Below are 71,667 nucleotides of genomic sequence, written 5' to 3'. Positions count from 1 at the left end.
CTCCAAAGCCTAATGGTAATTTTATCCATTCCTTTTTAACTTTACGATTTTATCCTTGTTTATTTTTAAAGTGCCCACTCTGTAACACCGTTTGCACTAGTGGGATTAGATGGCAAAAAAAGAAGAAAAGGCACTAAGACAAAAAGACAGCAATGCCCCTGAGGGCTTAAAAAGAGTTAATTGGATCTGTGCCATTATAACTTTGTCGTTTCTAAAGAACACCATTACTATTCGCCTATTTTAAAGCATGCAATTACAATTCTTTGTTTCCCACAAATATGTCACTGAATACGTATGGACACAGTCTGGGCCCAGCTACAGGCGTATACGAAGACGTATACATCATCTCCCCTGCCACTGACACGCGGGCCCCACATATCATCTTCTTCTTCCCCCTCTCCTAATCACCTTCCTCCTGCTCCCACCTTCCGTCCATGGCTGTCGTGAGATGCTGGCATGGCGCTCCAGCGACCGTGGAGGGCTAGCGGACGACGGAGGAGGTCGAGGGTGGCCCCGCAAACACACCGAGGGTGCCCTCGCTAGTGAGAGCGGATCAGGTGAGGCCGGCGTCGGTGAGGATGGCCCAAGGTCCACCGACGTCCGTTGGAGACGAGGTTTCTAGCTCAGGTTAGCCACGAGATGTAGCGAGATGGCCTCCTCATGCGCTTGCGAAGCCGATGGAAGCAGCGGAAGGGCGCAAGATGGCTTGTGCGAGGAGATCGACGAGCTCGAGTTGACCCCGGCAATGGCCGCGGCGGTGCTTGGTGGAGGCGCTGGAGCAAGGAGGGCTTGTGCTGCTGCTCGCGGCTTGGAGATGCCCATCTCCCCGAGCGCGGCCATCACCTCCTCCCTGAGGCCGAGCTCCTCGAAGCTCTCGGCGGCCTCGACCCTCTTCCCCTTCCCCTGTTGCGAGCTTCGCTCCGCGGCCCTCGAGGCGGGCCTCAGGACGCCAGGGGACGAGGCGTCCTTGAGGTGGCGGAGGCGGAGGCGCTCGAGGAGGAGCTCATGCCGCGGAGGGGGAGCGGGTGTGGAGGTGGGGCCGAGGGTGGGGGCGGCGGTGGAGAGGGCGGCGCGGAGGAGGCGGAGCCGGAAAGGGGATGGGCGAGAGAGGAGGCAGCGACCCGCAGCGGCGGCGGCGGCCATCGCCATGGGCGACCCACGGCGGCCTGGCGCTCGGGATGGAGAGAGAGAACCGGAGAGAGATTCGGAGAAGAGGAGGAAGAAGATGACATATGGGGCCCACGTGTCAGTGACAGGGGAGATGAAGTATACGTCTTCGTATACGCCTGCAGTTGGGCCCAGACTGTGTCCATACGTATTCAGTGATATATTTGTGGGAAACGAAGAATTGTAATGGCATGCTTCAAAATAGACGAATAGTAATGACGTTTTTTTCAAAAACGACAAAGTTATAATGGCACAGAATAAAAAAAAAAGGCCCTTAGAATGTTTCCTCTATCAATCGCTCGAACCGGCGTGCGGGAAGGAAACGCGTCGGGCTCCCCATCGCGACCTAGGGTTTGGGCGGCAGCACGTGGCGGCGCGGCTCCCGACGGCGAGGTCCTTCCGGCGGCGGCGCTCCCCTCCCCCATCACCCTCTCCCTCTCCCTCCCCCGCCCCCGCCCCCCTCACCCCTCCCCCTTGGCTGGCGCCCCAGGGGCGGCGGGTGCCCCAGTCAGCCAGCTTGGGAGCAGCCACCATGGAAGACCCCCGCGTCCCCAGCGTCCTCGTCCTCGTCCTCGGCTCCTCGCCCAGTCCGCGCGCTCCCATGACGCCGTACGGGTGTTTGAGCAGATGCGCATGCGCGGCCTCGCCCCCGACGCTCACGCCTGCACCGCGCTCGCCAGGGCCCGGATGACGGCCACCGCGCGCAGGATGTTCGACGAAATGGCCATGGCGGGGCTCGCCGTCAACACGCACGTCTACAACGCTATGCTGCACGTGTGCCTCAAGGCCGGGGATGCCGCGCGCACCGAGGCGCTCGTCACCAGGATGGACGCAGCTGGCTTGCCCTTGGACCGATTCTCCTATAACACCGTCATCGCCCTATCAGTTCACTTACAAGGCTCTCATCCATGGATTATTCTGCTAGGCCAAGGAGCTCGTTGAAGCCTTCTTTCAGATGGTCGATGCAGGTGCTTTGATTGCATCTATCTTATGGTTCCAGTTAGTGCCACTAGCTAATTATAAGGACTGCATTTTTGATAGTTTAATGGCACTAAGATCATTATGTTGCTATATAGGCAACCAGTTTGCAATGACTCGCTGATTATATTGCGATCATATCATAGTTGTATCTGTCGTATACAGCCTTGTATACACCACACTTGCTAGCTGAAATGTTTTATATGGATTGCTAGTTGAAAAGTTGTCGAATTTTTCTAAAAATTATGTGTCAAATATGTCAACTTATTGATACGAAAATAGGGGTAAAAACACAAATGTCAAAATAAAACAGGGGTAAAAACGTAATGGGCAAAGTTGTCCTTTGTCTCAAAGTTAACACCGGTAGAGAGACTTCACAAAGCAGGGTAAAGTCTCCCTTCGTTTGAAATCGCAGGGGTAAAATCACAAAGTTAAAAAATAAGGGCAAAATCACCATTTCGCTTCAAAACATGGGTAAAAACGCTTAAGTCCCTTCTTTTTTGTGTGCTATGTTTTTACAGATGCTATGCTCGGTGGAAACTGGTCGTTGGAGAGCCTTGTCATGCATTATGCTTGACCTAGAGAAAATGAATTAAGGATTTAAGAACCAATGATCTGTTTTTTTATCGGAACCAATGATCTGTTTTTTTTAAAAAAAAAAGAGTTTTTATCCTGTTGAAAGCTCTAATATTCATGCTTGATCAAGAGATATGGGATGGGATGTCTAAACAATTAATTTGGCACGCTCTTGAGGGAAGGAATTGATGCATTGGCTTAATTGTTCTATTTTGTGAATAAATATCAATTAAGTTTGTCCTTAATGTGGCCCGTAGTGTTAACACTGGCGATATACTAGTTCTAATAGTATGGCAATTAATCTCCTAGAAAACAAGATTGACCATTTTTGCACACGTGGCCAAACGATGAAAGAAAAAAAAAGAAATAATAGGTCTGATCTACACTGACATCTTACCATCTTTTGTGAAATGTACCTGATATGAAGAATTTTGTTTTATACGCCTATGTATTTCTTGTTGAACCCTTTCTTTTTTGTTTTTGGTGAACTTATATTCTGGCCACTTCAACTATCTAGATGATAATATCTGATTTATATAATCTCATCATATTATATACAAATCAGCTCCAGTGTTACTCAAACCAAGTTGAGAAACTCCTGGAATTTCGAATTCTACCAAATTGGATCCTGATTTCAGCTTATGCAGTTATGTTGCGTCGATGTACAAATGACTCAAATATTCCAAATATGGTGTGCTGGTAGCCATTGTAAGATTCAAGATGGATTTTACTATCAAAAGAGAAAAAAGACTCAAGATTTTTTTAACAAAAATAGATTTATTTAATTGTTAATGAAGCTATTTTAAAAATTGCATAAAGTTAATAGGTGTGAGCTTTATATCATATCATGGATAGAGTAATGCCAAATTAGTTTGCAAATTTTGGAATTTTAGTTGGCACATTAGAATTTTCATTTCAACTTATGATGAAGAGTTAGTTGATTTGGTTTAAATACAAAATTTACTTGATTTGGTTGGAAGGTAATAACATTAGAACTGAAGTGTTATAGGTAATACACTTAAGAAATTAATAGGGTTTAGATTGGCTAATGATGATTTAGGCTTATGGTTCCTTTTCTAGTACCAATGTTGTTGGTACTAGGGTTTAGGTCGTTTAGATAATAATCATGATAGGGTCCGTTGCATTGTACCCTCTGGTTGTAGTGTAATATATAGATAGATTTTTTCTCTTTTTTTCTACCATTTTTTTCCTAGAACACGACTTCACGTGTATTTCATTAAGAAGAAGTAGCACAAAGAGTTCATTGCCATCCGAAGGCGAGATGCCTCGATGGCGCCGGTACAAACCATCACGCGGGAAAAGTTACGTACTACATGATGAAAGATTTTGCGACAACTAGAAACGGCCTCTAAGGCACCATCTCGGCCACCATGAACAACGAGAGTGCCATAAAGCCCGCGGCGATCCACTCGTCCCCTTCCTCCATCACCTTCCGCGCTGCCAGAGCTGCCGTGTAGGCCACATTGTCGAAGACACGGGAGTTGCGTTCCTTCCATAGCCACCAAGAGACGAGAAGAATTGCCGAGTCAAACCACTTTTGTGGTTCTTTAGGCACGTGACGTCTTGCATCCATCCACCAGATTGGGAGTGTCGCCCCCGGCAAAGGAGTGAGCCAATCCTAGTCAAAGCGACGCAACAGGCAGCTCCACAGTTCCCTTGCATAGACGCAAGAGATAAGCAGGTGATCAACCGTTTCGTCCTCCTGGGCGCAGAGGTCACAATCCGCCGTATCCTGGAGACCATGCCTCTCATTGATCATGGATACAGAGAAATCATCGACTTTGGTTTCCTAAAGGCAAACCACAAAAACACGTTATTGGACAATGATGTCCCTAACAGCAATGCGACGTGCTCGGCTGTTGAGCCCACAGGCGTTCCATACTAAGAACTGATAGTAATTCATGATAACTAGAATGCGCGAGAGTGACGGGCATCAGTTAGACGTCGAAGGCCAAAGCAGCCGCTCGGTGGCCTCCCATTGGGAACAGCTCGCGCATGGCCGCGCGCTTGGAGGAGGATAAGGGCTCCTTGAAGGTTTGATGAAACATGTCAGCGTAGGAGGAATTGGGACTCTATGGCGGAGATGACCTCCCCGCTGGCCTCCGCTTTCGCAGCATGACCTTCTTGGCATGAATCTCTAGCCTCGGGTCATGAAGGTGCGTCATGGATGTGATACGCGTGGTACGTCGAGGGACCACAGAGCTGACCCGACGGGAGGCGTGACGGATCGGAGTGGCATCGATGAGTGGCTCCTGCAGGGGAAGGCATAAGGAGTCAATGAACTCAGGCAGCGACATTGTCATGGCTTGCACGGACGGCGCCAATGCCTAGGCGCCCAGGGATGTAGCCGCTGGTGCCAGGTTTCCCAGCGACGCAGGCTCCTCCAACCCCAACTCATCATCGATGACCGGATCAGGGACATCAGAGACAAACCCATCAAGCCTTATATTTTCATCAGCTACTGGATCAGAGGTAGGCCCATCTGACATTGTAAGCTCTTGCTCATAGCCCAGCTAGCGTTCTTGCCCAGGGCCGGCCCAGCCTAGAGCGGACTCACATACCGGATCCTAGGAAGGTAGCGGGCCGTCTCCGCTCATGTTGGGCTACATCAGAAAACTTGGTCCATCATGGTCCAAGGTTCGTCCACACAGGGAGCCCACAAACAACGACTGGTCCTCGTAGAGAAACTTTCCCTAGAAGCCTGGGGCACCGCCGCACGTGTTGCCAACGGGGAGAAGGTCATCCCTGCTTGCACTGTCGCGCTGGACCCCTGACCCTGGCAGCAAGAGTGGCAGGCCTGCTCGACCAACATTGGGTCCGTATCGGTGCCCATGCCATCCTCGAATGCATCGCCGAGGCGAGCGATAAGACCAGGTGAGGGGTCAAAGCTATCCGCGCCTAGCTTTTCACCTGCCCCGATGAGCACAGGACGTGAATTGCCATAGAACCTGGCACGTGTGGCACGCCCACCCAGAATTGGGCAGACTACGGAGCCAATGACCAGTGACCTCCCCGCCTCGTCCGTGGGCCCACAGGCATGCACATAGGATGGCGTGACTTTCTCCCCTCCAACCATGGTGACCGGGCTAGACGGTGGCGAGCGACCACCGCGGCAATGGTCAATCCCCGGGTGAAAGCGGTTGTAGTTGCTATCAATAGAGCCATCGTCGTCGCTGTCACGACCGCTGAAGTAGTCGTCGACAAGGGTCGGCCCCCGCGATGGGCCACCGCATCCATCATCGATCCCAAGGTGGAAGCGGTTGAAGTTGCTGTCGCCTGATCCATCATCTTCATCCACATCACCACCATCGTGTCCATCGTCCGCAGGGGACGCTGGCAGCATATTCCAATCCTAGAACGCGACCAGACGTAGCCGCACAAGGTAGCATAGACCCGGAAGCTCCACTAGAGTGGCCTCGACGGGATTGTGGATGCGCGGCTCAGGAATGAACATGATCTGCTCGTCGGGGATGAACTGCGGATGCATACACCACGCCGTGACGAAGAATTCGCGGTCATCATCCGCCGGGATGTCGCTCGGACGGACGACATCAACGTCTGCACAAGCAGGGCCAAGGATGGTCTAAGCTGCCAATGCATTCCATGCATGGAGGGGGACGCACCTCATCCCCACCAGCACCCTGAACCTGAACGACCCTCCGTTGGCCATTGAAGTCCTCCGCCATGGCCGCCAGATCAAAGGTAGCATGGTCCCCCCTGGCGGAGTAGCGAGGACGCGGTCCCTGTCCTCGCGGCGCCTGAACCACATGACAAAATCCTCTGGATCATGGCGACGGACCTCAGCATCTTCCGCCACTATGCTGAAGCGCTCGAAGAGGAATCGGGCAACCATGGCAAGCGACACCGGGGGCCTGGTACCGCCAACAACCACGACAAGCGCAAGGCCGAGCGCGTCTTCAGCAGCCTGCAACTCAGCCGAGTGAGGGACGACGGCGAACTCTATATGACGCTGGCGCGCTGCGTGGCCGTCCTTAGGATCCGCAGCCGCCGCGCCAGCCACCACAGGGCCGGGAGACCCCAACAGAGGCGGCGGGGGTGGCGGGGGAGGTTTGGGAGGCGGAGTCAGCGGGGCGCAACAGCGTGCAGAACCGATGGCGACCGTCCCGTGGAGGCAGACCGCGCCGAGGGCGTGTCATCAGCGACGTCCTGAGCCCACCGACGCCTAGCAGCCGGCTGCCGCTGGGCGACCCGACGACCCCCAGCACCGCGACGGCGAGCGCCCACGCTTGGCACCCACAGGCCTCACAGGAAGCGGGCATGCGAAGGCGCGGTGCCCCTCGCACCTACAGTTGAAGCACCTTGTCAGGAAGATGCAATCTGCCTTGACATGGTTGCTCGCTAAGCAGTTGAAGCAGAGCCTCACCAGCGCCAGTCTATTCTATCCCAATGCAAAGGTAATTTTTTTTTTTTTGCAAAGGTAATTGGGAGAGAGGAGATCTTTGAAACCTCTCGCTCTTGTGATCCTGCATGGGAAGAGAGGGAGAATAAGATTTTCGAGAAGTGCTCCACAAGACTACTCATGCACTATTTTGACTGAAATATTATGAGAGAAAAATACTGTTAAGGCTGAAAAAAAAAATCGAAAAACCGGATATAAGATAAGCCGAACGGCCGCGTTGTATACCTACCGCCATTTTCGTCACTGATTGGTTCGACCAGGCCTCCCAAAAGTCATCGTCAACAACATGGCTCCTCCACCAGCCACACCGACGACATCTGCAATGATCAACTCGGTTATCATAGTACGAATTGTCGTACATCAAAGTTGCTGGATTGCGTCAAGCTTCCACACTGCATCAAATATATATTTGACTACATCAACGAGACTCGGATAGACCTGAGTAATAGCACCATGGTGCCCCCGGCACTGGTCCCCCTCAATTCTCTGTTGTGGTTTATTTTATCCCATCCAGTAATATTTTTATGTGTATGCTAATTTATAAGAGTAGCACAATTTATTTATTTAGTACTCGAAAAGTGCATTTTTTTACCTCAGTCATGATTTATATTTGGAATATATTCCTACAAATGCTTAATAATTCCAATAGGATATCCCGGTGTCAAGTCGTATGTTCCAACCTACCGGGTGGGACATCTGCACACAGGATCTCTATTGGGGCTATGATGAGCAACTCAGATATTTTGGCTTAATGTTAGAAAAGTTAGATATGTGCCAATTTTTACTATAGAAAAATCAAGATCATAACGAGAAATTTTAAGTTTTAAGGTTTCTTGATGTTACCCTAACTATTCACAAGCAATCAAGCAATGTGATATGCATATTTTTTTTTCAGACGGGCGAATATAACACACCATTCATTTTGAGAGGAAAAGCATACACCAACAAAGGGTCAAGCCACAAAAGGGAATACAAATCCCAATACATAGTATTGTGCATGGAAACGTATAAACACTTAGCTACTCAACACCATTCCTAACTTCTTAGGCATTCCATGAGTAGAAATGAAAGAACAAAAGAAGGCCCAAGGGCCAAGGATAATCCCAATACATATTATTGTGCTCTCTTGTTCAATCTCTCTGTAGTTTGGAAAACAACAATATAACAGGGCTTTGGAACAAAGGAACCTTCTAGAGGCCTTGATGCACTTGGGCTGTAGGTAATCTCAGGGCCTTTATAGACTACTAATACATGCTGAGCTCCCTACTTGGGACGACACAGCATAACGTTTAACGTCTCCTCCTGTCCGACTGTCCCTGAGTCATCAGTGGGTTTATCTGCAGTTGGAAGGTTGTTCTCTTTTATTGGAGATAAAAGTGGTTCCTCCAGAGGCAGCAAAATTTCATCTGTGCCAATGCTGATTCCAGAGTCATCACCTGGATCATTCACAATCTCCGTCTTCCAGTTGAGCCCAGCGGGAACTATGTCACTGTATGGGACATAATCCTACATTCACATCATATGATGCAGCTAGGAGTTGTTAGTTCTGAACAAATTAAAGGCTATATATACATATTATCGCAAGCCTTGCTTTTGAATGTGTTTTAGCCTATTAGGTACCTCAAGTTTCTCAATGAGCTCTTGTGCGTTGGGCGCATGGACAATGATTTGGCGGGCGATGTGGCTGATGAAGCCTTCCTCCATGGCCTGGTCGATGAATGCCAGCAGGGTGTTGTAATAGCCATCAACGTTCAACAGGCCAATCTTGATGAAGAGTTCTCAGTGAATTAGAGACACTGCGGCATGCTTCAGTGCACATATATATAGAAGCTTGTTGATTATTTACCGGCTTATGATGGATGCCTAACTGTGCCCATGTGATCACTTCAAATAGCTCTTCCAGTGTTCCATATCCTCCTGAATCATAACAATTTAGCTGATACAGTCACATTTACAGTGAGAACAATATTGGAAAGAGCTATGACCGGTGATGATTCAATTGCCCGGCCTAGCCTGCTGTCATGTGGCAAAGTGCATGGAAACACATGAGTCAACATTGAAAGAGAGACCCGACGCATAGCACAAGTAGCAGTGCCACTACTCACCAGGCAACGCTATGAAGGCATCGGATTGCCTCGCCATCTCCGCTTTCCGTTGGTGGATACCCTCTACCAACATCACCTTTCCCACTGTCTCTCCAATTATCTGACAACAATGACGTTAAAATTTTCATAAGGGGGTTCTAGCGTTTATACTCATGTCCTTGTCAAGGTGACAGAATGGTTTATTATCTCACTATATAAAATTAGTATTGGATCTCACATTTAACTATCAAGTACTTCACCTCTCCATAAAAGAATACAACTATGGTATCCATGCTGGTCAATATCTAGCTCAAGTTTGACCAAGTTTATAGTAAATACTATTAGCATTTATGTCTCTAAATAAATTTATTATAAAAATATATTCTATAATTAATCTAATAATATTTATTTTGTATCATGAATGTTTGTACTTTTTTATATAATTTCAGCCAAAATTTGAATTATTTTACTTCTCGAAATACGAGAATTGCATTCTTTTGTGGAGAGAGAGAGAGAAGTTCCTACTCTCTATGTCCCAAAATATAAGGAGCACACATATTTTAAGATTCAAACTGCTTGCGATTTCAGTCTTACAAAAAAAAACTCGACTAGAGGAAGAGATTTAAACCTTACCATTTTTGTAATAGGTGGAAGCAGGTTGGCTAGGTGACAAGTGACATGCACGCCCACTAGCCAATTAATTCATCTCAGGATAATTATAAATTCTCTTATAAAAAGAAGATCATTTGATTAATTTTGTTATAAAAAGAATGTTGGAGTTGTTCCAAATTCACTCCAGGATATAGACCGGGCTTCTGACGGAGCGAAGCGGAGGCCCGTCGCCGAAGGCTTGGGGCGGAGCGTAGCGGAGTCTGAAGCCGGCCCATCAGGTCTCGCCCCTGTGCTCGGGGGTGCGGGGGGCGGAGCCCCCCGCGGTACGGTACGGTATATACACCCTTGCTAGGGTTTCGTGGTGACTTGATTCTCTTGTAAGCCGCCATAGGCGTGTAACCAAAAAACTCTTGAGATAGTGAGATTGTTGCTGGCTGGTGCCCGTGGTTTTTTCCCTTCACATCGGAGGGGTTTTCCACGTTAAATCGTGTGTCTCCTCTGTGGCTTGATTCTTTACTTCATATTCCTATATGTCGTTCATAACAAGTGGTACCGGAGCTTTGGTTGCTGTTAGGGTTCATGACGATGTCGATGAAGTTCGATCTTCCGCTGCTGAACTACGACACGCGGTTCTCGCTATGGCAAGTCAAGATGCGAGGGATTCTGGCGCAGACTCATGACTATGATGCGGCGCCGGATAGTTTCGGAAAGAGGAAGGCCGAGTGGACTCCAGAAGAGATCCGCAAGGATCAGAAGGCGCTCGCCCTAATTCAGTTGCATCTTCATAATGATATTTTGCAGGAGTGTCTGAAAGAGAAAACTGCTGCAGAACTATGGCTGAAACTGGAATCGATCTGTATGTCCAAGGATCTAACCAGTAAGATGCAGATGAAGATGAAGCTGTTCACCCTGAAGATGAAGGAGGAGGATTTAGTGATGAGCCACATCGCTGAATTCAAGAAGATCGTCGCCGACCTAGTGTCGATGGAGGTGAAGTATGATGATGAGGACTTAGGTCTTTTACTGCTATGTTCTTTGCCAAATTCGTATGCAAATTTTCGTGACACCATACTTTTGAGCCATGATGAACTAACCCTAAAGGAAGTTTATGAGGCTCTCCAGTCTAGGGAGAAGATGAGAGGCATGGTGCAGAATGACGGGACGTCGTCCTCCAAGGGCGATGCTTTGCATGTGAGAGGCAGAACTGAAAACAGATCCTCCAATGATGGCAATGATGGTAGAAAGAACTACGAAAGGAGAGGCCGTTCAAAGTCCAACCCGCATGGTAATAAAAAGTTCTGTGTTTATTGCAAGCTGACAAATCATAATGTTGAGGATTGCAGAAAAGTACAGAATAAGGAGAAGAGGAAACAAAAGTCGGCGGGTAAGGTCTCTGTTGCTGCTGCTGCGTCTGATGATGATTCTGGAGATTGTCTGGTAGTATTTGCTGGTTGTGTTGCTGGTCATGATGAATGGATTCTCGATTCCGCATGTTCATTTCATATTTGCACTAACAGAAATTGGTTTAGCTCGTATAAGCCTGTGTAGAAAGGGGATGTTGTGCGGATGGGAGATGATAACCCGTGTGACATTGTGGGGATTGGATCAGTTCAGATCAAGACTGATGATGGCATGACACGCACGCTGAAAAACATCAGGTATATACCAGGGATGTCCAGAAATCTTATCTCATTGAGCACGCTTGATGCAGAAGGTTACAAATATTCCGGTTCAGATGGCGTTCTAAAGGTATCAAAAGGTTCTCTTGTTTGCTTGAAAGGTGATCTTAATTCTGCAAAGTTATATGTCCTTAGAGGGTGTACTTTACCTGGTTCTGATTTCGCTGTTGCTGCTGTTACTAATGATGAACCTAGTAAAACTAACCTTTGGCATATGCATTTGGGACATATGAGCCACCATGGTATGGCAGAATTGATGAAGAGAAACCTGCTGGATGGCTGCACTTCGAGTAAAATAAAGTTTTATGAGCATTGTATTTTCGGGAAGCATAAAAGGGTACATTTCAACACTTCTGTTCACACCACTAAAGGTACTCTTGATTATGTTCATGTTGATTTATGGGGTCCTTCCCGTAAGTCCTCACTTGGTGGTGCTCGTTACATGCTTACAATTATTGATGATTACTCTAGAAGGGTTCGGCCTTATTTTCTGAAACAGAAAGATGATACTTTTGCTGCTTTTAAGGACTGGAAAGTAATGATAGAAAGGCAAACTGAAAGGAAGGTAAAATTGCTTCGTACTGATAATGGTGGAGAATTTTATTCACGTGAATTTAATGATTATTGTAGATCAGAAGGCATTGTTAGGCATCACACCATACCCCATCCTCCACAACAGAATGGTGTGGCCGAACGCATGAACAGAACCATCATGTCCAAGGCCCGTTGCATGCTGTCTAATGCCAGGATGAGCAAGCATTTTTGGGCTGAAGCTGCTAATACTGCCTGTTACTTGATAAACAGGTCGCCTTCTATTCCACTAAATAAAAGAACTCCCATTGAGATATGGTCTGGTACACCTGCTGATTATTCACAACAACAACAACAACAACAACAACAACAACAACAAAGCCTTTAAGTCCCAAGCAAGTTGGGGTAGGCTAGAGTTGAAACCCAACAGAAGCAATCAAGGTTCAGACACATGAATAGCTGTCTTCCAAGCACTCCTATCTAAGGCTAAGTCTTTGGGTATATTCCATCCTTTCAAGTCTCCTTTTATTGCCTCTACCCAAGTCAACTTCGGTCTTCCTCTGCCTCTCTTCACGTTACTATCCTGACTTAGGATTCCACTACGCACCGGTGCATCTGGAGGTCTCCGTTGCACATGTCCAAACCATCTCAATCGGTGTTGGACAAGCTTTTCTTCAATTGGCGCTACCCCTAATCTCTCACGTATATCATCGTTCCGAACTCGATCCCTTCTTGTATGACTGCAAATCCAACGCAACATACGCATTTCCACGACACTTAGCTGTTGAATATGTCGTCTTTTTGTAGGCCAACATTCTGCACCATACAACATAGCAGGTCTAATCGCCGTCCTATAAAACTTGCCTTTTAGCTTCTGTGGTACCCTTTTGTCACATAGGACACCAGACGCTTGCCGCCACTTCATCCACCCTGCTTTGATTCTATGGCTAACATCTTCATCAATATCCCCGTCCCTCTGTAGCATTGATCCTAAATATCGAAAGGTATCCTTCCTAGGCACTACTTGACCTTCCAAACTAACATCTTCCTCCTCCCGAGTAGTAGTGCCAAAGTCACATCTCATATAAGTGTCTTTTCCTTGGTGATTGTTCACAGTTGAAAGTTTTTGGATGCACTGCTTATGCTCATGTTGATAATGGAAAATTAGAGCCTAGAGCTGTTAAGTGTCTTTTTCTTGGTTATAGTTCGGGAGTCAAAGGCTATAAATTGTGGAATCCTGAAACAGGAAAGACTTTTATGAGCAGGAGTGTTGTTTTCAATGAATCTGTGATGTTTACTGACAGTTTGCCCTCAGATCATGTTCCAGAAAAAGAGCTGCAGCGTATGCGCATGCAGGTGGAGCATGTTGATGATGATATAGGTGTGCAGGTGGAGCCTGTTGATGAGCATGGTGACCATGATAATGATGTTGCTGAGGATGATGCTCATGATGATGTTCAGCAAACTCCTCCTATTTTGCAGTTAGAGGAGGATTTACCTATTGCTCAACGCAAGTCAAAAAGGACAATTGCACCTCCTAAGCGTCTTATTGAAGAGTGTAATTTGTCTTACTATGCTTTGAGTTGTGCTGAACAGGTGGAGAATGTTCATGAGCCAGCAACCTATAAAGAAGCTATTCGTTGTGGTGATACTGAGAATTGGATTTCTGCTATGCATGAGGAGATGCAGTCTCTTAAGAAGAACAGTACATGGGAGATTATACCTTTGCCTAAGAATAAGAAGACCATCAGCTGCAAATGGATCTTCAAGAGAAAGGAGGGTTTATCTCCAAGCGAGCCTCCAAAGTATAAGGCAAGGTTAGTTGCTAAAGGCTACAGTCAAATTCCAGGTGTTGACTACAATGATGTGTTCTCTCCAGTGGTAAAACACAGTTCAATTCGTACTTTCCTTAGTATTGTTGCTTCACATGATCTTGAGCTTGAGCAGTTAGATGTGAAGACTGCGTTTTTGCATGGAGAGCTTGAGGAGGACATATACATGGACCAACCAGAAGGGTTCATAGTGCCTGGCAAGGAAAAATATGTGTGCAAGTTGAAGAGATCCTTGTATGGTTTGAAACAGTCCCCTCGTCAGTGGAACAAGAGGTTTGATTCATTTATGTTAGCACACAGTTTTAAAAGATCTAAGTATGATAGCTGTGTTTACATCAAGCATGTTAATGGATCACCTATATATTTGCTGTTATATGTTGATGATATGCTGATTGCTGCCAAGAGTAAGATTGAAATCACTAAGTTAAAGAAGCTATTGAGTAGTGGTTTTGATATGAAAGATCTTGGTAGTGCTAAGAAAATTCTTGGTATGGAAATTAGTAGAGACAGAAAATCTGGTTTGCTATTTCTTAGTCAACAAAATTATATCAAGAAAGTTCTTCAGCGTTTCAACATGCAAAATGCTAAGGCTGTTAGTACCCCTATTGCACCTCACTTTAAGTTGTCAGCTGCTCAATGTCCTAGTACAGATGCAGAGATTGAATACATGTCAAGGGTTCCTTATTCTAGTGCTGTTGGGTCTTTGATGTATGCCATGGTTTGCTCTCGTCCAGATTTGTCATATGCTATGAGTCTTGTTAGTAGATATATGTCTAATCCTGGCAAAGAACATTGGAGGGCAGTTCAGTAGATTTTCAGGTACCTCAGAGGCACAGCAGATTCCTGTTTAAAGTTTGGAAGAACTGATAAGGGTCTTATTGGCTATGTGGATTCTGATTATGCTGCTGATCTGGACAGGCAAAGATCACTTACAGGTTATGTGTTTACTGTTGGCAGTTGTGCTGTGAGTTGGAGGGCTACTTTACAGTGAGTTGTTGCTTTGTCTACTACTGAAGCAGAATATATGGCTATTTGTGAAGCGTGCAAAGAATTAATTTGGCTGAAAGGTTTGTACGCTGAGCTTTGTGGAGTTGAATCTGGCATAAGTTTGCACTGTGACAGTCAAAGTGCAATTTACCTCACTAAAGATCAGATGTTCCATGAGAGAACTAAGCACATAGATATCAAGTATCATTTTGTGCGTGATGTGATTGAAGAAGGTAAGCTGAAGGTATGCAAGATTAGTACTCATGATAATCCTACTGATATGATGACAAAGCCTGTTCCTGTTGCTAAGTTTGAGCTGTGCTCAAGCTTAGTTGGTTTAATTGGATAGTCCAAGAGACTATTGTGGGCACCAGTGGTTTTCTATCTTTGTTATGTTCAGGATGAAGGGTTGATTTATGATACAAGATGAATTTGTCTCAAGGTGGAGTTTGTTGGAGTTGTTCCAAATTCACTCTAGGATATAGGCTGGGCTTCTGACGGAGTGAAGCGGAGGCCCGTCGCCGGAGGCTTGGGGCAGAGCGTAGCGGAGTCTGAAGCCGGCCCATCAAGTCTCGCCCCTGTGCTCGGGGGGTGCGGGGGGCGGAGCCCCCTGCGATACGGTACGGTATATACACCCTTGCTAGGGTTTCGTGGTGACTTGATTCTCTTGTAAGCCGCCATAGGCGTGTAACCCAAAAAACTCTTGAGATAGTGAGATTGTTGCTGGCTGGTGCCCGTGGTTTTTCCCCTTCACATCGGAGGGGTTTTTCACGTTAAACCGTGTGTCTCCTCTGTGGCTTGATTCTTTACTTTATATTCCTATACGTCGTTCATAACAAAGAATACCATTTGATTGACACTACTACCAAAAGCATTTTGAGAGGCGGACAGATGGTCTCTATTAATAGATCGTTTACACCTAGCTATCTCTGTAAATGATCTTCAAAAAATAAAACATACCATCACGTATAGTCTTGTGCAACCTCTCGTTATTACTGTACTACACACTCACTTCTAACTGAATTAAATGATGTCCTTTTGTATTAACACTTATTAAAATTGTATTGGGTAGTTTGGCCTAGCTAATATTGTATTGGGTAGTTTGATTGCTAAATGACTTCAAATGAAAAAAGTTTCAACTACAAAGTTTTAGGTTGTATCCAGCATTACAATTTTAGTATATGACTTGTCCCATACGAGATTCTTTGAAAATTTGAATGTCAAAATCTAACCTAAGAACTTCAAATAAATATTTGAGGCTTCAAGCGACTTCAAATCACAAACTTGTCAACTACAAAGTTGTTGATCACATCGACAACTACAACTTTGGTATTGAACATGTCAAAATCCTAGGTCAACTGAGAATTCTAAATTTAAATTTTAAAATCTTAAACTTAAATACATAAAAAATTTAAATAAACAAACTTGTAAACTACAAAGCTATAGATCGCATTCAGGCTATAACTTTGGTCTAGATCCTGTCAACATCCAAGGTCGTTAGAAAATTCTAATTTTGAATCTCAAAAAATTTGAGAACTTGAAACTAAATTTGACACTGTAAATAAATTCAAATAAAAAACTTGTCTACTATAAAGATGTTGATCTCATTGATCTTTAACTTTTTGATATAAAGTTCATCTTCATCCAATTTTATATGTGATAGTTATGATTTTTTTACAACTATTTATAGAGGGGAGCATCTTCAGAAGCTCACTTCTGTTAATTAATTTACAGAGACGATACACTCAAGATGCATATCTTTGTTAATGGTTGTTTTAGAGGCGACCTTAGCTTAGTAGAAGGCCCTCCTCTGAAAATTCATTTATAAAGATAATTATTTTCGGATTGTCTACTCCCTCCGTCCAAAAAATTGCACATCACGTCGAGGAGTCAAACTTTTATAAGTTTGATCAAATATGTATACAAAGATATACTAATATTTATGATGCTATCATCATATTAATAGTGGAATATATTTTCATAATAAACATATTATAGGATATACAAATGTTGGTAATATTTTCGTATAAATCTAGTTAAACTTGATCGAAAATGAAAATTGTTGGGATCACGCATTTTAGTAGAGTGACATTCAGAAGCACCATCTTGTGGTTATGATTGTATCGCTACAACATTATAATATGAATATATATGTGACTGATGAGTACATATACAACCTCGGGAGTGAGAGCTGTCGGAACGACCCTGCAGCACAACACAAGGAGATGTGAATATAAATTAATATAATAGATCGAGCTAGGATGCTCAATGGTTAGAGACATGAGGATCGATCAGGATCAACGGATGAGTACCCGAGGACGCGCCTGCCGCCGCGGTGGACCGCATGCGATACGAGCCCCATGAGGCCCAAGCTTCCGCCGCCATACACCAGATCAATGCCCCTGGACACCTGTCGTTGCATGCAAGCACCGAAAAACAGGAACGAAACAGTCCATTATATTATATATATAAATAACCGCTTTCGGCAAGCAGCACCGAAAAACAAAAATATTAGGGCACTGTACTGTACTAGTGGATAACAGTAGCAAAACACTCGATAACCGCGCGCTGGTTGTCTTTGCTCTCAGTCTCACTGCAGCCTGCCTGCAGCTAACGTGCCGCCAGCACGCACACATCTGCATCTCTCAGAGCGCGCTGATCGAGTCCATTTTTAGCAAGTACTCATAGTATGTAGCTTGCACTGTGACTTCAATACGGAAGAAACCTTTCAAGTGGAGACAATGCATGTATTGCGTGCGTCCGAAGAGATCATGTCCTTGTGGTCCACCGTGCAGAGAGCTGTGTCACGGACGCACACACAATATAACACATGGCTACTCCTGCGTGGATGCACGGTGGACCACAAGGACATGAGCTAGCTAGCAGCAGGCCAGCAGCAACAGCGAGCGAGTAGAGGCGCTGCAGGTCATCCCATGCATGCATGGCATATGACAGCTGCTAATCAGTAGTACAAGTCATCAGTAGACAAAGACAGTCGATACAGACGATCGACCGCATTGGCCGTACGTGCATCCATCGTTGAAATGAAAATGATCCGGATCCGACAGCCAAACGAGTACGTACGTAGGGCGTCCAGCGCACAGTCCTAACTCTGTTGCATGTGAAACAGTGAAAGAGTCAGCTTGGGAATAGTAGGCAACGCAGCCAGCGAGAGCGACCGTCCGTCCGTCGTCCTATCCAGCTCCGCCGCAGGAGACAGAGCACTGGATCACATCGTCACCACCCCGGCCGCCTGCCAGACCATCATCAACGACTCCTAGCGCCCGGACGTCCGGCCCCTAGCGGCGTCCAGACACAACACAGGTCATATCGTACTCCTTGTGTCGCGCCCCTGTCCCCCACCGTGCTCCGTTCCCCACTGTGTTCCTATCCCAGACAGATTTGACCGTGATGACCGACGAGAGCACGAGATGGACGATGCGGACCGCGCTGACCTCCCTCCCCGCACGCGTACGTGCCCTGCGGCCTCCGCGGCGACCGGCGGCCTACGCCTCCTCAGCGACGGGAAGGGTCGTGCTCCTGTCCCCGTTCCCCACCGCACCCTTGTTCCAAGAGCACGAAACACTTCAAGTGTAACATCGCAAAAATATGTAGTGCAACATTGGAATTAAAATACTGCAACATTGCAAAACTATATAGTGCAACAACGAAAATTATGTACTGCAACATCAAAAATTATGTACTGCAACATTCAAAAAGTATGTACTGCAACATCTCAAACAGTAGTACTGCAACATCGCAAAATCAACCATGAACACATGGAAAAATGGAAACAACTCAATAATCACCTTTCATCGCTACAACATTTGAAAAAGGTAATTTCAACACTTAAAATCCCCTATTGCAACAATTTCAACATTAGAACTCCCTTTCTGCAACACATGAATCACCTTATTGCAACATTTGAAAATTATCTGTTGCAACATCGCAAAAATCCTATTGCAACACGTAGAAACAACAAAAAGACGTACAAAAACAACAAATGGGATGGGTTCGAGGTGCAGGCTGCTCCAGCTCCTGGCCCCATCACCTTCGAGCTCGCCGGAGAGAGGAGGGAATAGAATCCAGAGCTCGCCGGAACCCTAGCCACCGCCGCGTCCCTCAGATCCAGAGGAGGAGGAGAAGGAGGGCTTAGATCCAGTTATGGACCGACCTACCTCGTCGGAGCCACCGCCGTCGTCCTCGTCTCCTGTGGGGAGCGGGAGCCAGGTAGCTGGGGAGCGCGGGGTAGCAATGGAGGTCGTGGAGGGAGGGAGGGAGGGAGCGCGGGCAGGCGAGGTGGCAGCGAGCTGGCACGGGCGTGGCGTCCGTCGAGCGCATCGCGACAGTGAGCCAGGGGTGGGGATGAGGGAGCAAGCGGCAGAGTGGGCACGCGGAGGCAGAGGCACAGAGTGGAGATGAGGATGAGGGAAGCGGAGCGAAAGTGGACGAGGACGAGTCGGTCCAAGTCATTCCGTAGGTGGATCCGTTCGAACGGAACATACACCCACTGTATATTATTATTGGGCCCTTAGTGTCCTCGAGGTAAAGTAGAATCGGTATATATGTACCTGAGTCCTGATCGAAACCTGCCCCACATATACAACAATACACGTTTAACCGCTATTGCGCATGCCAAAATAATATGTTTAGCTACTACTTATGTGTTGCAGAAGGAGAAAAATTAAATAAAACACAACAACTCACTACGGGAAATCTATACTGCTAGCTTTCATTAATTCCCTTAAAAAAAGCTTCATTAATTAGGGGCAAATCTGGCCTTTGGCATTTGGATCGCGGGACCCAACGTAATAAGGGCATGTTTCATACATGGGCTATGTTTGCTATCTAAAAATCAACTCTAGCGCATCAAGCAGGAGTTCTAATATATTGATTAATTTTTTTAGTCAAAAGCCGTGAATTAAGCATTACCAAACTAGCTAACCAACTATAGTTAATTTGAGCTATTTTTTAGCCCCAACCAATAATAACTAGCTTAGTGATCCAAACAGGTCCTAAATAATTCTGGAAAACCAGTGGAAGACTGTAATATTGTTCACAATTTATATTGTTATCGACCTTCCATTGTGTAAGTGTCGTGACCCTGGTCATCTTCGCGGCTATCATCATCCCTTATTTATATGCGTAGCTTCATACTAGCTTTCTACAATAAATATAGGGCCTATTTGGTACAACTTATAATTTGTTTATGGCAAAATAAGCTAAGAACTAAATACCAAACATTACATTTTTTAAGTTTTTATTTCTGGCCACGCTTTTTGCACACCACCTATTTATACTAAACCGCAGAAATTCGATGAGACTAGCTTATTTTAATCGTATTCTTACTTTTTTTTGTGCAGCTTCTCATAGAAATGTTTTTTTTTTCTGACGACTCTAAAAAATGAGCCCTAGAATATTGTAGATGTATGCAATAGCTCGCGAAATAACACCAGTAGTGAGCCAGTGAACACTTACTTTAGTCCCTTTGAGGTTAAGTCGAATGTAGAAAGAAATACTCGAGTTGAAGAGAAACAACACTACTTATTATTTTTATAGTTAGCTTACCCTGATCTAAAAGTCAATCCATGCATGCTTTGTTCTACCGCACCGCATAATGAGGTGGAAAGGGAAATATAGTAGCCGGCCCGCATTGGCGCGTATGAATATTATAGTGCAATAGCTAGCTAGTTTATACAGTTGCACTTCATATGTGACGCCTTGTTTGATGCACATGTATCCACCCCAATCCACATATATTGTAGTAGATTGGAATGAAATTTAAACTAATTTTTACTTCAATCATCCTCAACGCATGTGGATTAACGTGAATAGATGTGCAACAAAACAAGGCCTGAATGAATGGCAGACCATGGCAAGCAAAGAAACCATGCAATAGCTAGCTAGATAGTAGATATATATACGATCACGAGATACACACTTTGTGGTACATACCAACTCCTTGGAGAGGTCAATAGCGGCATCATGATAGCTCATCTTCTTGCCCTGGCTGCTGCCACAGAACACGCAAATCCTCCTGAACCTACTGGACTGCATCACCATTTTCCTGGCCGCCACACAATGGCTGTCTTGGTCCGTGGCCTCTCTAGTCTGCGCACTACCACACCAGGGCCTTATATAAGGCTTTAATTAGCTGGATGGGACAATAATGGGAGGTCAGCAGATAGCCCTGAGCCCCTGACGCCATGCATGTACTCCACACACACACAAGAATATAACAATACTACACAAAAACTTATGCGAGGCGTTTAGGAATGGGACTTGGAGACGGGTAAGCATTTAAACCGCCTCGATTAATGCATTGGATTAACCGAGGCGGACATTTTTATTAACTGAGGTGATCATAATCAACCGTCTCGCAAAATCGATTTACGTAGGCGCCTCCTAAAATCTATTAAGAGGCCTGCCTCCAAAATACCCTCATTTTCGGAAGGCCCGCCTCGGTTAATAGTGGCCAAGCCCACTCACATCCAGTTCGGCCCATCTTAGCCCGACAACAACACTCCACTATATATACTAGATCAAACCCTAGCCCACTCACCCGTCAGCCTCCCTCCCTCCCTCTCCTCTCCCTCAACTCTGCGGCGCATCTGAGCGCACAGCGCGAGGCGCATCCCTCTGTCTCTCCCTCCCTATCACTCCTCTCCCTCCAAAGCGAGCAACGACTCCCTCCTCCCTCTCCTTCGGCGCGGAAGCGGTGGTGGCATGCCGGGCGCGGGACGACCCCCAGCCCCCTCTCCACTGGATCTGGGCGCCGCACGGCCCTAGACCCCCTCCACTCTCTCCACCGGCGCGACGGCGGCGGCACGTCGGGCGCGGTGCGACCCCGGCCCCCTCCTCCCTCTCCACCGGATCTGGGCGTCGTGCGGCCCCAGGCCCCCTCTTCCATCTCCACCGGCGCGGCGGCGGCGGCGCGCTGGGCGTGGGGCGACCCCCGGCCCCCTCTTCTGGCTCTCTACACCGGATCTGGGCTACCCCGCGACGTCCCTCTCTCCCATGGCTCCCCAATAGCGGCGGCTCCACCTCAAAGGGTGAGATCCAGTGGAGGGCGGGGCTGGCGGTGTGGGAGCTGTGGACCTGCGACACAACTGGAACGAGGTTCTTTGCCGAGGGCCGGATACGCTCGGCAAAGAAGCCTTTGCCCTCGGCAAAGGCTTTGCCGAGAGTTGCTCTCGGCAAAGTCCGGTCGGCACAGTACCTCACGGCAAAGGCTACTTTGCCGAGAGCCGCATCTTGGGCTCTCGGCAAAGGATTTGCCGAGGGTTAGCCGGCCGTCGGCAAAAATTTTCGCCGTGACGGGGAGAGGTCACGGTAAAGTTGATCTTTGCCGTGAGCCTTAGCAAGCTCTCGGCAAAGAATTTCTGAATTTTTTTTACAAAAAACTTTGCCGAGCGTCTGTCAGAAGAGCTCTCGGCAAAGAATATTGATATTTTTTTTTGACATTTTTTGTGCCGAGAGCTATGGCTCAGCTCTCGGCAAAGGTTTCCTTTTTGCCGAGCGCTATGGTCATGCGCTCGGCAAAGCTAGGATTCTGTGTGCTCTCGGCAAGTGAAACCACGCAGCCACCACCACGACCACGCCACCACCACCACCAACCACGCCGCCACCACCACCCACCACCACCACCACTAGCACTAGGTTTCACTAGGTTTTACTAGGTTTCACTAGGTTTGACATTTAGAGAAACTAAAACATTTGTCATACTCACCGGAGTAGAATCAAGCTGAGGTGGAGGTGTAGGCTGTAGCTGACCGAGCAGGAACTGTGGGACCGTTCCACCTTGGGTCATCGCAAGACCCCGCACGTAGGAGAGCACCTCTGCCATCTGCCGCTGATCCTGCTCCTGCTTGGCCTCTAAAGCTGCCAGCCTCTGCCGCTGCTGCTCCCGCTCGGCCTCCATCGCCTGCAGTTGTGCCTACAACATTTGACGCCAATGTTTCAAGATTGCGGAGCTAAGGTATGTAAAAGTCAAAGAACTAGGAATGGAAGAGAACACTTACCTGGAGTGTCGACACCATGGTCGGGCGCTGGCGTATGGCCGGCATTGAGCTCGTGCTTGCTGCTCGGATCTGGTGCAGCGGAGGAACAGAGGTCGTGTCGAGGACACCATCGCCAAGCCAGAACCGCCCGTGCTTTTTTCCTTGCCCCACCCTCATCACGAGCTCTAGATCAAGCCGCTCCTTGGTGGTCGGGTCGTAGTCTGGCCCGTGGACTGACCTTGCCATCTCTGTGTACGCAGAGATGCGAGGGGCAATGCTGGCGTTGGTGAACGACTTGGCAGGGACTTCCGGGGTCCAGTCGGTGGCGGACGTCGCCTTGCCCAAGTGGGACAAGGCATATGCCTTGAGGTGACCACAAGGGTGGCCACCATGTGACGCCGACTGCGAGAAAGACAATAACATTGTTAGAGTTGTTGTAGAATTGAGTGTTAGGTTAGAGAAATGGTTTCGCCTTACCCAAGCTTCTGAGAATTCAGAGAGGTTGCGGCTGCCTTGATGGTGTGGTACTCCTTGCATCAGCAAACGGCGCTCGCGTGCTTCATCATGCTCCTTCTTCCAGTCCTGGCTGAGCCACATGTCCACAATCCTCTCCCAGGCATCCGGATGCCGATTGCACCAGTTAGGAATCGCCTATAGGCCATCAAGCAAACGATATATCAGAAGATCAAATTAAGGAAACTTAATCTCAGAAGAAATCAATAGTAATGTTCCGTATTTACCGCAAGGTACTCCTCCTTGGTCAGCACCACCTGTCTCGCCTCGTCCTTTTTGATGCTATGCCCTTGGACCTTCGCGTAGTGCCAAATGTGCGCCTAATGACGCGCGTCGTGAATCATGTCCGTGACGCGCTTCTTACAAGAAGCGACCGCCACCTGGTACGCCCTGTGCTCCTTGCCCTCCTCGATTCTAAAGAAATCCTGCATAAAGGCGCGAGGTATCAATTACTTATTAGAAGAATGCCCAATGAATACGATGTATCTGTGGCTAAAAGAATACAATGTGTGCCTGAAAGACTTACCGATAGGTCCCTGACGACCCGCTCGCCTTGTTCCTGTATCTGTGGCCACTACGATCCATGGCATCGGCGGCCAATTCATAGTGGTCGAACTGAGTGGGCGGCTCGAGCATGTCCGGGCTCACCTCCACCAGGCCAGGTAGGGATGGCAACGGGTGAGAAACCCGGTGGGGGGCAGAAGAACACACCCGCCCCCACCAGGGTTTAAACACCCCGTCACCCGTACCCGTCACCCGTGACGGGTCTCAAATTTACCCAGACCCATCACCCGCGTGGGTAACGGGTACCCATCGGGTGACCCATCCCCATTTAACAATAACACAAGATCACAATTCACAAAGCTAACATCATCAAAAATTCAGAATGATCATGCAAGTATGCGGCGCAGGAAGCGGATGCGAACAGACACGAAGACGCCTGGGTTGCGGCGCTGCTGAATGAGGAGGATTAATTGGAACACTAGGGTTTTCTTCTCTATATACTGTTTAATGACTGGATGGGCCTATGTATCATACTCAAACAGGGGACCCAACGGGTAACGGGTTTGGGGTATATAAGAACGCACCCATACCCGCTTCACCCGATGGGTGAGGTAATCACCCAGTAACGTACCCGTGGGGGGCAAAATCCCCCAAACCCGTACCCTAATAGGGTTTTTACCCGCGGGTAAACGGGTCGCGGGTACCCGTTGCCATCCCTAAGGCCAGGGTAGTGCTCCTTGCACAGACCTCCTAGGATGCCATTCACTTTGCGTGCCTTGGCTCCAGTCTCCACAAGTTTCTAGTTCCTGCACAAGTGATTACAAAAAGTATTAGTTTGTATTTTGATTTTCAACATTTCAAATGAAGAAGTTTCGAGCACATCTTAAGTTACTTACCTATCCCCATAGGGTGTGATCAGCGGGTGGGCCGCTTCAGGTATTGGTCGACGCGGGAGCTTCGTGGGACCACGCAAGTACACCGTCGACAAACCAGAGGAAGTGGATCCCCCTGCAGTCACCTCGTCCCCTGAGGTGGAGGACCCCCCTGCATCCGCATGCTCCATCGCGGTGGCAGGCTCCTCCACGGCCAGAGGGGTAGTCGGCTGCGTCCTGCTTGGACGCCTACGGCTCCTCCGCCTTAGCACCGGCTCTGGAGGCTAAACCGACGCCTCCGGCTCCTCTTGGCTGGCGTAAAGAGACTGGACGGACCTCCTAGGTGGCATCTCTTGCATTAGGGTTGTCCTTTGACTTGTTAGTGTCCATGAGTGTTGCCCAGAGAGCTTCGATGACATTCTTCTCAGTGTGCATTACATCAATGTTATGTGGCAGGGCCAGGTGCTTAAAATAGGGAAGCCTCTCCAAGCCCGACTTATGAGTCCACATATGTTGAACACCATACCCCACGAAACCAACTCCGTCTTCCTTGGCGACAAGACCATCTATCTGAGTAAGAACCTCGGCGCCAATCATCTTCTACGGTTCAGGGTCTGTCACTACGACACCTTTCGTAAAGTTCTTAATGTCTCGTCTGAATGCATGGTCAAGAGGGAGGAATTGTCGATGTTTGTCGAACGAGGAAAACTTGCCACCACTCTTCAACCTAATGAACTACAGAGCTGCCTTGCATACCGGGCATGGGAACTTCCCATGGACACACCAGGCACTGAATAGACCATACGCCAGAAAGTCATGCATCGAGTAGTGGTACCAAACGTGCATTGTGAAGTTCCTCTTTGTAGCACGGTCGTATGTCAGTACCCCATGATCACATGCACTGATCAACTCATCAATCAAAGGCTCCATAAACACACCCATATGTTTCCCCGGGTGACCAGAAATTATCAGCGACAAGAATATGTTCTGACATTGAAGAAGGACGCCGGGGGGAGATTGAGGGGGATAACGAAGATTGGCCAACAAGTGTATGGGTCCGCCATCATTCCAAAAGGATTGAACCCATCTGTTGCAAACGCAACACGCACATTATGAGCCTCTAGAGCTTTGTCAGCATAAATGCCATCAAATGTTTGCCATGCTTCACCATCTGATGGATGTACCATCTTGTCAGGATTGTATCAGATGCCATTTTTGTGCCATGTCATCTGTTTCGCGGACTCCTCGCTCATGAATAGCCGTTGGAGTCTCGGTATGAACGGAAGGTACCGTAGGACTTTCATGGGGATTCCAAGCTGCTTCTTCTGCCCATCACTAGATTCTACCTCCACATACCTAGAGGACTTACACTTTGGACAGTACTTTACTTCCGCGTGTTCTTTCCTAAAGAGGACGCACCGGTTCTCACAAGTGTGTATCTGCTCATACGGCATCTTAAGATCTTTGAGGAGCTTCACTGACTTGTACATGTTCTTCGGCAGCACGTGATCTGTCGGAAGCAGGGTCCCAAAAACTGCCAGCATACTATCGAAGCAGTCTCGACTCATGTTATGCATGGACTTTAACCCCATTAAGCGTCCAATGGCATCGAGTTGAGAAACATTTGTCTTGTCATGAAGGGGCCTCTTAGCCGACTCCATCATGCGATAGAATGCCCTTGCGGTTTCCTCTGGCTCCTGCTCCTCGGTTTCGTCCATACATCGTACACCGAAGTGTGCTTGGTGGAAGTCATCCATCCTCGGCTCCTCGCCCAGTCCGCGCGCTCCCATGACGCCGTACGGGTGTTTGAGCAGATGCGCATGCGCGGCCTCGCCCCCGACGCTCACGCCTGCACCGCGCTCGCCAGGGCCCGGATGACGGCCACCGCGCGCAGGATGTTCGACGAAATGGCCATGGCGGGGCTCGCCGTCAACACGCACGTCTACAACGCTATGCTGCACGTGTGCCTCAAGGCCGGGGATGCCGCGCGCACCGAGGCGCTCGTCACCAGGATGGACGCAGCTGGCTTGCCCTTGGACCGATTCTCCTATAACACCGTCATCGCCCTATCAGTTCACTTACAAGGCTCTCATCCATGGATTATTCTGCTAGGCCAAGGAGCTCGTTGAAGCCTTCTTTCAGATGGTCGATGCAGGTGCTTTGATTGCATCTATCTTATGGTTCCAGTTAGTGCCACTAGCTAATTATAAGGACTGCATTTTTGATAGTTTAATGGCACTAAGATCATTATGTTGCTATATAGGCAACCAGTTTGCAATGACTCGCTGATTATATTGCGATCATATCATAGTTGTATCTGTCGTATACAGCCTTGTATACACCACACTTGCTAGCTGAAATGTTTTATATGGATTGCTAGTTGAAAAGTTGTCGAATTTTTCTAAAAATTATGTGTCAAATATGTCAACTTATTGATACGAAAATAGGGGTAAAAACACAAATGTCAAAATAAAACAGGGGTAAAAACGTAATGGGCAAAGTTGTCCTTTGTCTCAAAGTTAACACCGGTAGAGAGACTTCACAAAGCAGGGTAAAGTCTCCCTTCGTTTGAAATCGCAGGGGTAAAATCACAAAGTTAAAAAATAAGGGCAAAATCACCATTTCGCTTCAAAACATGGGTAAAAACGCTTAAGTCCCTTCTTTTTTGTGTGCTATGTTTTTACAGATGCTATGCTCGGTGGAAACTGGTCGTTGGAGAGCCTTGTCATGCATTATGCTTGACCTAGAGAAAATGAATTAAGGATTTAAGAACCAATGATCTGTTTTTTTATCGGAACCAATGATCTGTTTTTTTTAAAAAAAAAAGAGTTTTTATCCTGTTGAAAGCTCTAATATTCATGCTTGATCAAGAGATATGGGATGGGATGTCTAAACAATTAATTTGGCACGCTCTTGAGGGAAGGAATTGATGCATTGGCTTAATTGTTCTATTTTGTGAATAAATATCAATTAAGTTTGTCCTTAATGTGGCCCGTAGTGTTAACACTGGCGATATACTAGTTCTAATAGTATGGCAATTAATCTCCTAGAAAACAAGATTGACCATTTTTGCACACGTGGCCAAACGATGAAAGAAAAAAAAAGAAATAATAGGTCTGATCTACACTGACATCTTACCATCTTTTGTGAAATGTACCTGATATGAAGAATTTTGTTTTATACGCCTATGTATTTCTTGTTGAACCCTTTCTTTTTTGTTTTTGGTGAACTTATATTCTGGCCACTTCAACTATCTAGATGATAATATCTGATTTATATAATCTCATCATATTATATACAAATCAGCTCCAGTGTTACTCAAACCAAGTTGAGAAACTCCTGGAATTTCGAATTCTACCAAATTGGATCCTGATTTCAGCTTATGCAGTTATGTTGCGTCGATGTACAAATGACTCAAATATTCCAAATATGGTGTGCTGGTAGCCATTGTAAGATTCAAGATGGATTTTACTATCAAAAGAGAAAAAAGACTCAAGATTTTTTTAACAAAAATAGATTTATTTAATTGTTAATGAAGCTATTTTAAAAATTGCATAAAGTTAATAGGTGTGAGCTTTATATCATATCATGGATAGAGTAATGCCAAATTAGTTTGCAAATTTTGGAATTTTAGTTGGCACATTAGAATTTTCATTTCAACTTATGATGAAGAGTTAGTTGATTTGGTTTAAATACAAAATTTACTTGATTTGGTTGGAAGGTAATAACATTAGAACTGAAGTGTTATAGGTAATACACTTAAGAAATTAATAGGGTTTAGATTGGCTAATGATGATTTAGGCTTATGGTTCCTTTTCTAGTACCAATGTTGTTGGTACTAGGGTTTAGGTCGTTTAGATAATAATCATGATAGGGTCCGTTGCATTGTACCCTCTGGTTGTAGTGTAATATATAGATAGATTTTTTCTCTTTTTTTCTACCATTTTTTTCCTAGAACACGACTTCACGTGTATTTCATTAAGAAGAAGTAGCACAAAGAGTTCATTGCCATCCGAAGGCGAGATGCCTCGATGGCGCCGGTACAAACCATCACGCGGGAAAAGTTACGTACTACATGATGAAAGATTTTGCGACAACTAGAAACGGCCTCTAAGGCACCATCTCGGCCACCATGAACAACGAGAGTGCCATAAAGCCCGCGGCGATCCACTCGTCCCCTTCCTCCATCACCTTCCGCGCTGCCAGAGCTGCCGTGTAGGCCACATTGTCGAAGACACGGGAGTTGCGTTCCTTCCATAGCCACCAAGAGACGAGAAGAATTGCCGAGTCAAACCACTTTTGTGGTTCTTTAGGCACGTGACGTCTTGCATCCATCCACCAGATTGGGAGTGTCGCCCCCGGCAAAGGAGTGAGCCAATCCTAGTCAAAGCGACGCAACAGGCAGCTCCACAGTTCCCTTGCATAGACGCAAGAGATAAGCAGGTGATCAACCGTTTCGTCCTCCTGGGCGCAGAGGTCACAATCCGCCGTATCCTGGAGACCATGCCTCTCATTGATCATGGATACAGAGAAATCATCGACTTTGGTTTCCTAAAGGCAAACCACAAAAACACGTTATTGGACAATGATGTCCCTAACAGCAATGCGACGTGCTCGGCTGTTGAGCCCACAGGCGTTCCATACTAAGAACTGATAGTAATTCATGATAACTAGAATGCGCGAGAGTGACGGGCATCAGTTAGACGTCGAAGGCCAAAGCAGCCGCTCGGTGGCCTCCCATTGGGAACAGCTCGCGCATGGCCGCGCGCTTGGAGGAGGATAAGGGCTCCTTGAAGGTTTGATGAAACATGTCAGCGTAGGAGGAATTGGGACTCTATGGCGGAGATGACCTCCCCGCTGGCCTCCGCTTTCGCAGCATGACCTTCTTGGCATGAATCTCTAGCCTCGGGTCATGAAGGTGCGTCATGGATGTGATACGCGTGGTACGTCGAGGGACCACAGAGCTGACCCGACGGGAGGCGTGACGGATCGGAGTGGCATCGATGAGTGGCTCCTGCAGGGGAAGGCATAAGGAGTCAATGAACTCAGGCAGCGACATTGTCATGGCTTGCACGGACGGCGCCAATGCCTAGGCGCCCAGGGATGTAGCCGCTGGTGCCAGGTTTCCCAGCGACGCAGGCTCCTCCAACCCCAACTCATCATCGATGACCGGATCAGGGACATCAGAGACAAACCCATCAAGCCTTATATTTTCATCAGCTACTGGATCAGAGGTAGGCCCATCTGACATTGTAAGCTCTTGCTCATAGCCCAGCTAGCGTTCTTGCCCAGGGCCGGCCCAGCCTAGAGCGGACTCACATACCGGATCCTAGGAAGGTAGCGGGCCGTCTCCGCTCATGTTGGGCTACATCAGAAAACTTGGTCCATCATGGTCCAAGGTTCGTCCACACAGGGAGCCCACAAACAACGACTGGTCCTCGTAGAGAAACTTTCCCTAGAAGCCTGGGGCACCGCCGCACGTGTTGCCAACGGGGAGAAGGTCATCCCTGCTTGCACTGTCGCGCTGGACCCCTGACCCTGGCAGCAAGAGTGGCAGGCCTGCTCGACCAACATTGGGTCCGTATCGGTGCCCATGCCATCCTCGAATGCATCGCCGAGGCGAGCGATAAGACCAGGTGAGGGGTCAAAGCTATCCGCGCCTAGCTTTTCACCTGCCCCGATGAGCACAGGACGTGAATTGCCATAGAACCTGGCACGTGTGGCACGCCCACCCAGAATTGGGCAGACTACGGAGCCAATGACCAGTGACCTCCCCGCCTCGTCCGTGGGCCCACAGGCATGCACATAGGATGGCGTGACTTTCTCCCCTCCAACCATGGTGACCGGGCTAGACGGTGGCGAGCGACCACCGCGGCAATGGTCAATCCCCGGGTGAAAGCGGTTGTAGTTGCTATCAATAGAGCCATCGTCGTCGCTGTCACGACCGCTGAAGTAGTCGTCGACAAGGGTCGGCCCCCGCGATGGGCCACCGCATCCATCATCGATCCCAAGGTGGAAGCGGTTGAAGTTGCTGTCGCCTGATCCATCATCTTCATCCACATCACCACCATCGTGTCCATCGTCCGCAGGGGACGCTGGCAGCATATTCCAATCCTAGAACGCGACCAGACGTAGCCGCACAAGGTAGCATAGACCCGGAAGCTCCACTAGAGTGGCCTCGACGGGATTGTGGATGCGCGGCTCAGGAATGAACATGATCTGCTCGTCGGGGATGAACTGCGGATGCATACACCACGCCGTGACGAAGAATTCGCGGTCATCATCCGCCGGGATGTCGCTCGGACGGACGACATCAACGTCTGCACAAGCAGGGCCAAGGATGGTCTAAGCTGCCAATGCATTCCATGCATGGAGGGGGACGCACCTCATCCCCACCAGCACCCTGAACCTGAACGACCCTCCGTTGGCCATTGAAGTCCTCCGCCATGGCCGCCAGATCAAAGGTAGCATGGTCCCCCCTGGCGGAGTAGCGAGGACGCGGTCCCTGTCCTCGCGGCGCCTGAACCACATGACAAAATCCTCTGGATCATGGCGACGGACCTCAGCATCTTCCGCCACTATGCTGAAGCGCTCGAAGAGGAATCGGGCAACCATGGCAAGCGACACCGGGGGCCTGGTACCGCCAACAACCACGACAAGCGCAAGGCCGAGCGCGTCTTCAGCAGCCTGCAACTCAGCCGAGTGAGGGACGACGGCGAACTCTATATGACGCTGGCGCGCTGCGTGGCCGTCCTTAGGATCCGCAGCCGCCGCGCCAGCCACCACAGGGCCGGGAGACCCCAACAGAGGCGGCGGGGGTGGCGGGGGAGGTTTGGGAGGCGGAGTCAGCGGGGCGCAACAGCGTGCAGAACCGATGGCGACCGTCCCGTGGAGGCAGACCGCGCCGAGGGCGTGTCATCAGCGACGTCCTGAGCCCACCGACGCCTAGCAGCCGGCTGCCGCTGGGCGACCCGACGACCCCCAGCACCGCGACGGCGAGCGCCCACGCTTGGCACCCACAGGCCTCACAGGAAGCGGGCATGCGAAGGCGCGGTGCCCCTCGCACCTACAGTTGAAGCACCTTGTCAGGAAGATGCAATCTGCCTTGACATGGTTGCTCGCTAAGCAGTTGAAGCAGAGCCTCACCAGCGCCAGTCTATTCTATCCCAATGCAAAGGTAATTTTTTTTTTTTTGCAAAGGTAATTGGGAGAGAGGAGATCTTTGAAACCTCTCGCTCTTGTGATCCTGCATGGGAAGAGAGGGAGAATAAGATTTTCGAGAAGTGCTCCACAAGACTACTCATGCACTATTTTGACTGAAATATTATGAGAGAAAAATACTGTTAAGGCTGAAAAAAAAAATCGAAAAACCGGATATAAGATAAGCCGAACGGCCGCGTTGTATACCTACCGCCATTTTCGTCACTGATTGGTTCGACCAGGCCTCCCAAAAGTCATCGTCAACAACATGGCTCCTCCACCAGCCACACCGACGACATCTGCAATGATCAACTCGGTTATCATAGTACGAATTGTCGTACATCAAAGTTGCTGGATTGCGTCAAGCTTCCACACTGCATCAAATATATATTTGACTACATCAACGAGACTCGGATAGACCTGAGTAATAGCACCATGGTGCCCCCGGCACTGGTCCCCCTCAATTCTCTGTTGTGGTTTATTTTATCCCATCCAGTAATATTTTTATGTGTATGCTAATTTATAAGAGTAGCACAATTTATTTATTTAGTACTCGAAAAGTGCATTTTTTTACCTCAGTCATGATTTATATTTGGAATATATTCCTACAAATGCTTAATAATTCCAATAGGATATCCCGGTGTCAAGTCGTATGTTCCAACCTACCGGGTGGGACATCTGCACACAGGATCTCTATTGGGGCTATGATGAGCAACTCAGATATTTTGGCTTAATGTTAGAAAAGTTAGATATGTGCCAATTTTTACTATAGAAAAATCAAGATCATAACGAGAAATTTTAAGTTTTAAGGTTTCTTGATGTTACCCTAACTATTCACAAGCAATCAAGCAATGTGATATGCATATTTTTTTTTCAGACGGGCGAATATAACACACCATTCATTTTGAGAGGAAAAGCATACACCAACAAAGGGTCAAGCCACAAAAGGGAATACAAATCCCAATACATAGTATTGTGCATGGAAACGTATAAACACTTAGCTACTCAACACCATTCCTAACTTCTTAGGCATTCCATGAGTAGAAATGAAAGAACAAAAGAAGGCCCAAGGGCCAAGGATAATCCCAATACATATTATTGTGCTCTCTTGTTCAATCTCTCTGTAGTTTGGAAAACAACAATATAACAGGGCTTTGGAACAAAGGAACCTTCTAGAGGCCTTGATGCACTTGGGCTGTAGGTAATCTCAGGGCCTTTATAGACTACTAATACATGCTGAGCTCCCTACTTGGGACGACACAGCATAACGTTTAACGTCTCCTCCTGTCCGACTGTCCCTGAGTCATCAGTGGGTTTATCTGCAGTTGGAAGGTTGTTCTCTTTTATTGGAGATAAAAGTGGTTCCTCCAGAGGCAGCAAAATTTCATCTGTGCCAATGCTGATTCCAGAGTCATCACCTGGATCATTCACAATCTCCGTCTTCCAGTTGAGCCCAGCGGGAACTATGTCACTGTATGGGACATAATCCTACATTCACATCATATGATGCAGCTAGGAGTTGTTAGTTCTGAACAAATTAAAGGCTATATATACATATTATCGCAAGCCTTGCTTTTGAATGTGTTTTAGCCTATTAGGTACCTCAAGTTTCTCAATGAGCTCTTGTGCGTTGGGCGCATGGACAATGATTTGGCGGGCGATGTGGCTGATGAAGCCTTCCTCCATGGCCTGGTCGATGAATGCCAGCAGGGTGTTGTAATAGCCATCAACGTTCAACAGGCCAATCTTGATGAAGAGTTCTCAGTGAATTAGAGACACTGCGGCATGCTTCAGTGCACATATATATAGAAGCTTGTTGATTATTTACCGGCTTATGATGGATGCCTAACTGTGCCCATGTGATCACTTCAAATAGCTCTTCCAGTGTTCCATATCCTCCTGAATCATAACAATTTAGCTGATACAGTCACATTTACAGTGAGAACAATATTGGAAAGAGCTATGACCGGTGATGATTCAATTGCCCGGCCTAGCCTGCTGTCATGTGGCAAAGTGCATGGAAACACATGAGTCAACATTGAAAGAGAGACCCGACGCATAGCACAAGTAGCAGTGCCACTACTCACCAGGCAACGCTATGAAGGCATCGGATTGCCTCGCCATCTCCGCTTTCCGTTGGTGGATACCCTCTACCAACATCACCTTTCCCACTGTCTCTCCAATTATCTGACAACAATGACGTTAAAATTTTCATAAGGGGGTTCTAGCGTTTATACTCATGTCCTTGTCAAGGTGACAGAATGGTTTATTATCTCACTATATAAAATTAGTATTGGATCTCACATTTAACTATCAAGTACTTCACCTCTCCATAAAAGAATACAACTATGGTATCCATGCTGGTCAATATCTAGCTCAAGTTTGACCAAGTTTATAGTAAATACTATTAGCATTTATGTCTCTAAATAAATTTATTATAAAAATATATTCTATAATTAATCTAATAATATTTATTTTGTATCATGAATGTTTGTACTTTTTTATATAATTTCAGCCAAAATTTGAATTATTTTACTTCTCGAAATACGAGAATTGCATTCTTTTGTGGAGAGAGAGAGAGAAGTTCCTACTCTCTATGTCCCAAAATATAAGGAGCACACATATTTTAAGATTCAAACTGCTTGCGATTTCAGTCTTACAAAAAAAAACTCGACTAGAGGAAGAGATTTAAACCTTACCATTTTTGTAATAGGTGGAAGCAGGTTGGCTAGGTGACAAGTGACATGCACGCCCACTAGCCAATTAATTCATCTCAGGATAATTATAAATTCTCTTATAAAAAGAAGATCATTTGATTAATTTTGTTATAAAAAGAATGTTGGAGTTGTTCCAAATTCACTCCAGGATATAGACCGGGCTTCTGACGGAGCGAAGCGGAGGCCCGTCGCCGAAGGCTTGGGGCGGAGCGTAGCGGAGTCTGAAGCCGGCCCATCAGGTCTCGCCCCTGTGCTCGGGGGTGCGGGGGGCGGAGCCCCCCGCGGTACGGTACGGTATATACACCCTTGCTAGGGTTTCGTGGTGACTTGATTCTCTTGTAAGCCGCCATAGGCGTGTAACCAAAAAACTCTTGAGATAGTGAGATTGTTGCTGGCTGGTGCCCGTGGTTTTTTCCCTTCACATCGGAGGGGTTTTCCACGTTAAATCGTGTGTCTCCTCTGTGGCTTGATTCTTTACTTCATATTCCTATATGTCGTTCATAACAAGTGGTACCGGAGCTTTGGTTGCTGTTAGGGTTCATGACGATGTCGATGAAGTTCGATCTTCCGCTGCTGAACTACGACACGCGGTTCTCGCTATGGCAAGTCAAGATGCGAGGGATTCTGGCGCAGACTCATGACTATGATGCGGCGCCGGATAGTTTCGGAAAGAGGAAGGCCGAGTGGACTCCAGAAGAGATCCGCAAGGATCAGAAGGCGCTCGCCCTAATTCAGTTGCATCTTCATAATGATATTTTGCAGGAGTGTCTGAAAGAGAAAACTGCTGCAGAACTATGGCTGAAACTGGAATCGATCTGTATGTCCAAGGATCTAACCAGTAAGATGCAGATGAAGATGAAGCTGTTCACCCTGAAGATGAAGGAGGAGGATTTAGTGATGAGCCACATCGCTGAATTCAAGAAGATCGTCGCCGACCTAGTGTCGATGGAGGTGAAGTATGATGATGAGGACTTAGGTCTTTTACTGCTATGTTCTTTGCCAAATTCGTATGCAAATTTTCGTGACACCATACTTTTGAGCCATGATGAACTAACCCTAAAGGAAGTTTATGAGGCTCTCCAGTCTAGGGAGAAGATGAGAGGCATGGTGCAGAATGACGGGACGTCGTCCTCCAAGGGCGATGCTTTGCATGTGAGAGGCAGAACTGAAAACAGATCCTCCAATGATGGCAATGATGGTAGAAAGAACTACGAAAGGAGAGGCCGTTCAAAGTCCAACCCGCATGGTAATAAAAAGTTCTGTGTTTATTGCAAGCTGACAAATCATAATGTTGAGGATTGCAGAAAAGTACAGAATAAGGAGAAGAGGAAACAAAAGTCGGCGGGTAAGGTCTCTGTTGCTGCTGCTGCGTCTGATGATGATTCTGGAGATTGTCTGGTAGTATTTGCTGGTTGTGTTGCTGGTCATGATGAATGGATTCTCGATTCCGCATGTTCATTTCATATTTGCACTAACAGAAATTGGTTTAGCTCGTATAAGCCTGTGTAGAAAGGGGATGTTGTGCGGATGGGAGATGATAACCCGTGTGACATTGTGGGGATTGGATCAGTTCAGATCAAGACTGATGATGGCATGACACGCACGCTGAAAAACATCAGGTATATACCAGGGATGTCCAGAAATCTTATCTCATTGAGCACGCTTGATGCAGAAGGTTACAAATATTCCGGTTCAGATGGCGTTCTAAAGGTATCAAAAGGTTCTCTTGTTTGCTTGAAAGGTGATCTTAATTCTGCAAAGTTATATGTCCTTAGAGGGTGTACTTTACCTGGTTCTGATTTCGCTGTTGCTGCTGTTACTAATGATGAACCTAGTAAAACTAACCTTTGGCATATGCATTTGGGACATATGAGCCACCATGGTATGGCAGAATTGATGAAGAGAAACCTGCTGGATGGCTGCACTTCGAGTAAAATAAAGTTTTATGAGCATTGTATTTTCGGGAAGCATAAAAGGGTACATTTCAACACTTCTGTTCACACCACTAAAGGTACTCTTGATTATGTTCATGTTGATTTATGGGGTCCTTCCCGTAAGTCCTCACTTGGTGGTGCTCGTTACATGCTTACAATTATTGATGATTACTCTAGAAGGGTTCGGCCTTATTTTCTGAAACAGAAAGATGATACTTTTGCTGCTTTTAAGGACTGGAAAGTAATGATAGAAAGGCAAACTGAAAGGAAGGTAAAATTGCTTCGTACTGATAATGGTGGAGAATTTTATTCACGTGAATTTAATGATTATTGTAGATCAGAAGGCATTGTTAGGCATCACACCATACCCCATCCTCCACAACAGAATGGTGTGGCCGAACGCATGAACAGAACCATCATGTCCAAGGCCCGTTGCATGCTGTCTAATGCCAGGATGAGCAAGCATTTTTGGGCTGAAGCTGCTAATACTGCCTGTTACTTGATAAACAGGTCGCCTTCTATTCCACTAAATAAAAGAACTCCCATTGAGATATGGTCTGGTACACCTGCTGATTATTCACAACAACAACAACAACAACAACAACAACAACAACAAAGCCTTTAAGTCCCAAGCAAGTTGGGGTAGGCTAGAGTTGAAACCCAACAGAAGCAATCAAGGTTCAGACACATGAATAGCTGTCTTCCAAGCACTCCTATCTAAGGCTAAGTCTTTGGGTATATTCCATCCTTTCAAGTCTCCTTTTATTGCCTCTACCCAAGTCAACTTCGGTCTTCCTCTGCCTCTCTTCACGTTACTATCCTGACTTAGGATTCCACTACGCACCGGTGCATCTGGAGGTCTCCGTTGCACATGTCCAAACCATCTCAATCGGTGTTGGACAAGCTTTTCTTCAATTGGCGCTACCCCTAATCTCTCACGTATATCATCGTTCCGAACTCGATCCCTTCTTGTATGACTGCAAATCCAACGCAACATACGCATTTCCACGACACTTAGCTGTTGAATATGTCGTCTTTTTGTAGGCCAACATTCTGCACCATACAACATAGCAGGTCTAATCGCCGTCCTATAAAACTTGCCTTTTAGCTTCTGTGGTACCCTTTTGTCACATAGGACACCAGACGCTTGCCGCCACTTCATCCACCCTGCTTTGATTCTATGGCTAACATCTTCATCAATATCCCCGTCCCTCTGTAGCATTGATCCTAAATATCGAAAGGTATCCTTCCTAGGCACTACTTGACCTTCCAAACTAACATCTTCCTCCTCCCGAGTAGTAGTGCCAAAGTCACATCTCATATAAGTGTCTTTTCCTTGGTGATTGTTCACAGTTGAAAGTTTTTGGATGCACTGCTTATGCTCATGTTGATAATGGAAAATTAGAGCCTAGAGCTGTTAAGTGTCTTTTTCTTGGTTATAGTTCGGGAGTCAAAGGCTATAAATTGTGGAATCCTGAAACAGGAAAGACTTTTATGAGCAGGAGTGTTGTTTTCAATGAATCTGTGATGTTTACTGACAGTTTGCCCTCAGATCATGTTCCAGAAAAAGAGCTGCAGCGTATGCGCATGCAGGTGGAGCATGTTGATGATGATATAGGTGTGCAGGTGGAGCCTGTTGATGAGCATGGTGACCATGATAATGATGTTGCTGAGGATGATGCTCATGATGATGTTCAGCAAACTCCTCCTATTTTGCAGTTAGAGGAGGATTTACCTATTGCTCAACGCAAGTCAAAAAGGACAATTGCACCTCCTAAGCGTCTTATTGAAGAGTGTAATTTGTCTTACTATGCTTTGAGTTGTGCTGAACAGGTGGAGAATGTTCATGAGCCAGCAACCTATAAAGAAGCTATTCGTTGTGGTGATACTGAGAATTGGATTTCTGCTATGCATGAGGAGATGCAGTCTCTTAAGAAGAACAGTACATGGGAGATTATACCTTTGCCTAAGAATAAGAAGACCATCAGCTGCAAATGGATCTTCAAGAGAAAGGAGGGTTTATCTCCAAGCGAGCCTCCAAAGTATAAGGCAAGGTTAGTTGCTAAAGGCTACAGTCAAATTCCAGGTGTTGACTACAATGATGTGTTCTCTCCAGTGGTAAAACACAGTTCAATTCGTACTTTCCTTAGTATTGTTGCTTCACATGATCTTGAGCTTGAGCAGTTAGATGTGAAGACTGCGTTTTTGCATGGAGAGCTTGAGGAGGACATATACATGGACCAACCAGAAGGGTTCATAGTGCCTGGCAAGGAAAAATATGTGTGCAAGTTGAAGAGATCCTTGTATGGTTTGAAACAGTCCCCTCGTCAGTGGAACAAGAGGTTTGATTCATTTATGTTAGCACACAGTTTTAAAAGATCTAAGTATGATAGCTGTGTTTACATCAAGCATGTTAATGGATCACCTATATATTTGCTGTTATATGTTGATGATATGCTGATTGCTGCCAAGAGTAAGATTGAAATCACTAAGTTAAAGAAGCTATTGAGTAGTGGTTTTGATATGAAAGATCTTGGTAGTGCTAAGAAAATTCTTGGTATGGAAATTAGTAGAGACAGAAAATCTGGTTTGCTATTTCTTAGTCAACAAAATTATATCAAGAAAGTTCTTCAGCGTTTCAACATGCAAAATGCTAAGGCTGTTAGTACCCCTATTGCACCTCACTTTAAGTTGTCAGCTGCTCAATGTCCTAGTACAGATGCAGAGATTGAATACATGTCAAGGGTTCCTTATTCTAGTGCTGTTGGGTCTTTGATGTATGCCATGGTTTGCTCTCGTCCAGATTTGTCATATGCTATGAGTCTTGTTAGTAGATATATGTCTAATCCTGGCAAAGAACATTGGAGGGCAGTTCAGTAGATTTTCAGGTACCTCAGAGGCACAGCAGATTCCTGTTTAAAGTTTGGAAGAACTGATAAGGGTCTTATTGGCTATGTGGATTCTGATTATGCTGCTGATCTGGACAGGCAAAGATCACTTACAGGTTATGTGTTTACTGTTGGCAGTTGTGCTGTGAGTTGGAGGGCTACTTTACAGTGAGTTGTTGCTTTGTCTACTACTGAAGCAGAATATATGGCTATTTGTGAAGCGTGCAAAGAATTAATTTGGCTGAAAGGTTTGTACGCTGAGCTTTGTGGAGTTGAATCTGGCATAAGTTTGCACTGTGACAGTCAAAGTGCAATTTACCTCACTAAAGATCAGATGTTCCATGAGAGAACTAAGCACATAGATATCAAGTATCATTTTGTGCGTGATGTGATTGAAGAAGGTAAGCTGAAGGTATGCAAGATTAGTACTCATGATAATCCTACTGATATGATGACAAAGCCTGTTCCTGTTGCTAAGTTTGAGCTGTGCTCAAGCTTAGTTGGTTTAATTGGATAGTCCAAGAGACTATTGTGGGCACCAGTGGTTTTCTATCTTTGTTATGTTCAGGATGAAGGGTTGATTTATGATACAAGATGAATTTGTCTCAAGGTGGAGTTTGTTGGAGTTGTTCCAAATTCACTCTAGGATATAGGCTGGGCTTCTGACGGAGTGAAGCGGAGGCCCGTCGCCGGAGGCTTGGGGCAGAGCGTAGCGGAGTCTGAAGCCGGCCCATCAAGTCTCGCCCCTGTGCTCGGGGGGTGCGGGGGGCGGAGCCCCCTGCGATACGGTACGGTATATACACCCTTGCTAGGGTTTCGTGGTGACTTGATTCTCTTGTAAGCCGCCATAGGCGTGTAACCCAAAAAACTCTTGAGATAGTGAGATTGTTGCTGGCTGGTGCCCGTGGTTTTTCCCCTTCACATCGGAGGGGTTTTTCACGTTAAACCGTGTGTCTCCTCTGTGGCTTGATTCTTTACTTTATATTCCTATACGTCGTTCATAACAAAGAATACCATTTGATTGACACTACTACCAAAAGCATTTTGAGAGGCGGACAGATGGTCTCTATTAATAGATCGTTTACACCTAGCTATCTCTGTAAATGATCTTCAAAAAATAAAACATACCATCACGTATAGTCTTGTGCAACCTCTCGTTATTACTGTACTACACACTCACTTCTAACTGAATTAAATGATGTCCTTTTGTATTAACACTTATTAAAATTGTATTGGGTAGTTTGGCCTAGCTAATATTGTATTGGGTAGTTTGATTGCTAAATGACTTCAAATGAAAAAAGTTTCAACTACAAAGTTTTAGGTTGTATCCAGCATTACAATTTTAGTATATGACTTGTCCCATACGAGATTCTTTGAAAATTTGAATGTCAAAATCTAACCTAAGAACTTCAAATAAATATTTGAGGCTTCAAGCGACTTCAAATCACAAACTTGTCAACTACAAAGTTGTTGATCACATCGACAACTACAACTTTGGTATTGAACATGTCAAAATCCTAGGTCAACTGAGAATTCTAAATTTAAATTTTAAAATCTTAAACTTAAATACATAAAAAATTTAAATAAACAAACTTGTAAACTACAAAGCTATAGATCGCATTCAGGCTATAACTTTGGTCTAGATCCTGTCAACATCCAAGGTCGTTAGAAAATTCTAATTTTGAATCTCAAAAAATTTGAGAACTTGAAACTAAATTTGACACTGTAAATAAATTCAAATAAAAAACTTGTCTACTATAAAGATGTTGATCTCATTGATCTTTAACTTTTTGATATAAAGTTCATCTTCATCCAATTTTATATGTGATAGTTATGATTTTTTTACAACTATTTATAGAGGGGAGCATCTTCAGAAGCTCACTTCTGTTAATTAATTTACAGAGACGATACACTCAAGATGCATATCTTTGTTAATGGTTGTTTTAGAGGCGACCTTAGCTTAGTAGAAGGCCCTCCTCTGAAAATTCATTTATAAAGATAATTATTTTCGGATTGTCTACTCCCTCCGTCCAAAAAATTGCACATCACGTCGAGGAGTCAAACTTTTATAAGTTTGATCAAATATGTATACAAAGATATACTAATATTTATGATGCTATCATCATATTAATAGTGGAATATATTTTCATAATAAACATATTATAGGATATACAAATGTTGGTAATATTTTCGTATAAATCTAGTTAAACTTGATCGAAAATGAAAATTGTTGGGATCACGCATTTTAGTAGAGTGACATTCAGAAGCACCATCTTGTGGTTATGATTGTATCGCTACAACATTATAATATGAATATATATGTGACTGATGAGTACATATACAACCTCGGGAGTGAGAGCTGTCGGAACGACCCTGCAGCACAACACAAGGAGATGTGAATATAAATTAATATAATAGATCGAGCTAGGATGCTCAATGGTTAGAGACATGAGGATCGATCAGGATCAACGGATGAGTACCCGAGGACGCGCCTGCCGCCGCGGTGGACCGCATGCGATACGAGCCCCATGAGGCCCAAGCTTCCGCCGCCATACACCAGATCAATGCCCCTGGACACCTGTCGTTGCATGCAAGCACCGAAAAACAGGAACGAAACAGTCCATTATATTATATATATAAATAACCGCTTTCGGCAAGCAGCACCGAAAAACAAAAATATTAGGGCACTGTACTGTACTAGTGGATAACAGTAGCAAAACACTCGATAACCGCGCGCTGGTTGTCTTTGCTCTCAGTCTCACTGCAGCCTGCCTGCAGCTAACGTGCCGCCAGCACGCACACATCTGCATCTCTCAGAGCGCGCTGATCGAGTCCATTTTTAGCAAGTACTCATAGTATGTAGCTTGCACTGTGACTTCAATACGGAAGAAACCTTTCAAGTGGAGACAATGCATGTATTGCGTGCGTCCGAAGAGATCATGTCCTTGTGGTCCACCGTGCAGAGAGCTGTGTCACGGACGCACACACAATATAACACATGGCTACTCCTGCGTGGATGCACGGTGGACCACAAGGACATGAGCTAGCTAGCAGCAGGCCAGCAGCAACAGCGAGCGAGTAGAGGCGCTGCAGGTCATCCCATGCATGCATGGCATATGACAGCTGCTAATCAGTAGTACAAGTCATCAGTAGACAAAGACAGTCGATACAGACGATCGACCGCATTGGCCGTACGTGCATCCATCGTTGAAATGAAAATGATCCGGATCCGACAGCCAAACGAGTACGTACGTAGGGCGTCCAGCGCACAGTCCTAACTCTGTTGCATGTGAAACAGTGAAAGAGTCAGCTTGGGAATAGTAGGCAACGCAGCCAGCGAGAGCGACCGTCCGTCCGTCGTCCTATCCAGCTCCGCCGCAGGAGACAGAGCACTGGATCACATCGTCACCACCCCGGCCGCCTGCCAGACCATCATCAACGACTCCTAGCGCCCGGACGTCCGGCCCCTAGCGGCGTCCAGACACAACACAGGTCATATCGTACTCCTTGTGTCGCGCCCCTGTCCCCCACCGTGCTCCGTTCCCCACTGTGTTCCTATCCCAGACAGATTTGACCGTGATGACCGACGAGAGCACGAGATGGACGATGCGGACCGCGCTGACCTCCCTCCCCGCACGCGTACGTGCCCTGCGGCCTCCGCGGCGACCGGCGGCCTACGCCTCCTCAGCGACGGGAAGGGTCGTGCTCCTGTCCCCGTTCCCCACCGCACCCTTGTTCCAAGAGCACGAAACACTTCAAGTGTAACATCGCAAAAATATGTAGTGCAACATTGGAATTAAAATACTGCAACATTGCAAAACTATATAGTGCAACAACGAAAATTATGTACTGCAACATCAAAAATTATGTACTGCAACATTCAAAAAGTATGTACTGCAACATCTCAAACAGTAGTACTGCAACATCGCAAAATCAACCATGAACACATGGAAAAATGGAAACAACTCAATAATCACCTTTCATCGCTACAACATTTGAAAAAGGTAATTTCAACACTTAAAATCCCCTATTGCAACAATTTCAACATTAGAACTCCCTTTCTGCAACACATGAATCACCTTATTGCAACATTTGAAAATTATCTGTTGCAACATCGCAAAAATCCTATTGCAACACGTAGAAACAACAAAAAGACGTACAAAAACAACAAATGGGATGGGTTCGAGGTGCAGGCTGCTCCAGCTCCTGGCCCCATCACCTTCGAGCTCGCCGGAGAGAGGAGGGAATAGAATCCAGAGCTCGCCGGAACCCTAGCCACCGCCGCGTCCCTCAGATCCAGAGGAGGAGGAGAAGGAGGGCTTAGATCCAGTTATGGACCGACCTACCTCGTCGGAGCCACCGCCGTCGTCCTCGTCTCCTGTGGGGAGCGGGAGCCAGGTAGCTGGGGAGCGCGGGGTAGCAATGGAGGTCGTGGAGGGAGGGAGGGAGGGAGCGCGGGCAGGCGAGGTGGCAGCGAGCTGGCACGGGCGTGGCGTCCGTCGAGCGCATCGCGACAGTGAGCCAGGGGTGGGGATGAGGGAGCAAGCGGCAGAGTGGGCACGCGGAGGCAGAGGCACAGAGTGGAGATGAGGATGAGGGAAGCGGAGCGAAAGTGGACGAGGACGAGTCGGTCCAAGTCATTCCGTAGGTGGATCCGTTCGAACGGAACATACACCCACTGTATATTATTATTGGGCCCTTAGTGTCCTCGAGGTAAAGTAGAATCGGTATATATGTACCTGAGTCCTGATCGAAACCTGCCCCACATATACAACAATACACGTTTAACCGCTATTGCGCATGCCAAAATAATATGTTTAGCTACTACTTATGTGTTGCAGAAGGAGAAAAATTAAATAAAACACAACAACTCACTACGGGAAATCTATACTGCTAGCTTTCATTAATTCCCTTAAAAAAAGCTTCATTAATTAGGGGCAAATCTGGCCTTTGGCATTTGGATCGCGGGACCCAACGTAATAAGGGCATGTTTCATACATGGGCTATGTTTGCTATCTAAAAATCAACTCTAGCGCATCAAGCAGGAGTTCTAATATATTGATTAATTTTTTTAGTCAAAAGCCGTGAATTAAGCATTACCAAACTAGCTAACCAACTATAGTTAATTTGAGCTATTTTTTAGCCCCAACCAATAATAACTAGCTTAGTGATCCAAACAGGTCCTAAATAATTCTGGAAAACCAGTGGAAGACTGTAATATTGTTCACAATTTATATTGTTATCGACCTTCCATTGTGTAAGTGTCGTGACCCTGGTCATCTTCGCGGCTATCATCATCCCTTATTTATATGCGTAGCTTCATACTAGCTTTCTACAATAAATATAGGGCCTATTTGGTACAACTTATAATTTGTTTATGGCAAAATAAGCTAAGAACTAAATACCAAACATTACATTTTTTAAGTTTTTATTTCTGGCCACGCTTTTTGCACACCACCTATTTATACTAAACCGCAGAAATTCGATGAGACTAGCTTATTTTAATCGTATTCTTACTTTTTTTTGTGCAGCTTCTCATAGAAATGTTTTTTTTTTCTGACGACTCTAAAAAATGAGCCCTAGAATATTGTAGATGTATGCAATAGCTCGCGAAATAACACCAGTAGTGAGCCAGTGAACACTTACTTTAGTCCCTTTGAGGTTAAGTCGAATGTAGAAAGAAATACTCGAGTTGAAGAGAAACAACACTACTTATTATTTTTATAGTTAGCTTACCCTGATCTAAAAGTCAATCCATGCATGCTTTGTTCTACCGCACCGCATAATGAGGTGGAAAGGGAAATATAGTAGCCGGCCCGCATTGGCGCGTATGAATATTATAGTGCAATAGCTAGCTAGTTTATACAGTTGCACTTCATATGTGACGCCTTGTTTGATGCACATGTATCCACCCCAATCCACATATATTGTAGTAGATTGGAATGAAATTTAAACTAATTTTTACTTCAATCATCCTCAACGCATGTGGATTAACGTGAATAGATGTGCAACAAAACAAGGCCTGAATGAATGGCAGACCATGGCAAGCAAAGAAACCATGCAATAGCTAGCTAGATAGTAGATATATATACGATCACGAGATACACACTTTGTGGTACATACCAACTCCTTGGAGAGGTCAATAGCGGCATCATGATAGCTCATCTTCTTGCCCTGGCTGCTGCCACAGAACACGCAAATCCTCCTGAACCTACTGGACTGCATCACCATTTTCCTGGCCGCCACACAATGGCTGTCTTGGTCCGTGGCCTCTCTAGTCTGCGCACTACCACACCAGGGCCTTATATAAGGCTTTAATTAGCTGGATGGGACAATAATGGGAGGTCAGCAGATAGCCCTGAGCCCCTGACGCCATGCATGTACTCCACACACACACAAGAATATAACAATACTACACAAAAACTTATGCGAGGCGTTTAGGAATGGGACTTGGAGACGGGTAAGCATTTAAACCGCCTCGATTAATGCATTGGATTAACCGAGGCGGACATTTTTATTAACTGAGGTGATCATAATCAACCGTCTCGCAAAATCGATTTACGTAGGCGCCTCCTAAAATCTATTAAGAGGCCTGCCTCCAAAATACCCTCATTTTCGGAAGGCCCGCCTCGGTTAATAGTGGCCAAGCCCACTCACATCCAGTTCGGCCCATCTTAGCCCGACAACAACACTCCACTATATATACTAGATCAAACCCTAGCCCACTCACCCGTCAGCCTCCCTCCCTCCCTCTCCTCTCCCTCAACTCTGCGGCGCATCTGAGCGCACAGCGCGAGGCGCATCCCTCTGTCTCTCCCTCCCTATCACTCCTCTCCCTCCAAAGCGAGCAACGACTCCCTCCTCCCTCTCCTTCGGCGCGGAAGCGGTGGTGGCATGCCGGGCGCGGGACGACCCCCAGCCCCCTCTCCACTGGATCTGGGCGCCGCACGGCCCTAGACCCCCTCCACTCTCTCCACCGGCGCGACGGCGGCGGCACGTCGGGCGCGGTGCGACCCCGGCCCCCTCCTCCCTCTCCACCGGATCTGGGCGTCGTGCGGCCCCAGGCCCCCTCTTCCATCTCCACCGGCGCGGCGGCGGCGGCGCGCTGGGCGTGGGGCGACCCCCGGCCCCCTCTTCTGGCTCTCTACACCGGATCTGGGCTACCCCGCGACGTCCCTCTCTCCCATGGCTCCCCAATAGCGGCGGCTCCACCTCAAAGGGTGAGATCCAGTGGAGGGCGGGGCTGGCGGTGTGGGAGCTGTGGACCTGCGACACAACTGGAACGAGGTTCTTTGCCGAGGGCCGGATACGCTCGGCAAAGAAGCCTTTGCCCTCGGCAAAGGCTTTGCCGAGAGTTGCTCTCGGCAAAGTCCGGTCGGCACAGTACCTCACGGCAAAGGCTACTTTGCCGAGAGCCGCATCTTGGGCTCTCGGCAAAGGATTTGCCGAGGGTTAGCCGGCCGTCGGCAAAAATTTTCGCCGTGACGGGGAGAGGTCACGGTAAAGTTGATCTTTGCCGTGAGCCTTAGCAAGCTCTCGGCAAAGAATTTCTGAATTTTTTTTACAAAAAACTTTGCCGAGCGTCTGTCAGAAGAGCTCTCGGCAAAGAATATTGATATTTTTTTTTGACATTTTTTGTGCCGAGAGCTATGGCTCAGCTCTCGGCAAAGGTTTCCTTTTTGCCGAGCGCTATGGTCATGCGCTCGGCAAAGCTAGGATTCTGTGTGCTCTCGGCAAGTGAAACCACGCAGCCACCACCACGACCACGCCACCACCACCACCAACCACGCCGCCACCACCACCCACCACCACCACCACTAGCACTAGGTTTCACTAGGTTTTACTAGGTTTCACTAGGTTTGACATTTAGAGAAACTAAAACATTTGTCATACTCACCGGAGTAGAATCAAGCTGAGGTGGAGGTGTAGGCTGTAGCTGACCGAGCAGGAACTGTGGGACCGTTCCACCTTGGGTCATCGCAAGACCCCGCACGTAGGAGAGCACCTCTGCCATCTGCCGCTGATCCTGCTCCTGCTTGGCCTCTAAAGCTGCCAGCCTCTGCCGCTGCTGCTCCCGCTCGGCCTCCATCGCCTGCAGTTGTGCCTACAACATTTGACGCCAATGTTTCAAGATTGCGGAGCTAAGGTATGTAAAAGTCAAAGAACTAGGAATGGAAGAGAACACTTACCTGGAGTGTCGACACCATGGTCGGGCGCTGGCGTATGGCCGGCATTGAGCTCGTGCTTGCTGCTCGGATCTGGTGCAGCGGAGGAACAGAGGTCGTGTCGAGGACACCATCGCCAAGCCAGAACCGCCCGTGCTTTTTTCCTTGCCCCACCCTCATCACGAGCTCTAGATCAAGCCGCTCCTTGGTGGTCGGGTCGTAGTCTGGCCCGTGGACTGACCTTGCCATCTCTGTGTACGCAGAGATGCGAGGGGCAATGCTGGCGTTGGTGAACGACTTGGCAGGGACTTCCGGGGTCCAGTCGGTGGCGGACGTCGCCTTGCCCAAGTGGGACAAGGCATATGCCTTGAGGTGACCACAAGGGTGGCCACCATGTGACGCCGACTGCGAGAAAGACAATAACATTGTTAGAGTTGTTGTAGAATTGAGTGTTAGGTTAGAGAAATGGTTTCGCCTTACCCAAGCTTCTGAGAATTCAGAGAGGTTGCGGCTGCCTTGATGGTGTGGTACTCCTTGCATCAGCAAACGGCGCTCGCGTGCTTCATCATGCTCCTTCTTCCAGTCCTGGCTGAGCCACATGTCCACAATCCTCTCCCAGGCATCCGGATGCCGATTGCACCAGTTAGGAATCGCCTATAGGCCATCAAGCAAACGATATATCAGAAGATCAAATTAAGGAAACTTAATCTCAGAAGAAATCAATAGTAATGTTCCGTATTTACCGCAAGGTACTCCTCCTTGGTCAGCACCACCTGTCTCGCCTCGTCCTTTTTGATGCTATGCCCTTGGACCTTCGCGTAGTGCCAAATGTGCGCCTAATGACGCGCGTCGTGAATCATGTCCGTGACGCGCTTCTTACAAGAAGCGACCGCCACCTGGTACGCCCTGTGCTCCTTGCCCTCCTCGATTCTAAAGAAATCCTGCATAAAGGCGCGAGGTATCAATTACTTATTAGAAGAATGCCCAATGAATACGATGTATCTGTGGCTAAAAGAATACAATGTGTGCCTGAAAGACTTACCGATAGGTCCCTGACGACCCGCTCGCCTTGTTCCTGTATCTGTGGCCACTACGATCCATGGCATCGGCGGCCAATTCATAGTGGTCGAACTGAGTGGGCGGCTCGAGCATGTCCGGGCTCACCTCCACCAGGCCAGGTAGGGATGGCAACGGGTGAGAAACCCGGTGGGGGGCAGAAGAACACACCCGCCCCCACCAGGGTTTAAACACCCCGTCACCCGTACCCGTCACCCGTGACGGGTCTCAAATTTACCCAGACCCATCACCCGCGTGGGTAACGGGTACCCATCGGGTGACCCATCCCCATTTAACAATAACACAAGATCACAATTCACAAAGCTAACATCATCAAAAATTCAGAATGATCATGCAAGTATGCGGCGCAGGAAGCGGATGCGAACAGACACGAAGACGCCTGGGTTGCGGCGCTGCTGAATGAGGAGGATTAATTGGAACACTAGGGTTTTCTTCTCTATATACTGTTTAATGACTGGATGGGCCTATGTATCATACTCAAACAGGGGACCCAACGGGTAACGGGTTTGGGGTATATAAGAACGCACCCATACCCGCTTCACCCGATGGGTGAGGTAATCACCCAGTAACGTACCCGTGGGGGGCAAAATCCCCCAAACCCGTACCCTAATAGGGTTTTTACCCGCGGGTAAACGGGTCGCGGGTACCCGTTGCCATCCCTAAGGCCAGGGTAGTGCTCCTTGCACAGACCTCCTAGGATGCCATTCACTTTGCGTGCCTTGGCTCCAGTCTCCACAAGTTTCTAGTTCCTGCACAAGTGATTACAAAAAGTATTAGTTTGTATTTTGATTTTCAACATTTCAAATGAAGAAGTTTCGAGCACATCTTAAGTTACTTACCTATCCCCATAGGGTGTGATCAGCGGGTGGGCCGCTTCAGGTATTGGTCGACGCGGGAGCTTCGTGGGACCACGCAAGTACACCGTCGACAAACCAGAGGAAGTGGATCCCCCTGCAGTCACCTCGTCCCCTGAGGTGGAGGACCCCCCTGCATCCGCATGCTCCATCGCGGTGGCAGGCTCCTCCACGGCCAGAGGGGTAGTCGGCTGCGTCCTGCTTGGACGCCTACGGCTCCTCCGCCTTAGCACCGGCTCTGGAGGCTAAACCGACGCCTCCGGCTCCTCTTGGCTGGCGTAAAGAGACTGGACGGACCTCCTAGGTGGCATCTCTTGCATTAGGGTTGTCCTTTGACTTGTTAGTGTCCATGAGTGTTGCCCAGAGAGCTTCGATGACATTCTTCTCAGTGTGCATTACATCAATGTTATGTGGCAGGGCCAGGTGCTTAAAATAGGGAAGCCTCTCCAAGCCCGACTTATGAGTCCACATATGTTGAACACCATACCCCACGAAACCAACTCCGTCTTCCTTGGCGACAAGACCATCTATCTGAGTAAGAACCTCGGCGCCAATCATCTTCTACGGTTCAGGGTCTGTCACTACGACACCTTTCGTAAAGTTCTTAATGTCTCGTCTGAATGCATGGTCAAGAGGGAGGAATTGTCGATGTTTGTCGAACGAGGAAAACTTGCCACCACTCTTCAACCTAATGAACTACAGAGCTGCCTTGCATACCGGGCATGGGAACTTCCCATGGACACACCAGGCACTGAATAGACCATACGCCAGAAAGTCATGCATCGAGTAGTGGTACCAAACGTGCATTGTGAAGTTCCTCTTTGTAGCACGGTCGTATGTCAGTACCCCATGATCACATGCACTGATCAACTCATCAATCAAAGGCTCCATAAACACACCCATATGTTTCCCCGGGTGACCAGAAATTATCAGCGACAAGAATATGTTCTGACATTGAAGAAGGACGCCGGGGGGAGATTGAGGGGGATAACGAAGATTGGCCAACAAGTGTATGGGTCCGCCATCATTCCAAAAGGATTGAACCCATCTGTTGCAAACGCAACACGCACATTATGAGCCTCTAGAGCTTTGTCAGCATAAATGCCATCAAATGTTTGCCATGCTTCACCATCTGATGGATGTACCATCTTGTCAGGATTGTATCAGATGCCATTTTTGTGCCATGTCATCTGTTTCGCGGACTCCTCGCTCATGAATAGCCGTTGGAGTCTCGGTATGAACGGAAGGTACCGTAGGACTTTCATGGGGATTCCAAGCTGCTTCTTCTGCCCATCACTAGATTCTACCTCCACATACCTAGAGGACTTACACTTTGGACAGTACTTTACTTCCGCGTGTTCTTTCCTAAAGAGGACGCACCGGTTCTCACAAGTGTGTATCTGCTCATACGGCATCTTAAGATCTTTGAGGAGCTTCACTGACTTGTACATGTTCTTCGGCAGCACGTGATCTGTCGGAAGCAGGGTCCCAAAAACTGCCAGCATACTATCGAAGCAGTCTCGACTCATGTTATGCATGGACTTTAACCCCATTAAGCGTCCAATGGCATCGAGTTGAGAAACATTTGTCTTGTCATGAAGGGGCCTCTTAGCCGACTCCATCATGCGATAGAATGCCCTTGCGGTTTCCTCTGGCTCCTGCTCCTCGGTTTCGTCCATACATCGTACACCGAAGTGTGCTTGGTGGAAGTCATCCATCATGTCTAGTACCCCGCCATCACTATCAAACTCCTCCAAGCGTGGCCTCAATGCCTCATCTCTAATACGATGGCCTTCACCATGGCACACCCACCGGGTATAGTCTGGCGTAAACCCAAACTTGCAAAGATGTTCCTCAATGACCTTCCTGGTTTTCCTATTCCTATTTGCACATTCGCTGCAGGGACACCACACCTCTATCGCTGCTTGAGCACCCACACCAAATGCTTTGTCCAAGAAATCCTTAGTCTTCTATATCCATTCATGAGTGACCTGATTCTGACTATGGCGGCCCGTGTACATCCAATCACGGTCATCCATCATCTACCATATATATAACAGAGTAATATAACCATCAATAGCATATGCACCGCCTGCCTACTATCTAATAGGTAGGGATAGATCCTAATCCCACCCGCGGATGCGTAGATGAGGTTAGTTTCCATGCTCTGCTCCAATCCGAAATAGAATTTCGGCAGCACATCCCTGCTGTTCTCCCGATACATGTCCTGGAAGGGAGAGTGTGTATCTGGAGAACAACAGGGAGGTGTGCCGAGACCCCATCTCGGACCAGACTGGACCATACAAACTAAATCATCTACGCATCCGTGGGCTGTCCAAATAACGTGGACAATCCAAAACAGATACAGTCGCAGATATGCAGAGATCCACATACCTACGACCGTATCTCTTTCGGACGGGAGACACCTAACTGGTTTACGCGATCTAGCTAGGGTTATGGACAAAGGGCTTATACCTAGGGTGGCGGTGGAGTGGAGAGGTGACATGGTGCAGGCAGACCCAAAGGAAGACGCTCGGGGTACTCCGGGTCCCCTCCGTCGGGCTCTTCTCTGCAAAACAAGAAACACAATTTATAAGTTCAAAATTTCGGCAGAACCTCCCCTGTACGGGGAGGCTTCCAAAACCTGTAAGGAAAAAGACGGCACGATGGCCGACATCCACAATTTCGACACGATGGCCGACACAACGACATATGGCACGATGGCCAACACATCCACAAAAGGCACGAAGGCCCACTAATCTAGAAATGGCATGAAAGCCAGCAACAGGCGGGAGGGGGGCTTTACCTTGGGTGGCAGTGTAGTCGGGCGACGCGGAGTCAGGATCACCCTCGTCTTCGGCTAGACGCGGGGAAAACGGCGACGACCGCTCGGCGTGACTCGACGACGCGGGGGCGTGACGGTCGTCGGCCTCTCCTTCTCCCCTCCTCTCTTCTCCCTTCCTCCTCTCCCTTCCTCCTCCAAATGCTCTCTGCACGGCCGCCAGGGGCGCACGGGGCCAGCCGGGGGCGCGCGGGGCCGGCCGGGGACGCGCTGGCCCGCCGATGGCGTGCGGGGCCGGCCGAGGACGCGCTGGCCGCGGGGGTGGGCCACCGGCGGGCGTGGCCAGGGGCGCGCGGGGCCGGCCGGGGATGCGCTGGCCGTGGGGGTGGGCCACCGGCGGGCGTGGCCGGGGGCACGTAGGGTCGGTCGGGGACGCGCTGGCCGCAGGGTGGGCCACCAGCGGGCGTGGCCGAGGGGCGGCGGCGGTGCCCGACCACCGGGCGAGGCGGGGGACGATGCGGCCCCGACGACAACGGCGCTCGGCGGGCTGGGCTGCTGCTCGAAACTTGTCGAGGTGTCATTTCATCGCATGCGGAGATGTCTGGGTTTTAGGCATCGGACGTCGCACCTTGCTTGATACCCACTCAATTTTTTATCACAGCCTATACATGCGATGAAATGACACCTCGACAAGTTTTGTGAATTTCGGACTTCGTTTCCATTTTATATAATTTAAAAATACTTTACACGCAAGTTCCTCGCCGTGTTCCGTGAAAATGATGCGCCAAATTTGGCATCTGTCACTGGATACGGTCTCACACCACATGCAATACCATGAATATGATTTTTTGAATCACTCAATTCTAATATTTGATGCACCTGCAGTTCAAATTTGAATTACCGGGAAGAATTCAAGTAAATGAAATAAACTTATTAAATATAGCTAACAAAATCAAAAAAGTTCCAAATTTTAATATGTACTTTAAGGTACAACAATAAACCTAGGGAAAAAATTTGGAAGCAAAAAAAGCAAAAAAAAAATTTTGTCGAGGGCACAGAAACGACACTCGGCAAAGTAATTCTTTGCCGAGGGCCAAATTCTGACCCTCGGCAAAACAGACGGCAGGTGAAGGCCGTTTGCCTGCCATCACAGGTTGCCGACGACCTTTCTTTGCCGACGGCCGGACCCTCGGCAAAGGGCCCGGTTGCCGAGAGGAATTATTTGCCGACGGCCTGGCCCTCGGCAAATATGGTTTTGCCGACGGCCTACCGTTGCCGAGGGCCGACTCTCGGCAAACCTTTCTTTGCTGAGAGCCCGACATTTGGCTCTCGGCAAAGACGCTGGCTCTTGGCAACGGGCCTGTTTCCGGTAGTGCGAGCGGCGGGCATGCCGGATCCGGTGGCCGTGAGGCTGGATCGGGGAGGCCAGATCTGGTGGCCGTGAGGCCGGATCTAGTGGCGGGGAGACCAGACCCGGCGGCGAGCGACGACGGTGGCTCCCCGTGGGTGGGCTCGCTGGGCTTGTCCACGGGTTTTCATTTTTTTGTTTTTTTATTTGATTAACCGAGGCGGGCGGCCAACCGCCTCCGTTAAGGCACGATTTACCGTGACCTTTCAGCAGAGGTGGTTGGGAAAACCGCCTCGGTTAAGGCTTTTTGCCCGCCTCGGTTAATATTGCTGTAGTAGTGTAATTAATTCTCATTTTTTCAGAAATTATACAGATTAAACTTTAACTAAAGTTATATAAAAAACTACTAACATTAATGATATAAAATAAGTATAATTAAATTAATATAAAAAATATATATATATTTATAAAGTTTATCGAAGACACATATTAATACTATTCATTACAAACTTCATGAAGCTTTTCATAGTTGTATTATTTTATGGACCGAGAAGGTACAACCGTAATACAATGTGCCATGTCCCAAAACAAGTCTCTCTTCAAGCAGTCAAACTTTTGAAGTTTTAGCTATATATTTGTAGCAAATATTATCAACATTTGTATCTCCTAATATGTCTATATTATGAAAATATATTGTGAATTTGGTATTTTTGCCCCCTGCTGTAGAGTGTATTAGTGATTTTCCTTCTACTTTTTTAACTTGTGATTTTACCCTCGACATTTTTATTTGATGCTTTTCTTTACCCTTGTTTTCTAATGCCGTTAGGTGGCGCAGATTATCAATGAAAAAAAAATAAAAAACGAATGAAGACTATGTGAAAGGACTAAAGTACCCTTACCATGTTCCTCTCACCTAGCCTGGGTGCCTCACCCCTTGACTCCCGATCCGAAAATTCTCAATCCCTAACCCTAGCAAGTGATAGCAGTGCGGTGGCCGGCTAGGTTGGGGATCTTGCAGCGGACGCGCGCGGGAGGTGGTCAAGCTCAGGCATGTGCATGGGTTGCCGGGCAGGCTTAAGTGTCACGCTGGCCAAGGTGCAGGTGTTCGTCGCCGACATACAGCGGTCCCTGAGACCTCAAGCTGACGAATATCATCTCCAGCGAGTCGAGCGAGGAGCAATCAAGGCTGGGGATCAAGGGAATCCCCGACATCATAGGGTCGGGCTGCGCCCTAGCCTCTGTGTTTGCTTTGAATTAGTAGATGCAGTCCAAAAATTGTCTCAAGTTTCGTCCACATCTAAAAAGTTCTCAAATTGTCCCAAGTTTGTTGCTAAAATCCTTATCAAATCTGTCAAAATATAATGTAAACCATTGATCCCAAAATACGGGTACAATTACAAGACCTCTAATAAAATAGGGGCAAAATCGCAGTGGCAAACTTGTCTTTTGGTCTAAAAGTTAACACCGTTAAGAGGACTTCACAGAATAGGGGCAAACAATTCTTTTAGATTAAAAACACATGGGTAAATCACAAAGTTTTAAAATTGCGGCAAAATCTACGTTTTGCTTCAAAATGAGGGCATGAACGCTAAATCCCCATATTCCATAGTTAATTTAATGATATTTATTATGTATTGTCGGTATATTGGGCTCCGGGTATCCTTGCCGCACAGAGATAAGCCCAACTAGAACGGGATAGCAGTGGCAGAGCTTGCATCAGATTATAGGAGGGGCTAGCAATGGAATAAACAAGTTGCTAATTAAATAATTGAGTCAAAATCTATTGTTTATACTAGAACAATACATAAAACAGGGGTGCCCATGGCTCTTTTAGCCCTAGAGAAGCTTTGCCCCTTTGGGATATGTCGAGCCTACTAAGGAAGTGGGTGCATCAACTACTTGGAAGACAAGGCATTGGCGAGATATGCTTAGAAGCCAAGTAAATCAAGATGTTCCATTCGGATCCGACTAGATTCCCTTATAACAAACTAGGAAGTCATAGGTCTAGATTTCTCGACATTACATCTGTAACCCTACCCCCGGTGGACTATATAAGGGAGGTAGGGGCAAACCATTCGCCATCTCGTATCACATAACATAAAACTCTTGACAAATTCATTAGTTTCCCTGTAAACCTGAGCACATGACACAAGAGAAAGCATTCTCCACTCCATAGGGTACCCAATACCTGAACTAGTATAAGTCTGTTTCTTGTGTGCTATCTCTCTGATACCCTAAGCACAAAATGTTGATCTATTTGTCAGACGGAAAATCCTACGAGAGTTAGCATGCCAGGTAGGGGAATTTTGCTTTCGCGTGTTTCAGATAGGAATAGTCATCAACATTGACATCTATGACACCTTCGCTCTAGGCACGACAATCTCCTTTGATAGCTGGACTTCGAAATGGATCAACTTGGTGATCTACATCTACAAGATCTCGAGCCGGTCATGCAGGAGGAGGAACCTCACCCCTCTGAATGTTCCTCACTGGGCTAGAGGACACTGCGGTGCCGGTGCGCCAGCGCTCGTGTGCCACATGGATCTCTACTATACCTAGGCGAGTAAAACTAGGAGCACGTCCTTGATGGGGCCATCAACTACGTACTAAGATCTCCTTCTTGGAGGGCAAACACAGTCAGTGAAAACTCGTCGCATGTCATCCTGGTCGATTTTCCGAATGGGCCAAGGAATGTGGCAACAATCCACCAGGTATATCACTTTGTCCTACCTTAGTGGTCACTACCCGAACTTCATGAAAGCCCTAAGTTTGGTTTTGGTAATAATTGAATGACACAACTGGTGGACTAATTCTTTCAATGAGTTGTGATTGAACTAGGGTACACATGATGGTGTTGAGCAAGACTAGGAGATGGTGTAGATGGAGACCGGACCATATGAAGCAAAGGCTCACACAAGGAGAAGAAGGAGATGAAAAAGCGTGAAGGCAAAGGTATATGCTAGGGGTTTTCATTTTGCGGCCTAGATGTAGTAGAGTGCATGGTCGAGTTTTAGATAGATAGCCGTACTATTAAGACCGGAACTCTAAAGCTAGAACAATTATGTAGTGCCATTAGATTTGAACTACCTTTGCATATACATTCGACCTAGTGACGTGACGAGGAAGCATGTGAAAATGCTTTCAAAAATGTTTTTAAAAAGACAAGTCAGTGCCTAAGGTGAAGGTGTTCAAATTGGAACATATTTGGAGTTAGCAAATTTGAAAAGCATTTGAGAGGACTTAGGGGGTTTTCTGCCCTCACCTGAAATACCTAGTGCCCCTAGCCTGGAAGTTACCGGAGAAAGACATATGTTGCCAGGCCCTATGTGCTAACTGTGCTGTGATGTTGCGCTGGCATTAGAATTTCCGGTGGTAGGCTTGCCCAAAGCACCAGAGAAAAGGCTCTGAGCTAATTGTGTGCTAACTAGGTCACTAGAATAGTCTGGTGCAGCTTATGTCAGTGCACCAGAGAATGCACTTTAGAAGGAAAAACATGGTAGTTGTCTGTACACGCGAGAGATTTCAAACTGGAAAACTGGACTCTCCGGTGGGGGCCAGCGGTGTTTTCGGTGACTCCCTATATCTCTCAGGTGCCCAACCCGAGAGGTTTGGGACAACACCGGATTTGTCCGATGGGTGTCACCAGAGAGGCACCGGAGAAACTCGTAGCAATGACCATTGGAGCCGAACGACTAGCTTCAACCTTGGCTCAAAAGAGCCACCGGATAAGTCCAATGCTGTACATGTTGAAGCATCGGAGAATGCCCTCTATCATGGTCAGATCCATTTAAATCTGGACCGTTGGATCATCTTAATGGATTCTGCAGCGTTTCTTCTCTGGTAGTCACCGTACTTTTTCCGATGACCCGGCAGAAGCTATTTCCAGCAACCGTAATGGCTATTTGCTTGAGTGTGGCTTTATAAATAGGGGTGTCTCTTGGTACTCTAACCGATACACACTCCCTTGAGAGCTCAAGAACACGTCCCACTCATTTGCTTCCTTGAGTTTTCTAAAGTGAGTTTGGAAGAGATCTAGTGTATTTTTTTAGAGAGTTTGCATCTAGTGGCACTAGTTCTTCATTATTACTCTTGTTGGTTGCCGCCACCTAGATGGCTTGGAGCAACGGTGGATCGTCAAGCACCTTGTTGGTGATTGTTGGGTGACTCCAATCGAGATTGTTGTGAAGGGTCTCGTGCTCACCCCGCGGGAGATTGCGAAGGGCAACTCTAGTGGAATGCTCGAGGTTAGTTGGAGTGTTATTGATTGATTGGCTTCTTGTGGAACCTAGGTTGAGGGTCAAGCCTGACAGACTTGTTAGTGCACGAAGCAACCAGACCTTGGAGATAAATCTTTGTCTTCCTCTTGCCGCGGTGCTTTGCATTACTGCACTTTTGCTTTATTTCTTTGTTCTTAATTCTATGTAGTGGTTGATGTTGTAGTGTAGTTGAAGCTCTCTAGTTGTAGTGGTAGCTCTTTGAAAGGATCTATGGATGGCTAGAGTAGGTGAAAAGCCTATAATTCTCTATAAATACAATGACACTAGGCAAGTTGATTAGTATAAAAGGCAATCCTAATAGCCATTACTTACCTAGCCTATTCACTTCAATGCAAGCCTTCCTACTCAATTTTAGTAGCAAGTTTAATCACTACAACTAAACCACACAACTACTTGAGGCAAGAACAACAAGTGAGCTAACACAAATGAAGGAACCAAAACTACTCTACTCACTAGAGAGCTACCGCTACACAATCAACTATACAAGCACAAATATGGAATGTAAATATAAGTGCAGTAGAATGAAAACCAATGAGGGTAATTGACACAATGTGATAGAGAGGTGGCATGACCTTTCGATAGGTATGATAGGTTCGATTGGTGCAGAACTCGACGTACACAATCCAAGCTTCAAACCAAGTATGATTCGGACCCCCGCAACCGCTACAACATAGGTCCGTTGGTTATCAACCCCTCACAATACGATTGACCTCACCTAGAAGGCTTTTCCTACAAGCTAACCGAGAACACAAGTAATTTAAAAACACGAAGAACGCTATCCTGCAAGTGAACTGAGAACACAAGCAAGAACATGAAGAACGCAATCTGATATTGTAAATAGAGATGAAATATGTATATCAATCTGGTCTGAGGTTCAAGTATAGATTCGAATACAGGTGAACAACAACAAGAACAAGGACCCTGATTCATAGTAGTCGAACTTAGCGTTATAAGTGCTATGAATAATGTTCATTTCATGAGGAAAACAGGAACTAAACAAAACTCAAACCCTAACGAGTGTGAAAGCGACTAATTATAAAGTCTTGTGCATGCATACCCCTGGACGTGCCCCCTAATGGGCTCTAAGATGATGCAGTGTCACAGCTCCCTGACAGATTCTAGACGCTGACTTGTTTTGACGATTCCCGTTGACTCCGATAGAATTACTATATAAACCAATGCTATTGGTTTGCTTATAAATTATCTTTCCATCATACGTGGATTGTCAAAAATAGGCTATATGTGTCCTGGCCATCATGCTGACTTGTTTTGAGGATTCCTTTGGACTCCGGTGGAATTATTATACGATAATGATATATAGTGGACGTCTGGATGGGGAAGGACGCACCCAAGCCGCATCGAACCCGATCCATCCTTTTCTCGCTCACCGCACTCGCTCTCTCCCACTCCGCCAACTCCCACGTACCTGCTTTCCCCTGCACTCACCCTCCCCCTGCTCCGCCCGCCCGCTCTCTGGGCCGTCCCCGGGACGAGGACGTCGTGCCCGCGCATAGGCTCGCTGCCACGCCCCGTCCGCCCGTGCTCCCTCCCTCCCTCGCCCCTCCGCGACCTCCATGCAACCCTGCGCTTCCCAGCACCACGACACCCGCTCCCCCCACCGGAGACGAGGACAACAGCGGCAGCTTCGACGATGTCGGTCACTCCTCTAGATCTGAGCCGCCCTCCTCCTCCTCGTCGTCCTCTGGATCTGAGCACTCCTCCTTCTCCTCTGGATCTGAGCCCTCCTCCTTGTCCTTCTCTCAATCTGAGGGACGTGGCGGTGGCTAGGGTTCCAGCGAGCTCTGGGGTCCTATTCCCTCCTCCCTCCGACGAGCTCAAAGGTGATGGGCAAGGGGCTGTTTTGTATGCTTTTTTGTTGTTTCTTCCGTGTTGCAATGGGTTTTTTAGATGTTGCAACAGATGATTTTCGAATGTTGCAATGGGATTTTCGGGTCGTTGCAACAGATGTTTTTGTGATGTTGCAGGACTACTGCTTGAGATGATGCAGTACATAATTTTCGATGTTGCAGCACATAATTTTCGATGTTGCAGGACATGTTTTTCGATGTTGCAGTACATATTTTTTTGATGTTGCAGTACATAATTTTCGTTGTTGCAGCACATTTTTTTATGTTGCAGTACATGTGTTTTTCGGTGTTGCAGTACATGTTTTTCGATGTTACAGTACATATTTTCTCGATGTTCCATTACATAATTTTCGTTGTTGTAGTACATATTTTTCGATGTTGCAGCACATATTTTTCAATATTGCACTACATATTTTTGTGATGTTGCAGTATTTATATCCCGATGTTGCACTACATAGTTTTTACATATGTTTGCAATGATGCACCTGAAGTGTTTCGTGCTCTTTTTTGGGACAGGGGCACGGTTGGGGAACGGGGTGCGTTGGGGAACGGGGGATAGGGGCGCGGTGGGGAGCGGAGGATAGGGGAGGGTTCCGTTCTATACGCGGGGAGCGGGCGGTTCCGTTCTATTTCCGCACGAGGGCAGGCAGGTTTGGGAAGCGGACCGACGTTCGGATGCACTTGCGCGCCGGACGTCCGGGCACTAGAATCACCGATTATTATATAAACCAATGCTATTGGTTTGGTTATAAATTATCTTTCCATCATATGTAGACCGTCAAAAATAGTCTATATGTGTTCTGGCCATCATTTTTATCCAGGATTGCTTTTGAAATCCGAGATGGACTCCAACTTGAGTTGGACCGGGCCTCCGTCATGACTTTGACGCCCGCGCTTGTCCTCTTGGTCTCCGAGGCTTGTATCCAATGGAGTGATTTCCTCATCATAATGATTTATCCCGAGGCTTGCATCCGAGGAGTGATGTTGCATTTGTATTGTGCAATACATATGTTTGCTTGCATTTGCATTGATTGGGTAGTTTTTCAGGTAGTATCTCTCTTGTTTGTGTGGTAATTGCTAGACATAGACTTGATTGATAATAGGGTAAGAACCCATCAGGTTTCGGGTACATGTTGCCTATCTTTAGGGCGCGTTTAGATGCAAAAATTTTTGGGTTTTGGCTACTGTAGCACTTTCGTTTGTATTTGACAATTAGTGTCTAATTATGGACTAATTAGGTTCGAAAGTTTCGTCTCGCGATTTCTCACCCAACTGTGCAATTAGTTTTTTTCGTCTACATTTAGTACTCCATACATGTGTCGTAAGATTCGATATGATGGTACCGCGCAAAAATTTTTGTGAACTAAACAGGCCCTTAGTTGGTGGTTGGGGTGCAAAGTCGGATACCTATGAACTAAACTGTCTCCAATAGGTCGAATACAAATGAATATTGATATAATAATATCCTATACTATGTCCGATTTAACTACTCTCAAATACTGAATATGTATTCTGGAAATACTCAAATATTCAGTATTTGATACCATAGTATAGGATATTAGTATACACAATAGTATAGGATATTAGTATACTGAATATTATACTGAATATTCGAGTCTTTCCAGAATTGGATACGGACGTGTCTACACCTCTCAGCATATTCGAACTTGAAAATGTATACAAAAAAATATCTACCATCTACACCCTTGTTGGAGGCTTTCGAGACATCACACATGTATTATAACACTTATGTTACAATCATAGGAAACATATTTTTATTAGGGGCCATTTAGATCTTCGGAAGAATTGAAATCTATTAATAGACTAGAATATCTATCGGAGACCAATATTAGGGTACCCGAAAAGAAGCCAGTAACCATCAACATTGATTCGTCCGAACAGTCAAGAGCGCGACTACAGCTCCAACCGACCCCCAGGTGCACACACTCCGCCTGGCTCCGCCTTGCCCGACACCGAGGCCGCGGGGTCCGTCTCGCCCGACCTCTGGGGGCGGGCTCCGTCTCGCTCGACACCAAGGCTGCGGGCTCTGCCTCGCCCAACCTCTAAGGGCTGGCTCCGCCTCGTCCAACCTTTGAGTTTGGGCTCCGCCTAGCCCGAGCCTTGGGTTCGCGCTCCGCCTCGCCCGGCCTCTGGAGAGGAACTCCACTTCGCCCGACACCGAGGCCGAAGGCTCCGTCTCGCCCGACGAAGACCCATACCACCGCCAACCACTCCAGGTCCAAGCGTATGGGCCTGGGTCAAAGCTCTGACGTCAGGGACAAGACCGGCACGCCTCGATGTAACCCGCGACCCACGACAGGCCATACCTGGGGGTTCACGTCAGGAACAGCGTCGGACGTACCGGTGCTATTCTGCCTAACCCCCGTACGAACACTGACGGGCATGTCAGTTCATCACGACGTTCGCCAGGACGGAGTGGAGCGCCATGACCGACAAACAACGCCTGCACATGGCACCAGTGACGAACAGGGCCACGACGAGAAGCTGTCCCTGTTGACATCTACAGGATCAACGGGACCCGCATAGAGGAGAAGAATGACCCAGCAATCCTAAAGGACTTCTTTCTCTCGTTCTCTCCTCTTTCTCCACTGTAACCCGTGCTTTCCCTTGGCTTATAAAAGGGAAAGCAGGGCATCCCACAAAAGGCATCGCAAGACATCGAAAACACATCACATCAATAGGGACTCGAACCCATCGAACCCTGAACTGATCAGAACACACGAGCACAGCCGCGAAGCGACCGAGCTCTCGACACCCGTTCGCTCCTCTCATCCGAGACTTGGGGCCAGTCCCTCTCTTGACCTTTTGTAACCCCTACTATGAACTTTCAGTGCTAGTAACACGAGCAGCAGCAACGAATTGGACGTAGGGACATTCTCCCCGAACCAGTATAAACATCATGTTCTCTTAGCACACCATCCAGGCCAAACGCGCAATATTAGAAATTTACTAGTTGGTGGTAACTTGAAACACCGACACTATTTGGCTTAGAATTTAACATTCCAAAACTTTCCAAAGTTCAGATACAAATCTATCTTAAATTCATGAGCTGAGAGATAAAAATCGATTCTATAAATCCACGTGCTATGTTTCTGTTGTGCAACTTAAAGCATACTCTCCGTGCTATGTTTCTATTGTGCAACTTATACCATACTCTTTGACTCCGCTCCCCTGATCTCCCCCATTTGGCCAACAATAGTATTCAGGTATATTCCACGTACAACTATACTAGCTTAATTGATTTGCGCATAAATTATGATTATTAGAATATAATTTAATTTTAAGGATCCACAAACAGCCCCTTAGAGAAATAGAGAGCAAAAAATTGGCCTGCTTCCTGGAGAGAACACCCCCGGGGCTGTATAGGCAGGTCGCTAGCATATCTGACACCACAAAAAGTAAATTCAAATAATAGTAAAGTGCCAAGATTGTGATTAAAGGCCGCAGGTGTTGTAAGACAAACGATTAGCCCAACGAATGTTCATTTTTTGATATGGCACTCAACGTTTTTCAGCCATCTGATAAGTTCAGTATGCTCCTTGTTTTCCATGTACGCGTGCAGAAATGCTGCAAGGTCATCATTCACTCCAATTTGCTCCAGATAATCTTGCACCGCGCTTTGCATTTCCTCATCTAATTCACTGTTCACCAGAACAAATAAATTAGTTATCAGTATATGCTCCAAAAAAACAGGGAAAAGTCTCTCATATTGGCACGTAAGAAGCAGATTTGTCGGGAATAAAGAGCAATTAAATCAAAATGGCAATGAACAAGGTCCTATTGGTTCATGCTCAGATTTTAATTTAGTCAGCCCGTCGTAGATAATTGCTGTAGTGAACAGAACTTGTGACAAAACAAAAGGACCTGCGATAAATAGTTTCTCCTTGTTTGTGTCTAACAAGTTAACACTAGTCATTTTTCAAATAAAACACATATTTGGGTATTTTCCACAGAATTCATACCATTTCCTTTTGCAAACAAAAGGCAAACACATTTGACATTTTCCTCAACATTTCCTGAACATCAATTGGGAATGGAAAGGGACTCCAACCATTCCCGTCCTCAAGTCCTCAAGTACTTGACCTATTTCATGAATGACCGACCACACGTCCACACCATCTTAGCTCACGAAAAATAGAGCAAGTAGCACATTTTGATCACTAGCAAGGCGAGTACCAACACCCTAAGCACCAATTGCGAGTAACGTAGCATCCAAAAGTTTGTCAAAATGTAGAGATGTTCATGATTCCCATCATACAGTATCACCTGAATTGGCGGCCGACGTACTGCTGCACTGGCGCAGGCCCGCCGCGGCGGACGGGAAAGACCCTCCGCACCTCCATCTCGTCGGGCCACGCGGAGCACTCGAAGGTGAGCACCACTCCAGGCCGCGCGGCCTTGGAGACCTCGACCTTGACGCTGATGTGCAGCCTGGGCTGGCCGCCCGTGTCCGCGCCCGAGCGGGAGGGAGGAAGCGCGCCGTCGACCAACGTGGCGTCCACCCTGACCTCCTCTTCCTCCCCCTCGGCCGCAGGGAACACGCGGCGCAGGCGGGCCCACTGCTCGCCGGGGCGGTCGTCGACGGTGAATGGAGTAGGGGGTGGGGGTGACGGTGGCGGGGCGAAGTTATTGAGGGAGGAGATCTCGGAGCGTACGGAGCGGAGGAGGCGGTCGACCAAGGCGGAGCGGCGCATGTCAGAGATGTAGGTGCGAGTCCCGAGGAAGTGCGAGGAGTTGGAGGATGGGAGCGGGAGCGTGCCGAGGTGGGGACGAAGGCGGAGCAGCCGCCGCGCCAGCGCCATGGCGACGCTCGTCGGCGGCGGGGTTCGGAGGATTTTGAGGGGGTTTCGAGGGCAGCCGAAGGGAAGGGAAGCGGAGCCGCCGAGCTGGTTTCGCCTTTCGGTGGATCGGAGTAGTGGAAAACGGGTACGGCCCAGTTTTTTTTTTTTTAAAGGCCTAGCTGGTTCGTATCGTTACGGGTTCGTGAAGAAATACCGCTGACTGGTCTGTGTGAGAGAGAAAAAATGGTGGCGGTGTCACGGTGCAATTGTTTGGCTTCAGTAAACCATGCAAAAGTTGTACTTCGTCAACAATTCCATTTTGTAGTGGACTGTAGCCCCCGAGCCCCCGGGCGATTCGGGCAGAATTGCGTGGAGGTTTTTGTCAGCGGGTGTGTGCGTGCACCTTAATCGAGACAGAGTCGTCAACCAAGGCGTCGTGTGCAGCCGAGGCGGTTTTAGGGATCGGGCGAGACGGGCTCGCGGACCTAGACGTCGGGCGCAGCCGAGGGATCGGGCGAGGCGGACTCATGGACCCGTCGTGCGCAGCCAAGGCAGTTTTAGGGATCGGGCGAGACGGGCTCAAGGACCCAGGCGTCGGGTGCAGCCGAGGGATCGGGCGAGACGGACTAGCGGACCCGTCGTGCATAGCCAAGGCAGTTTTTAGGGATCGGGCGAGACGGGCTCGCAGACCCAGGCGTCAGGCGCAGCCGAGGGATCGGGCGAGGCGGACTCGCGGACCCGTCGTGCACAGCCGAGGCAGTTTTTAGGGATCGGATGAGACGGAGTCGTGGATCCTGGCGTCGAGTGCAGCCGAGGCGGTTTAGGGACCGGGCGAGACGAAGTTGCGGATCCTGGCGTCGGGCGCAACCGAGGTAGTTTTTAGGGATCGGGCGAGACGGGCTCGCAGACCTAGGCATCGGGCGCAGCCGAGGGATCAGGCGAGGCAGACTTGCGGACCTGTCGTATGCAGCCGAGGCCGTTTTTAGGGATCGGGCGAAACAGAGTCGTGGATCCTGGCGTCAAGTGCAGCCGAGGCGGTTTATGGACCAGACGAGACGGAGTCGCGGATCCTGGCGTCGGGCGCAGCCGAGGTAGTTTTTAGGGATCGGGCAAGATGGGCTCATAGACCCAGGCATCGGGCGCAGCCGAGGGATCAGGCGAGGCGGACTCACGGACCCATCGTGCGCAGCCAAGGCAGTTTTTAGGGATTGGGCGAGACTGAGTCACGGATCCTGAGGTCGGGTGCAGCTGAGGTGGTTTAGGGACCGAGCAAGACGGAGTCGCGGATCCTAGCGTCGGGCGCAGCAGAGGCAGTTTAGGGATCGGGCGAGATGGGCTCACGGACCCAGGCGTCGGGCGCAGCCGAGGGATCAGGCGAGGCGGACTCGCGGACCCGTCGTGCGCAGGCGAGGCAATTTTTAGGGATCGGGAGAGATGGGCTTGTAGACCTAGGCATCGAGAGTAGCCGAGGGATCGGGCGAGGCAGACTCGTGGACCTGTCGTGCGCAGTCGAGGCAGTTTTTAGGGATCGGGCGAGACGGAGTCACGGATCTTGGCATTGAGTGCAGCCGAGGCGGTTTAGGGACCGAGCGAGACGTAGTCGCGGATCCTGGCATCGGGCGTAGCCGAGGTAGTTTAGGAATCGAGCGAGACGGGCTTGTGGACCCAGGCGTCGGGCGCAGCCGAGGGATCGGGCGAGGCAGACTCGCGAACCCGTCGTGCGCAACCGAGGCAGTTTTTAGGGATCGAGTGAGATGGGCTCGCGGACCTAGGCGTCGGGCGCAGCCGAGGGATCGGGCGAGGCAGACTCGTCGTGCGCAGCCGAGGTAGTTTTTAGGGATCGGACGAGATAGAGTCGCGGATCCTGACATCGAGCGCAGCCGAAGCAGTTTAGGGATCAGGCGAGACAGAGTCACGGATCCTGACGTCGGGTGCAACTGAGGCATTTTTAGGGATCGGGTGAGACGGAGTCGTGGATTCTGGCGTCGGGTGCAGCCGAGGCGGTTTATGGACCAGGCGAGACGAAGTCATGGATCCTGGCGTCGGGTGTAGCCAAGGCAGTTTAGGGATCTTGAGCCCTTGAGCCCTGTTGGGCTTTGGTCGGGGTCGGTTGAGTTTTCTGCGTTACCCCCTTCGCGGTTTCTCGCAACCGTAGGGGCTGAGCTAACGTCGCTTGCCTTGATGGCTCGAGTGACGCGCTCGGTGAGCTCGCTAACGGGCACGTTCGAGTGAAATCTGGGTCCGTCGTTCGTGACGGGGTCGACATAGCCCTCCTATGACGTTCCACTGCTCCTTAAACTGCAACCCGATAGATGGCTGGGTCGTTCCGGAGGCCGACCCGGGTGGCCCGCTGGCCTCCCCTCGATGGAGATTCTATGGGTTTGGCTCGAGGTTAGGATTGAACGAGAAGGTTGAGATGACCCTATCTGCTTCGGGGCAGACTAGGCGAGGGTTGCTCAGGGCTCATTTGAGTTTTCTCCCCTGGCTCTGTTTGACGTGAGGCCACCTTGAGCCCCTGCGTGGGCCAGCCTTCGAACCCTGGTCGGTCGTTGCTCATGTTGAATGAGGCAATTGTCGCTTCATGACGCAACACAGAGGGTTGTGATGCATTTAACTGCACATGCGATGCCTCGGATGTATGAAATGAATGAATGTGTGTATAGATGAATGAATGATTATATAAAAAATAGTGGGGGTTGGTAATGTTACCTTGATGACTCGAGTGATGAGGTTTGAGGAGCTCCAATCGGAAATGTCTGTCCAGGATCCATGCTCGTCATTCGTGATGGAGTCAGCATGGCCCACATGGGGCGTCCCTCTACTCCTTATCTGTCTCTTCGTGTTTGTCTGAGCCGTCCGATTGACTCAGGAAGCCTAATGGTCTCTCCTGGGCAGAGATCTCGTAGTTGGGCCTTTCCAGGTCTTGCCTGGGAAGGCGAAGGGCCACCTGCGCGTGGTGGTCCTTTGTTTCTCGCGCCCGGTGTGCGGTAGTGGTGGGCCATACCCAGGCCACGTCCCGTCTAACCAGGCGCCATTCCATCGGGCAGGGTGCGTCCCATCGGTCAGGGTGCGTCCCATCGTTTTGCATCCGCATTGAATGGGGGAAGGGAGAGGGTTTTTTGCCCCAATCCTTTGCCCTTCTTCAATAGCTCATCTCCTCCTTAAATAGGAGAAGGGAGAGGGAAAGGAGAACTCATAGACCCGTTCATGATTTCGGAGCTCAATGTCGAGCTGGAAGTCATCCAGCGTAGATGAGGTGGTGCTGGCCGCTTTCACCGAGAAGGGGCTACTTTCGTCGAAGGAGGTGGTGCTGGGCGCCTTCGCCGAGAAGGGGCTGCCTCTGTCGAAGGAGGTGGCGCACTGGAGGTTACTGCACGTTGCCGGCTTTATCACCGTCTATGAGACTTTCATCAGGATGGAGCCGCACATGGACTTCTTCTAGCGAATCTTCTCTGGGCGAGTCTTGTCGGAGGGGAAGATGCTCAGGACTACGCTGGTGGGGGGTTTCACCCTTGTAGCTTATTCGGTTGGCCAGTTCATAAAGTTTGATGAGACATCCTCCAGCCATGGCGGCCATACTTCGACGGGCAGCGTCCTTGCCTAGGAGCTGCCTTGACTGCATGAGAAGGCCCAAAGCTCCATGCACTTTTGCTGAGCATCTATGGGTGCGACGCCCTTGAGGTACCTGTTGCGCTCACCAAAGTCGAGGGAGCGGAATCGGGCGGGGCCCTTGCGGTGGTGGTTGTGTTCGGTGGCATGTGTCGTGGCTTTACCTTTGGCATCAGCCGTTGCCGCCGAGCGGCCACAGTAGCATTTGGAGTAGAAGTAGTCAGCAAATGTAATTTGTTAAGTTCATGGGGGAGCCCCCGTGTGAATAGTTTTTGTATCAACTAATACATTAGTTCTGTTTTGTGATAGAATCACTATCTGTTCTTGTTTTTTATCCTAGCATAGCTTTGTTTTTATCCTTTGTTTTTTGCACCTGGCCATTCGTTCTGTAGGCTGCAACTTTAAGAACCCAGGTGTGGCCCGCGAGGCTCGGCTGCTCGTAACCACAAGTCGTGGTGGGGTGCGCTCGGTCGGGAGTAAAAACAAAGTCACATAGGGTAATCAAAGGAATGGAATGCCCTTTCATTCAGGCAAAAAGTTTTTACCATGTGATAGTAAAAAAGAGAGGTGGTATTGTACCCTCATGGAGCCCCCGAGCGACCCAGGCCGAAAGTATTCGGGCTAGGGTGCTTTACAGGAGCAAGTGTTTGAATAAAAGCGGTAAGACCAAATTTAGGGGAAAAACGACGTAGCTGTTCAATGTTCCAAGTGTTGGTGAGAACGTTGCCGTTGTCATCCTTCAGTTGGTAGGCGCCCGGTCGGATCACCACGGTCACCGCATATGGACTTTCCCATGGTGGAGAGTTTGTGCTTCTCCTTTGTTGATTGGGTCCTCCGGAGTACGAGATCACCGACTTCGAGGATCCTCCCCTTGATCTTCCTTTCATGGTACCTACGAAGAGTTTGCTGGTAGCGAGTGAAGTAGATGATGGTCATCTTGTAGGCTTCCTCAAGCAGGTCGATAATGTCTTGCTGAGCCTCCACGGCCCGGTCGCGGTCGAAAGCCTTCACTCTTAGGGCGCCGTGGTCGAGGTCGAGGGCAGCACTGCTTTAGCTCCGTAGGCCAGGAAGAAGGGTGTAAACCCTGTGGATCGGTTCGGGATCATTCTCAGGCTCTAGAGGATCGTGGGGACCTCTGCAACCCATCACCCGACGTACTTGTTGAGTCGACCGAAGATGCGTGGCTTAAGTCCTTAGAAGACCATGCCATTGGCATGCTTGACCTGACCGTTAGTACGTAGATGTTCGACCGAGGCCTAGTTGATCCTAATGCTGTATCCATCACTGAAGTCCAGGAACTTCTTCCCGGTGAAGTTAGTCCCGTGGTTAGTGATGATATAGTTAGGAACGCCGAACTGGTAGATGATGTCGACGAAGAATTTGACCGCCTCTTCTGAGCGGATGTTGGTGATGGGCTTGGCTTCTATCCACTTGGTGAACTTATCGACCACTACGAGCAGGTGAGTGAAGCCGCCTAGGCCCTTTTTGAGGGGTCCTACCATATCAAGGCCCTAGACCGCAAACGGCCAGGTGATGGGGATGGTTTGAAGCTCCTGTGCCGGCAAATGAGTTTGCCGAGCGTAGAATTGGCATCCCGCACACCTGTGGACGACCTCCTCTACATCTCATAGTGCGGTGGGCCAGTAAAAACTTTGGCGAAAGGCTTTTCTGACTAGCGACCTTGGGGCCATATGATGTCCGCAGATCCCAGCATGGACCTCGAGAAGGAGCTGCTTCCCTTGGTTGGTAGGGATGCACTTCATGAGCACCCCCGATGGACTTTGTTTGTAGAGTTCATCACCGAGCACGACGAAGGTCTTGGCACTTCGAGCGATTCATCGAGGTTTAGTCTTTTCAGGTGGGAGGACCTCCTCGAGGAGGTAGGCGAGTAGCGACGCTCGCCAGTCAGTTTGATCGAGTGCCAGCACAGCGACGTCAGCAGGCGACATCGTCATTGAGGCACTAGGGTCGGAGCCCCCAAGCGCTGGCTTGGCATTGGGGTCAGAGCCCCCGGGTGCTAGCTTGGTGTCGGGGTGTGTCTGGATCGGACCTTCCAGGACGTGGGCGGACGACTTGTGGAGATCATTTATGAAGATCCTACTCGGAGACGGATCCTGCCTGGTGGCCAATTTTGCGAGAAAATCGGCAGCATCGTTGTCCTTTCGGGGGACGTGATGCAGCTCGATCCCCTAGAATTTGTCCTTGAGCTTGCGCACCTCCTGGCAGTATGTTGCCATGAGGGGGGTTTTGCAGCACTCCATGACTTGGTAAACGACCAACTCCGAGTCACCATGGACATAGAGTCACATAGCGCCAAGCTCGATGGCGATGCGCAACCCGTTGATGAGGGCCTCGTATTTCGTGGCATTTTTTAAGACCAGGAAATGGAGGCAGATGGCGTAGCGGAGCCTACTCCTATCTAGGGAGATCAGAACCACTCCAGCCCCCGAGTTGGGCGCCATTATGGACCCATCAAAGTACATTGTCCAGTACTCGTGGGTGACGTCCGGGCTCGATAGCTGGACCTCCGTCCATTCAGCGACAAAATCTGTGAGAGCCTGAGATTTAATAGCGATATGAGGGATATACCTGATGTCATGGCCCATGAGTTTGAGTGCCCACTTGGAGATTCATCCTGTGGAATCATGGTTGTGGACCATGTCCCCGAGCGGGTATGAAGTGATGACCGCAACTTCATGGTCGGTGAAGTAGTGCAGGAGCTTTCGAGTCATCAGCACGGCATACATGCGTTTCTGCACCTAGGGGTACCAGACCTTGGGGTCGATGAGTACCTCCCCGACAAAGTACACAGGTCGTTGGACCTTAAGGTGGTGTCCTGGCTCCTCCCTTTCGACGACCAGGGCGGTGCTCACCACATGGTTGCTCGCTGTGATGTAGAGGAGGGGTTCTCCCTGTTCAGGAGCGACGAGGATTGGGGCCAATGTCAGTGACGCTTTGAGGCTCTCTAAAGCCTGCTGAGCTTCCTCAGTCCAGATAAAGGTGTCTGTCTTTTTAAGGACCTTGTAGAGTGGCATCCCTCATTCATCGAGCCGGGAGATGAATCGGCTCAGGGCAGCCTAACAGCCGATGAGCCTTTGTACGCCCTTGATGTTGCATATAGGGCCCATGTTGGAGATGGCCATGATCTTTTTGAGGTTGGCCTCGATGCCGTGCTCGGACACAATGTATCCAAGGAGCTTCCCCTTCGGAACCCCGAAAACACATTTCTCGGGATTCAATATGATGTTGAATTTTTGGAGGTTCGTGAATGTTGTGGCCAAGTTTGCGATCAGGTCGCAAGCTTGAGCCATTTTGACCACTATGTCACCAACATAGATGGCGATGGTTGGTTTTGGCCGATCGACTTGAT

General features: G+C 48.0%; 3 protein-coding genes across 3 annotated transcripts; all 3 read right to left on the bottom strand.

The window, feature by feature from the left end:
* Positions 1 to 8,425: 8,425 nt before the first annotated feature.
* LOC136499921 (probable cytokinin riboside 5'-monophosphate phosphoribohydrolase LOGL3) lies at positions 8,426 to 21,042 on the bottom strand. Its single transcript, XM_066495407.1, has 7 exons — positions 20,843 to 21,042; positions 17,200 to 17,297; positions 17,065 to 17,092; positions 9,268 to 9,367; positions 9,009 to 9,079; positions 8,783 to 8,926; positions 8,426 to 8,668 (listed from the first exon to the last, which is right to left on the bottom strand). The coding sequence occupies exons 1-7, from the start codon at positions 20,948 to 20,950 to the stop codon at positions 8,426 to 8,428; spliced, it is 792 nt and encodes a 263-aa protein (XP_066351504.1). The 5' UTR covers positions 20,951 to 21,042.
* A 12,179-nt stretch (positions 21,043 to 33,221) lies between these two features.
* LOC136499920 (probable cytokinin riboside 5'-monophosphate phosphoribohydrolase LOGL3) lies at positions 33,222 to 45,838 on the bottom strand. The gene is made up of 7 exons (XM_066495406.1): positions 45,639 to 45,838; positions 41,996 to 42,093; positions 41,861 to 41,888; positions 34,064 to 34,163; positions 33,805 to 33,875; positions 33,579 to 33,722; positions 33,222 to 33,464 (listed from the first exon to the last, which is right to left on the bottom strand). The coding sequence occupies exons 1-7, from the start codon at positions 45,744 to 45,746 to the stop codon at positions 33,222 to 33,224; spliced, it is 792 nt and encodes a 263-aa protein (XP_066351503.1). The 5' UTR covers positions 45,747 to 45,838.
* A 17,368-nt stretch (positions 45,839 to 63,206) lies between these two features.
* On the bottom strand, positions 63,207 to 64,805 carry LOC136501829 (uncharacterized protein At2g39795, mitochondrial). Its single transcript, XM_066497358.1, has 2 exons — positions 64,174 to 64,805; positions 63,207 to 63,548 (listed from the first exon to the last, which is right to left on the bottom strand). The coding sequence occupies exons 1-2, from the start codon at positions 64,707 to 64,709 to the stop codon at positions 63,389 to 63,391; spliced, it is 696 nt and encodes a 231-aa protein (XP_066353455.1). The 5' UTR covers positions 64,710 to 64,805; the 3' UTR covers positions 63,207 to 63,388.
* Positions 64,806 to 71,667: the final 6,862 nt, after the last annotated feature.

This window comes from Miscanthus floridulus, chromosome 13 (assembly GCF_019320115.1).
Source record: "Miscanthus floridulus cultivar M001 chromosome 13, ASM1932011v1, whole genome shotgun sequence".
NCBI classification, from domain to species: Eukaryota; Viridiplantae; Streptophyta; class Magnoliopsida; order Poales; family Poaceae; genus Miscanthus; species Miscanthus floridulus.
This window is presented reverse-complemented; position numbering and strand designations above follow the sequence as displayed.

Bases quoted from the DNA above. Each gene is read 5' to 3' on its own strand.
- LOC136499921 (XM_066495407.1), bottom strand. From the start codon at position 20,950: ATGGTGATGCAGTCCAGTAGGTTCAGGAGGATTTGCGTGTTCTGTGGC. The intron at 17,298-20,842 runs GTATGTACCACA...ATGCAACGACAG, and splicing joins TTGACCTCTCCAAGGAGTTG to GTGTCCAGGGGCATTGATCT. The intron at 9,080-9,267 runs GTGAGTAGTGGC...GTTATGATTCAG, and splicing joins TGCCTTCATAGCGTTGCCTG to GAGGATATGGAACACTGGAA.
- LOC136499920 (XM_066495406.1), bottom strand. From the start codon at position 45,746: ATGGTGATGCAGTCCAGTAGGTTCAGGAGGATTTGCGTGTTCTGTGGC. The intron at 42,094-45,638 runs GTATGTACCACA...ATGCAACGACAG, and splicing joins TTGACCTCTCCAAGGAGTTG to GTGTCCAGGGGCATTGATCT. The intron at 41,889-41,995 runs GTACTCATCCGT...GTTGTGCTGCAG, and splicing joins GGCGGCAGGCGCGTCCTCGG to GGTCGTTCCGACAGCTCTCA.
- LOC136501829 (XM_066497358.1), bottom strand. From the start codon at position 64,709: ATGGCGCTGGCGCGGCGGCTGCTCCGCCTTCGTCCCCACCTCGGCACG. The intron at 63,549-64,173 runs GTGATACTGTAT...TCTGGTGAACAG, and splicing joins TACGTCGGCCGCCAATTCAG to TGAATTAGATGAGGAAATGC.